The sequence below is a fragment of the Hypanus sabinus genome, chromosome 16 (genome assembly GCF_030144855.1).
Source record: "Hypanus sabinus isolate sHypSab1 chromosome 16, sHypSab1.hap1, whole genome shotgun sequence".
NCBI classification, from domain to species: domain Eukaryota; kingdom Metazoa; phylum Chordata; class Chondrichthyes; order Myliobatiformes; family Dasyatidae; genus Hypanus; species Hypanus sabinus.
The window spans coordinates 44,036,077-44,108,165 of NC_082721.1; the positions used below are offsets into that span (position 1 = coordinate 44,036,077).

General features: G+C 40.7%; 1 pseudogene; it reads right to left on the minus strand.

Annotated features, from left to right (window-relative positions):
* Window positions 1-12,321: 12,321 nt before the first annotated feature.
* Window positions 12,322-60,144, minus strand: LOC132405898 (uncharacterized; annotated as a pseudogene).
* Between the last annotated feature and the right edge of the window lie 11,945 nt (window positions 60,145-72,089).

The following is a 72,089-nucleotide window of genomic DNA, read 5'->3' on the forward strand; positions in this document are numbered from 1 at the left end:
AAGTTGAATAAAACTCGGGAGACCACCTTCTTATAATTACAACAGTTTACTGTGCACCCTCCTGCAGGAGTTTGAGACCCAGTAGTCAAAGGGAAGGCAAATAAGTACTGCCACCATCCGACAGAGTGGACCCACCCTCTCCAGTTACAGCTGTATATTTACACATAGTAAGCCCCATACGTTACTGTTGCAATGAGTCTTTTGATCTGGTATGTCCACCAAGTCTGTTGGTGCGAAACTTAGTTACGGATAAGAGAATCTGCTAGATTAAGGCTTAATTACATATGGATGTGCTGTCCAGTCCTTACGAGTTATTCCCTTTGCTAGGCCCTGACATAATTCCAGATGGAAGTTCATTCCTGTCCTTATTGGTGAGTCCTCTCTCCCTACGCAAATGAGGGTGCAATGTGCAATGTTATCAAACTCTCAATGTCTCTCTGCAAACCAAGGGAGAACCAGTATAAGCCAGTTTTAGCTAACTGCTGAAGACAGAGTTTACTTCAGTTCCAATTCAGGCCCAATTATTCTTTTAGCTAGAGGTTACATAGGTTCAAAATGATTTTTTTTAGATCCCCAATTCCTCACTGGCACTTATAATGGTAAGCAGTAACCGAGCTGCCCTGTTTGCAATCTCATTAGAGGTTTCTTAGTCCGGTATGGCAGTACGCAGTGGGACCGTGTTTATTCAGTTCACTCCATTCTCAGCTGTTCACTCAAGATCGGGGAGAACTGTTGATAGTTGGTGAGTATTGTATTGCACGGAGGGAAGGACAGTAGGCCAATGAGCAGTGTGAAGTGCGTAGTCCAAGAATTCAATTGACTTGCCAATTTTTATAGTTTATTAACCGATCTGACTTACAGACATTTCTGACAGGCCAATGTGGCAATTTTTTAATTACAATCTTCTGAGTAATTTAATTGGAGTCATGCAACAACCAACACAAAAAAGTTCATGTTTGCAATAAAGCTCCTTATTAATGGGTTTTACATGGCCTGGTGAGCCAGGCTGTCGTATTCCATTGTGCCTCATCTATGGCCAACAATTTATAAATTCAGAAGTGGCTGCAGCAAAATTGAAAAGACACTTAACCACAAATCACAGCCATATGACATGTAAAAGTGTTGGTTATTGGAATCTCAAAACAAAAACAGTTAAACTTTTGCTAATAAATTCACAATCTTTAAAAGGGCTCAGGAAGCAAGTTATTTATTTGCAGAATTTATTATCTAGAAAAGGAAAAGCCACACAGTTGCTGAGAAGCTAATAATGCCAGCATATAAAATTATCGTAAGTGTAATGCTGTAGCAGTTGCAGTATGAGAAATTGAAAAGGTTTCACACTCGATGATGTTGGCTATTTCTACGATGATTGGGAGGGAAGAAGAGTCCTCAGAAGCGAAGGCACGCTCGTTGTTGACTGTAGAATTGTGGATCTGCAGACTGGAGCAGTCGGGACACGATAGCAGCTGGGATGCGGATGCTTGGGTAGTCGGATAATTCCTGCATCTCCTCTTAACTTTAACAGCCACACTTCTGGAATCCGCAATATTGTTGTCTGCCCCGTGGACTAGCACTCTCCAGCAGACTCTGTCACAAGACAGCTGCTGTCTCTCTTTGACCTCGATATTTGCCGGAAGGAGCTGCTGCTCTAGTTGTTCTTTGTACCTCTTGCATGGGACACTATGATCTCTCTAGCCCTGAGAGTGTTCTCCACAGAGTACTGGTTTAGATAACCTGGAGTTGTCCATGTGAGACACGTAGTCTGGCCACCAGAGCTGCCTGAGCAACAAATTGAGCCTTCTCCAGGACCTCGTTGTTGGAGACAGGATCTTGCCAGCAGATACTTATCATGGAGTGCAGGCAGCCCTGATGGAAGCACTCGATCAACCAGATTTGCTCGCGATACAAGACCCAGGGTTGTGAACCGTATAGCAGTGTTGTGATGACTGCAGCACTGTACATATGAATTTTTGTGGACAGCCATAGCTGGTGGTTATTCCATGCACTTTCCTGGAGGCAGCCGAAGGCACTGGTAGCTGTGCCAATTTTACTGTTTTTGTCCCTTCCTGCCGTAGCATCCGTGGAAATGTCACTACCCAGGTAGCTGAACTGCTCAACTGTGGAGAGAGGGTGTTCGTCAGTGTTGATCCCAGATGTACTGTAAACGCCATGAGGGGGCTTCTGATGGAAGATCATTGATTTCTTCAGACTGACTGTTCACCTGAAAGCCCTTGTAGCCTTAGCGAACTGAGTGACTGCAGCCTGTAGTGCAGTGTTCACCAACCTATCAATTGCTATCAACTGGTCAAACTTTGAGACTTTCCCAGTAGATCCCGAAAATAAATGAAAAATAAATACACAAATACTGTTGAGAGATTGTTTCAGGGTTGTGGGGTTTTAGTTCCTTTCTTCCTGCCGAGTGTGCGTGCATGTAGCTCCCCCGCACTACACAGTGCATTTCAGGGGTCCCCAACCACCGGGCCAGGAGGAAACTATATAAGACAGCTGCCCTTTCCTCATTCCCTGTCACGCCCACTGTTGAACTTGAATACACGTGAGGTCATCAGTCGCTTAAACGCTACCGCACTGCGATCTACTGAAACAAATTATTGTCGGTCGATACATCCTACACGGGGGGGGGGGGGCGGGCATGTGTCCTGTCGCACTCCTCGCTTGTTTGGTCGGTCACTCTCTCCAGACAGTGACTGCTGCGGCCCCGGTACGGGGACCTCCGGCCCTTAACTTCTGCTCTCACCCCACCCACGACCAGCCACACCTGGCCAACACCAGGTCTGGTGGCAGGCGGGCAGGAAGCTGGAGCTCGGCCCGGAGACTGTCTAATGAGGCAATGAAACCCTCAAAACTGCATTGGCACATTGAGTCCAAGCACCCTGCACTTAAAGACAAACCCGTTGGGCATTTTTCCAGTGGAAAAAAAAACGTGAGCAAGCGGGACAGCAGCTAAATGCTGAAAGCCACAAAAACTAAATTGTGGAATAGACTGGACATAAGGAACCGCCTTCCAGTATTGCTGTATTCCTGTCATGTTTAACACCACCCTGCCCCCTGTCCGTCGGTCCACAAGAATATTGTCAATATTAAACCGGTCCGCGGTGCGAAAAAGGGAGGGCATCCCTGGTGGTTATACATTATTTCTACTTCCGGGTCGTGGTGTTTTACTTCCGGACTTTTCTGCCGCAGTGTGCATGCGTGTAGCTAATTGATCCTGGATAGATCTTGCCTTTTACTAGGCCGAGGTAGGGGATCTTGGGCTTAAACATGTTGGTGACCACTATGTACTGTGTCCTTTGTGTGCATGAGTATAGCACTTTCATCTGCATACAGTGACATGGAAAAGTTTGGGCATCCCTGGTCAACATTTCTGTTACTGTGATTAGCTAAGCAAGTAAAAGATGAACTGATATCCAAAAGTCATAAAGTTAAAGATGATACATTTCTTTAATATTTTAGGCAAGCAAGCTTATTTTATTTCCATCTTTTACAGTTGCAAAGTAACAAAAGAGGAAAAGGGCCCGAAGTAAAAGTTTGAGCACCCTGCATGGCTGTACTTATTAACGCCCCGTTTGGCAAGTACCACAGCTTGGAAACGCTTTTTCTAGCCAGATCAGCATTCTGTAATTCTTGTTTGGGGGACTTTAGCTCCTTCTTCCTTGCAAAAGGCTTCTTGTTCTGAGACTCTTGGGCTGTCTTGCATGCATTGCTCTTTTGAGTTCTCTCCACAGATTCTCAATGATGTTAAGGTCAGGGGATTGTGAGGGCCATGGTAAAACCTTCAACTTGCGCCTCTTGAGTTAGTTCTTTGTCGATTGTGAGATGTGTTTAGGATCAATATCCTGTTGTAGAAACCATCCTCTTTTCATCTTCAGCTTAAACCTTCAACTTGCGCCTCTTGAGGTAGTCCATTGTGGATTGTGAGATGTGTTTAGGATCATTATCTTGTTGTAAAAACCATCCTCTTTTCATCTTCAGCTTTTTTACACGCGGTGTGATGTTTGCTTCCAGAATTTGCTGGTATTTAATTGAATTCATTCTTCCCTCTACCAGTGAATGTTCCCCATGCCACTGGCTGCAACACAAGCCCCAAAGCATGATCTATCCACACCCATGCTTAATGGTTGGAGAGGGTTCTTTCAATGTAAAACTGCAGACTATTTTCTCCAAACATACCTTTGCTTATTGTGGCCAAAAAGTTCGATTTTAACTTCATCAATCCACAGGATTTGTTTCCAAAATGCATCAGGTTTGTTTACATGTTCCTTTGAACCTTTTGAAAAGAACATTTTACCGTTTGGAAATCAGTTTATCTTTTACTTGCTTTGCTATTCACAGTAACAGAAATTTGACACGGTGTGTCCAAATTTTGCATGCCACTATATAGTAGCTTGAAAATGGGTTCCTGCTTTTTCTTTGGGTGAGAATGCAGCCACTCTCAAGCAGCACAATAGTTCATCGTATTGATTGCATGTCACATGTTCCTGAAGAGGATTTGTGTAATAAACTGAAAAACAACAGCTTCTCTATCCAGGTCAATGAGCCAACAGATTTCACCAATATATATAATGTAATAACATTTGTAAGCTTTGCAAATAATGGGGAAATTCAAGAAAATAATTCCTGTTGCAAAGCGCTGCCCGGAGCAAGCAAAAGACAAGATATGTTTAAAGTTTTGTCTTTATATTTCAAAACAAATGTCCTGTCTTGGAAGAACTGTGTGTTGCCAGTACTGATGGTGTCCCATCAATGGCTCCCACCTTGAGAGGTTTGTTTCTCTTGTCCATGAACAAAAAAAAAATGCACTGATTTTGTCACAAAGACGTACTGATGTCAAAAAGTTTTGAAGATGAAATGAAATTCTGGATGATGTTCCAAAAGTTGTTAACTTTATTAAGGAAAAATTGTTAGCTTTATTAAATGAAGACCAGTTCACTCGATAATGTTATAATAATTTTATAATAATAACATACTGTGTGAAAACTGGGACAAAGAGCAGACCAATCTCCTGTATCATATAGAAATCTGGTGGCTTAGAGTTATCAACAGGATGTTTCATCCAAACGATGAATTGCAGCTCTATTTTCAAGAAAATAGTCTGCCAGATTTTGGTGAGTGCTTTAAAGAATTAGAATGGCCACAGAAACTAGCCTGGCGGAGTTTCAAGATGGTGACATAGACATCTGCCTTTTAGGCGCTGTTCATTTTTTAAACTATAATCACCCTTTAATCAAAACTTTTTGTACTTAATTACATGGGTTGATATTTACGATTTACTTCTTTTCTAAAATAATACTTGATTTAATCTTTTCAAACTTAAAATGTCTGTATCTAAGAAATCGTCTAAAGACCCTCTATCTCTTGATGCAATCTTTAGTCTTCTGGACACTAAACTTGCAAGTCTGGAAAATAAACTTACTGCGAAAATGTCTGAGCTTGAAGAAGTCGTTAGATCGTTTGATACCAAGCTTCAATCGCAGGCAGCAGATATTGAATGGCATGAAGAAAAGTTTGCGACTCTTGACAAGTTAATTTGTGAAAAAATACGTACAATTTAAACATTGGAGCAGAAGGTACGGTCGACTGCTAAAATAGTGGAGCAGAATATGTTTAAAATCACCGATCTTGAAAACTGATCTCGCAGACAGAACTTGCGTATTATCGGATTTCCCGAAAATGTTGAGTCTGGTGACTTAACTGAATATTTCTCTAACTTATTGTGGGAAATTTTTGGCGAGGACGCTTTGCGGGCTAAACCTACTATTGATCGTGCCCACAGAGTTTCGAGATTTTCGATCTCGAGAGACAAGCCACGAGCTGTGATTGTCCGTCTCCATTATCCTCGGGAGAAAGAGCTTTTAATTTGATTAGCTCGTCAGAAAGGTATGATTTCTCACAGAAGCAACAAGTTTCGTATTGTTGAAGATTATTCATTCGAGGTGATGAGGGCTAGAATCGCTTTTAAACCAGTGATGGCAGAGATTCATTCGATTGGACTTAAACAAGCTTTAAGATACCCAGCGAATCTCAGAATTACGTTGAGTGACGACAGTCAGCGATTCTTTAATACTCCGGAGGAAGCGAAAAAATTCATTGAAGAATGTCGGTCTTCTAGTACAAGTTGAACTATGTGTTATGTTGAAGAATTTTTGGAGAGAAGATGCCATTTCGTTTTAGGCTTTAACTTATGAAGCTGCGTTATAGCTTTTTACTTTGGTCTGTAGACCTGTTTTTTTTTTATTATCATGATTTACAGATGCTCTTTTAATTTTACTATAATGTCTTTTTTCTTAATTTTTATTCCCTCTGGATTGGATATACACGTTAAGACTTTGTAATAATGATTTATTTTTTATGATGTCATTTCTTCTTCCCATAAGACTTTGCTTTCCGTAAGCGTTTATTTGCTTGTATTTGAGAATGGGACGAATGTTATGAATTTTTGGACCTTTTTTTTTATATATTGTAGTGGTTATTGAATCCTTTTTTAAACTTATATTGATGACCTTTTTTAAAATTTTTTTTTAACAGATTGGTGAATTTACATTTATATTCTGTAATATGGTCTTTTCAAAATGTCGTTTCTTCTTCCCATAAGTCTGTTTTTGAAACGTCATTTTCTTATATTTGAATATGGAATCTTTTTTTAAAGGCATAGTACACTATTTTAAACTTCAATGTTTATCTTTTTTTATTAATGATCTTTTGCTTTTTTATATTATTTTTTCATTTTGATTGATATATATTCTTTCTTTTTACAACCCTGTATTTATATCTGGGTGTTATATAGTCTCTTTTTTTTCTTTTCATGGAGTTGCCATCTTGAAAATGGGGGTAATATTAGTATTAGTTTGTGCGCCTGCCGCTTGACTTTTTTTCGTGGGGTTGGGGGAGGGGGTAGGGATCTTTTTTCACGCTTTTGCTTTTTATTTTTTTGCTTTTAGTTTATGGGCCGACTTTAAATTATTAATATTGTTGAGGTGTCATGTTCTCCGGTTGCTCCTGAATCATTTTTCCTTCTTCCTGAATTATGGGTTATGTGTCTTTTTAACCTTTTATGATATATACAATTAATATTGGCATGATGGATAAGTCTATTAACTTTATCTCTTGGAATACTAATGGTTTAAATCATCCGATTAAATGTAAAAAAATATTTAAAGTATTCCATAGACTAAATGCTAATATTATCTTTGCACAGGAGACCCATATTAGGAGGGAGGATAATCAACGCTTTTTTAGGTTCTGGAAGGATCAACAATTTCGCTCGAATTGTACCGCCAAAATTAGGGGTGTGTCTAATTTTTATAGACCCCTCAATCTTGTTTACACATCATGAAATTATTTCTGATCTACAGTTGTTGATAACTGGTTCACTTTTTAATCGAAAAGTGGTGCTAGTTAATATTTATGCTCCAAACTTTGACTGCCCTGAATATTTTAAACGTTTATTTACTTCCCTTCCTAATCTAAATGAATATATGTTGATAATGGGTGGAGATTTCAATTGTTGTCTGAATCCTTTGATGGATAGATCTAAACCTATTTGAATTCATCCGAATAGATCAGCCTTACTTATAAATTCCTTTATGGTTGATTCGGGAATTACTAAAATATGGCGGTTTTTGAACCTTAAAGATAAAGAATTTTCATTTTTCTCACATGTATATCACAGTTATTCTAGAATTGATTATTTCCTTATTGATCATCGTTTATTAACAGATGTTACTGATTGTAAATATGATTCTATTGCCATTTCGGATCATGCACCTTTGAAGTTATCTATCAAGATTTCGGACTCTTCCAATAATACTAGATCTTGGAGACTTAACGCTACTTTGCTTCAAGATCCAGAATTTATCACCTTCATAAAACAGCAAATTGACTTGTTTTTCTCAACAAACTATACTGAAGAGATTGACAGAGGAATACTTTGGGACTCTTTTAAGGCTTTTATCCGTGTACAAATGATCTCATATTCCGTTGGTAAAAGAAAACAAAGATATTTAGATATTGCTTTATTAGTGGATAAAATTAAAGAAATTGATAAGATTTATTCCGTGACTCCTACCATAGAACTTTATAAGAAGAGAGTTGAGCTTCAAATGGAACATAGCTTATTATTATCTTCTTCAATTGAGAATCAATTAATTAGGACCAGGGCTCAATTTTATATTCATAGTGATCAAACTGGTAAGTTGTTAGCTAACCAATTAAAAGCTATTTCGACTAAGCAACAAATTATTAAAATTTGTAAACAAGACGGTAATCGGACTACTGATCATAAAGAAATCAATAACACTTTCCAAGATTTTTATAAATCTTTATATTAATCAGAATTTGATGGCGATCTGTCCATGATGGATAATTTTTTTAACAATTTGAACATTCCCAAACTGACAGATGAAGATCGTAGCTTGTTCGATGCTCCTATCTCTATGGCCGAAATAGGAGAGGCTACCTCATCAATGAATTCAGGGAAAGCTCCTGGTCCTGATGGTTATATTATAGAATTTTTAAAAACTTTTTCTTCTTTGCTTTCCCTTGGTTATGTGAAATCTTTAATGATGCATTTGCTAAGAAGAGATTACCCCAGTCTTTTTATGAAGCTACTATCTCTCTAATTCTTAAAAAAAGATAAGGATCCTACTTTATGTGCATCTTATCACCCTATATCGCTATTAAATGTAGACTCTAAGATTCTTACAAAAATTTTAGCTATTAGGTTAGAAAAGTTACTATCACGGATTATTTCAGAAAATCAAACTGGTTTTATTAAGAATCGGTATTCCTTTTTTAATGTTAGAAAATTGATTAATATATTTTATACTTTATCACCCACAACCCCAGAATGTGTTATTTCATTAGATGCTGAAAAAGCTTTTGATAGAGTTGAATGGGCATACTTATTTAATGCTTTGAGAAATTTTAATTTTAGTCCTAATTATATATCATGGATTAAATTAGTATATTATAAACCTGTTGCTTCTGTTCTTACAAATAATTACAGATCCTCTTTTTTTCAATTATCTCATGGTACGAGACAAGGTTGTCCCTTAAGTCCTTTATTATTTAATAACGCATTAGAACCTTTATCCATTGCTATTCGTGAATCTCCTAATATTTTTGGTATTACCCGTAATGAGAAGTTATACAAGTTATCACTTTATGCTGATGACTTGTTGTTATATATTTCTGATCCTGACAGGTCTATTCCCGCTATTTTATCCTTGTTGGCTCAATTTGGTAGTTTTTCTGGTTATAAACTAAACTTGGATAAGAGTGAATTATTCCCTTTAAACGCGCAAACTTTATTGAATGACAGGATACCATTTAAAGTTGTTACTGATAACTTTATCTATTTAGGTATAAAAATTACCAAGAAATATAAAGATTTATTCAGACTGAATTTTTTACCTATGCTTCATCAAATTCAACAACTTACTACAAGATGGTCTCCCTTATCCTTATCATTAGTTGGTCAGATTAATACTATTAAAATGTTGATTTTACCGACATTTTTATATTTATTTCAAGCCTTACCAATTTTTATTCCTAAATCTTTTTTGGTAACATTGATTCAAAAATTTCCTCATTTGTGTGGCAAAATAAAAATCCCAGGTTAAGTAAAAGGCAATTACAAAAATCTAAAAAAGATGGTGGTTTAGCTTTACCTAACTTTAGATTTTACTATTGGGCGAATAATATTCGAAACTTAATATATTGGAAATTAGATTTGGATTCACCATTGTGCCCACAGTGGGTAAATTTAGAATGCAATGATGCACAGGGATATTCTCTATTCTCCGTTCTTGCTTCTTCTCTTCCTGCTGATTTAGTTAAATTCAATAAACAGATATCCAACCCTATTGTGAAACACACGTTATGAATTTGGTTTCAATTTCGTAAGTTTTTTACTCTGAAAAACTTTGTTCTTGATAGCCCTATCTTACTTAACTTCTTTTTTAAACCTTCTTTGACAGATCAATCTTTTAGCATATGGAAAAGGAAAGGTATAAAATGTTTTCGTGATCTTCTTTTTGAAGGTAGTTTGATGTCTTTCGACCAACTTTCCAACAAATTTAAGTTACCTAAATTTAATTTTTTTAGATATCTACAAATCAGAAATTTTTTACATAAAGTTCTACCATCCTTTCCCAATTCAACTTTGATAGATTTTTCAGGTTTGACTTTTACCTTAAATCCTTGTCAGAAGGGATTAGTGACTATTATTTATAATATGATTATGAAGATACAACCAGAAATATCAGGTAGAATTAAACAAGAATGGGAAAAAGAACTTCAATATAATATATCAACAGAAAAATGGGAAAAAATTTTACAAATGGTTAGTTCTTCATCTATATGTGCTAAACATGCTTTAAAACAATTTAAAGTTGTACATAGAGCTCATATGTCTAAAGATAAGCTTGCTCGATTCTATTCTCATATTAACCCTCAATGTGACAGATGTCATTCAGATGTGGCTTCATTGACCCACATGTTTTGGTCATGTCCCACCTTATATAACTATTTGAAGGACATATATGCTACCATTTCCTCAATTTGGAATATTGATTTACAACCTCATTTTATTACTGCAATTTTTGATATACCAAATGAGGATGGTAATCGGTTTTCCCCTTCAATTAGACGAATGATCGCCTTTGTAACATTAATGGCCAGAAGGTCTATATTACAAAATTGGAAAGAAGTAAATCCTCCTACCATGTTTCAGTGGTTCTCTCAAACTATTTCTTATCTGAGCTTAGAAAAAATTAGAAGCACTATTTTTGACTCATCAATTAAATTTGAAGAAACTTGGGGACCATTCATTCGACACTTTCATATGAATTAATTTGGCCTCTTCCAGACCTTCTCTCTGTTTATTCTTGTTCTGGTATGGAGTTCCAGAGTTTTTGACACTATCATATACATATAAACTGTTATTATTGCCCATGTTAGTTTAGTTTAGTTTTTATTTTTTTTTCAATATATATTTTTTTCTTGCATTTTTAATTTCTTTTTCTTTTGATGATCATTCTTACTCTTTTTCATGTATAATTATTTTTAGTTTGATTGATTAATGTACTATTTTTTGTTGATATTTTAATAGGATATTGTTATCTTATTAATAATTCAACTTCAAGTCTAGTGCACTTATAACCTATTCATTATTATGTTATTTTTTTATATATGAAATTCAATAAAAAGATTGAAAAAGAAACTAGCCTAATTAACAGACGTTTTTTGTCATATAAACCAGCTGAACAAGTCTCTGCACTACTCTGTTTAAAACATTTGACATCAAGTGACAAGTTTCTTGGATTTCAAAGGGAAGTGAATCTTTGAAAGATCATGTTGAAAAATCATGAAACGTTTCCACTGCTACTTGGGCTTGAGCGTGAGGAAGGATCAGAAAGCCTTGTCTTATTGAAAACCACCTGGAAGAACTGCTGAGCAAAACTGAACATTATTTTCCCTCTCTTTCAACACTAGTGTGTGAGTGGGTGAGGGACCCTTCCTCTAAATCATCTGCTCAGCTTTGAACTTGACGTTGAGAGAAGAGGAACTTTGTGAGATGCAGTCTGTTTGAGCAGTCAAGGTAACCTGACACTGAAGAAGTTCTGGATTTCAGTGAAAGAACTGTATCCCGCAGACACCGGGAAACAATGGACATTTTGCTGCAGTTTTCAACTACTTATATGTATGAGCAAGCTTTTTCTTATTTATCAAGCATCAAGGACAAGGACTGAGATAATTTCATTCCTATTCAAGGTGAAATCCATGTGTGCTTATCTCAATTTCAACACAGAATTCTGTATTTGTGTGCAAAAATATAAGGACAGGTTTCACATGCTAAGCCTATATTTCAGACTGAGCATGTCTTTTATGAGAAAATGTTTCTTTCAATAACTTGAATAAAACTGTCTTATGCTATATTTTCATTCATATTGTTTTGGCTTATGGTTTTTAGTAATTTTAATATTTAACATGATTTAAGCAGCATTTATTAAAATCAATTTTAAACCTTTTAATTTCAGAACCTTTCAATTAATTAAGGAATTTACAAAATTAAAGCAGTTACAGAAAAGAGACCACCTGGCCTACCTGAAATTCAGTCTATTGTCATCTTGAATTTGTCAGTTTTTTTGGTCTATTAGTACGATAAGTGTTCTTGGCCCATTCACACCAGTGTCACCATTTCTCCAGTACCAACTTGACCGCAAGCAGCTCTCTATTTCTAATGTTGTTGTTCCCCTTTGCAGGGATAGTCAGCTGGAAAAGAACACACATGGGTGCAGTTTATTACTCGAAGGTGTCCTTGAGACAACATGCACCCACTCCAAGTTCAGAGATGGGGTCAATGTACACAGTCCTCATGGCATCTATAAATTCCTCCAAATCAGAGCAAATCTCCGACCTTGGCTCCCACTGCGCGGTGGCCCATGTCAGGGCTCTCCTGGTCAGGTGAGAGAGATAATGAAGGCCACGTTTCCACGCTCCGCATGGAACCAGGCCTAGTGGAATTCGAGCACCAACAAATATGGTGTAAGGAGCCGTGGCAAATTCCCGAGTTACAGCGCAATATTCTCTGTGGTCAGAAGATGAGCTGGCTCCACAGAGCAACCAACATCCCCACCCGAGCAACTCCGGCTTCCTCCCTGCTATAGTTGGCACACGGTGACCTGGAGGTCGTCTATCCCCAGGTGCGATCTTGAAATTTTCTTGCTGTTGCTGGCCACAGCTGATGAATGACTCTGATACCCCACTGGGTCCATGTTGCCTCAATCGCACTCTGATGAGAGACCTTGAAGAGAACGTAGGATCATCCGTGACTCTGATCAAGACATGATATTAAACTGAACCTAGAACTAAGAACAAAACAAGGCACTTTCGGATAATCCACGTTAGCCTACATTTAAGCACTGGACCCCAGTTCACGTGCTCTTTAAATGTTAATTCCTGGTGCCAAAAGATGTCCGGTAATTTGTGGGGTGACCTGAATCTTCAATAGTGCTGCACCTGCTATCCATATTCCAGAGAGTTAGAGCACCTAAACTGAAGATATTGGGATGATATTGTTGTGTCATAACACATATAACAGGTTGACCAGCGAGGTTCGAAAGTCTTTGGTTCAAGAGTGCAGTCATGTCGGTTGGGGAGACTCCTCTTGATAAGCCTACAAGAGGAGAGACTGTACTTGATTTGGTATTGGAAAATGAATGTGGTCAGGTGTCAGATCTCTCAGTGGGAGAGCATTTTGGAGATAGTGATCATAATTCTACATCCTTTACAATAGCATTGGAGAGAGATAGGAACAGACATGTTAGAAAAGCATTTAATTGGAGTAAGTGGAATTATGAGGCTATCAGACAAGAAATTGGAAGCTGAAATTGGGAACAGATGTTCTCAGGAGAAAGCACGGAAGAAATGTGGCAAATGTCAAAGGGATATTTGTGTGCAGTTCTGCAGAGGTACATTCTAATGAGACAGGGATGTTATGGTAGGGTACAGGAGCCGTGGCGTACAAAGGCTGTAATAAATCTAGTCAAGAAGAAAAGAAAAGCTTACAAAAGGTTCGGACAGCTAGGTAATGTTAGAGATCTACAAGATTATAAGGCTAACAGGAAGGAGCTTAAAAAGGAAATTAAGAGAGCCAGAAGGTGCCATGTAAAGGCCTTGGCAGACAGGATTAAGAAAAACCCCGAGGCATTCTACAAGTATGTAAAGATCAAGAGGATAAGATTTAAATGAATAGGACCTATCAAGTGTGACAGTGGGAAAGTGTGTCTGGAAACTGAGGTACCTAATGAATACTTTACTTTAGTATTCACTATTGAAAATGATCTTGGTGATTGTAGTGCTGACTTGCAGCAGACTGAAAAGTTTGAGCAGGTAGATATTAAGAAAGAGGATGTGCTGGAGCTTTTGAAAAGCATCAAGTTGGATAAGGGGGGAAGACGAATGAGATGTACCACAGACCGCTCTGGGAGTCAAGGGAGGAGATTTCTGAGCACTTGGCGATTATCTTTGATTCATAAATCGGGACGGGAGAGGTTCTGGAGGATTGGAGGGTTTTGAATGTTGTTCCTTTATGCAAGAAAGGGAAATCATAGACCTGTGAGTCTTACTTCAGTGGTTGATAAATTGATGGAGAAGATCCTGAGAGGCAGGATTTATGAGCATTTGGAGAGGCATAATATGATTAAGAATAGTAAGCATGGTGTTGTCAAGGGCTGCTCATGCCTAATGATCGTGATTGAATTTTTTGAGGATGGGACTAAACACATTGATGAAGGAAGACCAGTAGTTGTGGTGTATATGGTTTTCAGCAAGGCTTTTGATAAGATACCCTAGGCAAGGCTTATTGAGAAAGTAAGGAGGCATGGGATCCAATAGAACATTGCATTGTGGTCCAGAACTGGCTTGTCCACAGAAGGCAAAGTCTGTTGTATCCCAGTCATATTCTGCATAGAGATCAGAGACAAGTGGTGAGACATGGGGATCTGTTCTAGGATCCTTACTCTTTGTGATTTTTATAAATGACCTGGATGAAGAAGTGGAGGGATGGGTTAGTAAGTTTACTGATGACACAATGGTTGGAGGTGTTGTGGATAGTGTGGAGGGCTATCAGATGTTATAGTGGGACATTGATAGGATGCAAAACTGGACTGAGAAGTAGCAAATGGAGTTCAACCAAAATAAATGTGTATTGGTTCATTTTGGTAGTTCAAATATGATGGCAGCATATAGTATTAATTGTAAGACCCTTGGCAGTGTGGAAGATCAGAGAGATCTTGGGGTCTGAGTCAATAGGATGCTCAAACTAACTGTGCAGGTTGATTCTGTAGTTAAGAAGGCATGCGGTGTATTGACTTTCATTAATCATGGAATTGAAATTAGGAGCCGAGAGGTAATGTTGCTGCTGTAAAGGATCCTGGTCAGACTCAATTCGGAGTACTGTATCCAGTTCTGATCGCCTCACTATGGGAAGGATGTAGATACCATAGGAAGAATGTGGAGGAAATTTACAAGGTTGTTGCCTGGATTGCAGAACATGCCTTATGAAAACATTTTGAGTGCATTTGGCCTTTCCTCCTTAGAGTGACATAGGATGCGAGGTGAACTAATAGAGGTGTATAAGATGATGAGAGACATTGATTGTGTGGATAGTCAGAGACTTTTTCCCAGGGCTGAAATGGTTGCCACAAGAGGAAACAGTTTTAAGATGCTAGGGAGTAGGTACAGAGGGGATGTCATGGGTAGGTTTTCTTTACTCAGAGAATGGTGAGTGCAGGAATGTGCTGCTGGCAATGGTGGTGGAGACAGATATGATAGGGTCTTTAAAGAGACTTTTGGATAGGTACATGGAGCTTGGGAAAATAGAGAGCTATAGGTAAGCCTAGTAATTCCTAAGGTAGGGAAAGGATTGGCACAAATCTGTGGGCTGAAGGGCCTGTATTGTGCTGCAGGTTTTCTATGTTTCTTCCTATTTGTTCTGTGTATCATCTCCACTCCCTCACGAAGGTCATAGGGAGTGAGATGCAACAGAAAAACAAGACAGATTGAGAAAAGTGAGATTGTAACTTGGATGAGCTCAAGATGATTTTTCTGTCAAATGTTTCTGGAGCAAATGTGATATGGAGATTAATTTAATTGCAAACCAAATTTGCGGAGATAGTTATATAGACTCTTTTGTGGATGAACTCAAAGGGATTTCTGTACAATGAAGATCATATACCCTGTGTCTCTGAATGAATGAAGAAATTTCACACTGAATTGGGGAGCATTTGGGGCCACTGTTAGAGGTGGCTGATAAGGACCATGCGTTAACTATCCTGAGGTAGAGAGCTTGGAGACCCCTCTCTAATTAGAGGTTCAAACTTGTTTTTGTGATAATTTGTGTACATGAACAGATTAATGAAAATATTGGAGATCTCTTGGGGCACTAGATGGAATAGGTCGTATTGTGGCTTTGCTCCATTCATTTTTCAATTTTTTTTACCACCCTTTCCCTATTTATAATAAAGTGTTTATAACACTTATAGGTGCCTGAACTTCGAATTTTAAACACTGAAACTGAATACCAGAGGGCAAAAGGCATCAGTAATGGAAGTGGAAGGAACGAAAGAGATCCTAAACTACTTGAAGAATCTCCACTCTCTTTGGAAGCTATGTCGAAACTTCTGGATGATAAATTCAATAAAAAAATTGTCTAATTTGGTAGTACTTTTAAGGGACATTGAAAGCAAACTGGGAGCTCTTATGCAGGACAGTGTAAAACAACAACGGCAAATAGCTGAACTCAATGAAACTGGAATTCAGAGAGATCACAGAGGGATGCATTGGAAAATAAATTAAATTTGACTGCTCAGACACTGGAACAGTATAAACTCAAGATTACTGACCTGGAAAGTCACAGTTGTAGACAGAACCTGTGCATAAAAAGACTCCGTGAATATGTTGAGAGTGGTGAGCTTACTAAATTTTTCTCTCAATTCTTAATGGACATGTTTGGCTCTGAAGGTGTCTCTACTATTCCTATATTGGATTGCGCGCATCATGCTCTGTAATCTAAATCCCCTAAAGAGGGGGAACCCGATTCTACTATGTGCAAACCAAGGAGCATTTAAATCAAATTGTCCCTTGGAAAAGGGTCATGGTACACGGGGAACTCAAGTTTCTACTGGTTGGTCTATAGTCCCAAGGTGATGCGAGAAAGATTACTTTTTAAACCAGTGATATCTGTGCTTTATCAAAGAATATTTCAACCAACTCTGTTATTTCCAACCTGTTTAAGGGTTATTCTGCCTGACAAATCATGTAAATGGTTTAAATCCATGGAAGAAGCTGAACAATTCCTTGACGACCGACGTTCGATCCCAGCTGTCTAATAAACTGAATGCTCCTCGTTTCTGTACTCATTTGCTTTATAAGTTGATGATTAGTTCACAGATTTAGTCTTTTGAAATGTGCAGATTGTTGCCATTGGTTTGATAACGCTCGTATTGTCTTTTGGAGTATGGATGTTTATTATGCTTTTATGCTTCAGTTCCTTTTTTTTCTTTTGTTACTTTAATATTTTCAATTGTTCATCTTTTGAAAATAATTAAATTGATTTGATGAATGACTGTTTTTTTCTCTGAAATATTAATAAGATTGTATTCTGGAATTGTTTATAGCATTCCCTTCTCAATGTTTTGACTAAGGTGGAAGTCCACATTTTTCCCCAATTTTTTTTGTGTCTGTATTCATTTGCTTATACACTAATATCCAATTTATAGATCTGACTGTTAGAGTTTGAAGCTTTTTTTCTGATCTGGTGACTGGATATTTCGCTTTTTTAAGATTTTGCTTCTCAAAATGTTTTGCAAATATGGCATTCCTTTTTCAATGTTTTGACTGGGTGGTATCTTACATCATTTTTCTTTCAATTTTGGAGACTTGCCATCAAGAGATTGGGGGTAGGGGAGGTACTAGTTAGCTTTCTGGCAGTCTATTGGCCAGTTTTCAGATTTTGTGCGTAAGGGTGGGGCTATCTTTAGTTTAGATTTTTTTACATCTGGGCTGAACTAAAACCACAAATTTGGCTGAATGTTTGGAACTTCCGATTCCCTGTTATATCTTTTTCACTCTTCCTGATTCATAAGTTTCCTATGCAGGAAGGTTTACCCTTTACATACCATATAATTTATTCAAATAAAACAGATAATATTGCTAACTTTGTCTCATGGAATATGATTGGTTTGAATCAACCAATTAAATGGAAGAAGATTTTTAAAGTTTTTAATTGATTGAATGCTTGGATTATCTTTGCCCAGGAAACTCACGTGAGGAAGAAGGATAATCAGCATTTCTTTAGGTTTTGGAAGTGATAGCGATTTCATTCTAATTCACAGGCTAAAGTGCAAGGTCTATCTATTTTTGTAGACACCTCGATTTCATTTTTTCACTATGAAACAATCTCAGACCGGAATTGTAGATCAATATTAATTACCAGATTACTTTATAACCAAAAAGTTGTTATGGTTAATGCCTATGCACCAAATGTAGACTATCCTGAATTCTTTAAACATTTATTTGCATTTCTTCCTAACTTAAATGAATATATGTTGATAATGGACTGAGATTTTAACTGTTGTCTGAATCCTTCAATGGACAGATCTACGGACGGCCAGGTACCTCCAAACAAATATGCTATTCTTATTGAATTATTTTTAGTTGACTCCAGAATTTTAGATATTTGGAGGTTTTTACACCCTAATGATAAAAAAGTTCTCCTTCTTTTCTCAAGTATATCATAAATATTCTAGAATTGACTAGTTTATTATTGACTCTCTGTTAGTTCCATCTGTTACTGCCTGTGAGTATAATGCTATCGCTGTTTCGGATCTTATGGTCGTGAAACTCTGAATCAAAGTAACTGATGTAACTTCTAGTACTAGGCAATGGCGGTTCAATTCTACTCTACATCAGGATTTAAACTTTGTTAACTTTATTAAAGAGCAGCTTCCTTTTTCTTTTCAACTAATTTTACGGAAGAAATTTCCAGTGGGATATTATGAGATACTTTTAAAGCCTACATTCTTGGTCACATTATATTATATTCTGCTGGATTGAAAAAATGAATTAATAATGAAATACGTACTTTGGTTGATAAGATTAAAGAAATTGATAAAAAAAATTCTGTTGCTCCTAATCTGGAGCTCTATAAAAAGTGAGTTGAACTTCAAATGCAACATAGTTTGTTATTAAACATCCCCAATTGAAAATCAATGACTTTATAAGTAATACGAGTCATTTTTAAATAAATAGTGATAAATCGGGTAAATTATTGGCCAATCAATTGAAAATTGCTTCGGCTAAATGTCAGATTACTAAAGTTGGTAAACGGGATTGTAGTTTGATGGTTGACCATGACGAAATTAATAAATCTTTTCAAGAATTCTAAACCACTTTATATGAATCAGAATTTCCTGATGATTCTATCATAATGCATGAATATTTAAGTAAATTGAATATTCCAAAATTAGCACTTAATGAACATTTATTATTATATGCACCCATCGTGGAAGAATAAATGAAGAAAGCTATTTCTTTGATGAATTCTGGTAATGCATCTGGTTCGGATGGGTGTACACTAGAATTTTTCAAATCTTTTTCAAATCCACTTTCTCCTTGGTTATGTAGAATGCTTAAGGATGTTTTATCTGCATGTAAATTACCAGAATCCTTTTATAAAGTATCTATTTCTTCAATTCCTAAAAAATATAAAGACCTCACTGAAAGCGCATCATATAGACCTTTATCCTTGTTGAATGTGGACTCCAAAATCTTTTCCAAAATATTGGCAATTAGATTGGAAACTATATTGCCACAAATTGTCTCTGATGACCAGACAGGAGTTATTAAAAATCGTTATTGCTATTTTAACGTTAGGAGGTTAATGAATATTGTTTATACTCCTTCATCTGAAACTCTAGAATGTGTTATTTTGCATGACGCTGAGAAGGCGTTTGATAGAGTTGAATGGGATAATTTATTTAATATGCTTAAGAAATTTAATTTTAGCCCAAAGTTTATGTTTTGGAATAAATTGATATATTATATAGTATTGGCTTCTGTACTTAGAGATTTCCCTTTTATGGGCATTTTCGAGGTACCAGACAGGGCTGTCCTTTAAGTCCCTTACTATATGATATTGCCTTGGAGTCCTTGGCAATCGCTCTTCATGATTTACCCAATATATTTGGCATTATTCGTGGGAATGAGATACATAAGGTATCCCTATATGCAGATGACCTGTTATTATATATCTCAAACATAGAGAAATCCATCCCTGCTATAATATTACTCCTTGCTCAGTTTAGTACTTTTTCTGATTATAAATTGAATCAATGAGTGAACTTTTCTCATCAAATATGCAAGCTCCAGTCTATAGATAATCACCATTCAGACTGGTTACTGATTACTTTACTGATTCATTAAAATTATTATGAAGCATAAAGATCTATTTAAAGTTAACTTTTTACCCTTAATTGATCATGTTAAACAACTGCTTACTATATGGTCCCCATTGTCCTTATCGTTGATTGGTAGAATTAATACTATTAAGATGATTATTTTACCAAAATTTTTGTATCTATTTCAGGCAGTAACAATTTTAATTTCTAAATCCTTTATTGATATTATTGACTCTAAAATTTCTTCACATATATGGCAGAATAAAAATCCTAGATTAAGTAAGAAATATTTACAAAAATCAAAAAAGGAGGGCAGTTAGAGAATACTGAATTTTAGGTTCTATTATTAGGCAATTAATATTCAATATTAATGTCTTGGACACAAGATCTGGATGAAATTCATTGCCCATGATGGGTGAACCACGAGCGCAAGTCTGCACAGAGGTTTTTATTGGCTTCAATCTTAGGGGCCTTGCTTCCCTTTGCACTTAGTAAACTGAATAAACAAATGACTAATCCAATAACTAAACATACAAGATGAATATGTTTTTTTTAGTTTTGTAATTATTTTGGATTGAATAAATTTATCCTATCAAGTCCTATTATATCTAATTTTTTTCTTCCAACCTTCCAGAATTGGTCATGCTTTTTTTTTTATGGAGAACAAAGGGAATAACATGTTCTTGTGAATTACTCATGGATAACTCACTCATATCTTTTGAACAGCTGCTGAATACATATAATTTGCCTAAATCACATTTTATCAGATACTTACAGATAAGAAACTTTTTGAATATTATGTTACTTACTTTTTGGTATCACATCAAAGTGAAATTACAGGAAAAGATGTAGGTTTAAATCCCTATCAGGAGAGTTTAATAGCAATTATTTATGATCTGATTACAAAAATACATTTAGGTATATCTGATAAAATTAAGAATGAATGAGAAAGAGAACTTCAAGTACCTTTACTTATCGAGAAATGGGAGAAAATTCTCCAACTAGTTAACACTATTTCAATGTGTGCTAGCCATGCCTTGATATAATTTAAGGTGGTTCATAGGGCCCATATGTCCAAGGTCAAGTTAGCTCATGTTTATTGCCATACAAATGCTGTCTGTGACAGGTGTAAGTCTGAGATAGCTTCTTTGAACCAAATATTCTGGTCTTGTCCTCTTTAGAAAAAAAATATTGGAAAGATATTTTTGATACTATTTCAATAGTTTTGCATCTTGATTTACAACCTCATCGTATTACCGCAATTTTTGGATTACCAATGATGGACCCTAATCAATTATCCCCTTCAGCTTGCCATTTGATTGCATTTGCTACATTAATAGCCAGAAGATCCATTTTATTTAAATGGAAAGATTCAATGTTTTTCCCAAACTATAAAATGATTAAACTTGGAAAAAATTAAGAGTGGCACTATCGACCCTTCAGTTAAATTTGAAGAAAATTGGAGACCATTTATTGAACATTTTCATGTGATATAAGCTGATCTTTCCCAAATCCTTCTCAATAACTTTTTGTTTGTGTACGGAGAAGTGGATTTAATGACAAATAACAATTATAGCTGATGAAACTAGGCAGCCCAGCTTTTGTTTTGTTTTGTTTATTTTATTTTTTTTGTTATTTTAAGGTTTTTTTGTAAGAATATTTTTTCCTTAAAACATTTTCATGTTTAGTTAATAAGAGATTGGAAGGCTCATATTACATATGTTACTCAGAGTCTATTTATGTATACATTAACCATTATTAAAGTAATCCTGATCTCTTTGTATCACTATCATTGTTATTTATATTGATTTGAAACTTAATAAAAAAGATCGGTAAATATTAATGAAAATATAGTACTGCTGCTGAGGATGTTCTTGGACAATGCAGGACTGAATGTTCTTGGATATATTAAGAATTCCAAGGGGATCTAGAGCATCAAGTAAATAGGCACAAAACTGGCAAATGGCATTCTGGCTAGGTAAGTGCAATGGGTTGAAGTTTGGGAAGGCAAAACAGTGTAATACGATCATAGTAAATGTTAAGACCCTGGGGAGTTTTGTAAAACAAAGGGATGTAGGAGTGCTAGTACATTGTTCCTTGAATGTATTGTCACAGAAGGACAGTATGCTATGCTGACAAAAACTATTTGGCATATCAACCTTTATCAGTCAGCATATGATTATAGTGCAGTTGTATGACATAATAGTGCGGCAACACCTGCGGCATTTGTATAGTTTCCATCCTTCTGTTGGAGCAAAGTCATTAAGCTGGAAAGGGAGCATACAGAGTGATTTTTCAGAATATTGCTATGACTGAGAGCCTGACTTACAGGAGATGTTGGACATGCAATGACATTTTCCATGAATACAAAGAGACTGGAACAAAATGTAGAGGGGCAAAGACTGGATGAATGCACACAGTTCTTTTCCAAGTGAAAGTGAATTAAAAACTATAGGGTGTAGGTTTAAGGTGACAGAAAGAAACAGAGGAACCTCTGTCAGGTTATCTGGCAACTACAAGAATCCCAGAAAGTTCAGCAGTTTAAGTAAGACCAAAAATAATACAGGAATTAAGCGGGAAGAACTCAAACAAACTACACAGGAACTTGAAGATCTGAATCACGCATGATATTGAGAATAGTTGATGGAGGTATATAAAATTAAGAGGGGTGTGGATAAGACAACAACTACAATGCAAAAAAATTAAAAATGCAATGGTTATCGAATCAGTGCAAATTGAACAAAAGTGATAAATACACAGAGTGCTTCACAATCCCCATGATGGATACCAACAGGGACATATGCATCACAAAGCAAAAACCGAGAGCTACTCCAAAAACAAACAAAGTAGAAATGTAAGGTAAACAATCCAAGGATCTTTGCATGCTCATGAGCTTACATTGTGAAAATACAACCCACATCCTATGTGAAAAAAGTATATATATTTCGAATGGCTCCTGGTGTGACAGAACACCCCTTCCTAATCCGTCTCCTGGCAGTTTGGGGTGATTTGGGTAAAGCCAATGAAAATCAGTAATGAGATCAGGATGTAAAATGCCCCAGACTGGAACCCAACTCTCCTCTTCCAGGTCACAACTCTCCCAATCAACTAAACACTGGAAGGGCCCATTAACTTGAAAGGAGTCAAGCAATCTCTGGACAGTGTAAACAGGTGCTCCATCTATGATTGTGGGAGGAGGGAGAGGTTTAGGTATAGGGGCCAAAGGATGACAGATTCAGCATTTGAGTTCAGAAATGTGAAAAGCTGGATGGATTTGGTGATACCTGGGAAGCTGCAATCTATATATTACAGGATTGATTCTCCTAACAACCTTCTTAACAGAGCCCAATGAAGCCAAAAGCTTGCTTTTAGGACTCTAGTTTAAGGAGAACAGCTTGGGTAGACCAACAGAAAAGAAGTATCAGGTCATTTCCTCTTGTTTCCATGGAATTGCTGCCTTATTGAAGTGAGCCAAAGTCCTCTTGGCTTTAAGCCATCACTGTTTACAGCACTCGACAAACAGTTTCACAAATGAAACACTATATTGGTTTCCTACTCAAGAAAGAGAGGATGCTTAAACCCAAATTGACTTTTGAACAGACACATGTTAGATGAAGAATGATGAGGTGCTGAAAGACCTATCTCTTCCCAAGTTTAATGTTCACTTCCAGAGGATTGGTCTTCAGAAAGAAAGAAAAAATGATGAATTCCAAGTTTTGGTGGTCCTCTCAGTCTGACCATTCGTCTATGGGTGAAAACTGTAAGAAAGGCTAGAAGTAGCTTGAATAGGGTTACAAAATACTTCTAAAACTTGAACACTTATTTGACCCTTATCAGGGAGAGAGCACCGGTGGTATGTCAAATTACTGGGTGAAGCAGTAGACTTTGTGGTACTGACGGTCTGTGTTTTTCATCTTTCTTGCTGCCTGCTTGAGTGCTCAGTGGAGGGTGCAGATGAATTTTTGCTGGTAGGGTAGTGTGGGGGGGGGGCGTTGCCTTACTGCTGCTTGTGCTGGGGGTTTCTGGCATTACTGTCATTCCATCTTTAGGGCGCTTCTCTATTTTCCTGGTTGTTTGCAAAGAGAAAGAATTTCAGGATGTATATTGTGTACATTTCTCTGACATTAAATGTAGCCATTGAAACTATTGAAGTAAATTGTGAACTCCCATGAGACACAATATCAGAAGAAAATCCATGTAGCCTGAATAGGCCCTGCAATAAAAGTCTGCAATTTCACGGGCTCTGGGCAATGCAATGAGGGGAAAAACTACAGACTTTGAAAAGTCGATCAACAACAACTAAAATTACAGAACATGAGAATGAAGTGGGAAAACCTGAGATATAATGCAGAAAGAAATGAGACCGTGGATAAAAGGGATGGTGTTGAAAAGAAGAAGACCCTGGGAGAGGAGAATTGGAATTTTTGGAATGGGTACAAATGGCAAAGTGTTGGACAAATGACCTGACATCCTGATTAACACCAGACCATTAATATTGTCTTTTTAATGAATTCCAGGGTAGTTGAAGTTCCAGAGTGGGCTATTATCCTGGGCACATTTGAACACATCTGCTTGAAGTTCGGGTGGAACAAAAAGGTTACCAAGGGGAACATTGCTGGAAACTAGATTACTGCTCTCGAGTGCATTTCTACTTTGGAAAAATATTCAAAAAGACAAGGGACAAACGTTTATTTTCTGGAAGTATCAACTCCAGCCTATCTGCTGAATCGGGCTTGGGAGGTTGCGTGGATCAAATTGCCTAGATAAAGTGTCAGGCTTTAGGTTTTGGAACCCAGACAATAAGTAATGACACTATTAAAATGGCTAAAAGCAATGCATTCTGGTCATAAGCTCAAGTCTTCTGAGCCGTACATACAACAAACAATGTTCAGCGACTTCAAACCAGTGCTGCCACTCTTCCAATGTTATTTTCACAGTCAAAATCTCATGGCTAGCTATATCATAATTGAATTGGGCAGGTGATACACATTATGGAAAGTAAGAACAGGGATATAACTTCTTATTATTGGTGGAAAGTTCGAGAAGGTGGAAGCCTAGTGATATCTGTCTTCATGGATACAGTAACAAAATGAAGAGAGAGTAACTTGATATGTTACTGATTAGACTGGATGGAAGTGTAAGTGAATACCCAGGTGTCAGCATGATATCATTCCTTCATCCATATTAATAACTTGCATTTGGGTTCAGAGGCACACCTTTCAGATTTACGGCCGGCACAATAAATTTCGAGGCTGATGATAATAGACTTTAACACCCAGGCAGACTTGGAGTCCCATCACTACAAGTTGTCTATCTACTGAATGACAAATCTGCCACACTGAATCTATAGCAGATAGATTGTGAACGTACATGTGAGATGTTTACCTCCAACTGAGAGGGGTAACAAATTAAATCAATGATCCATATCATTGCTTCCTTTTTACATAAACAAAATAATCAGTACACTCCTTTATCAAAAGAAATCTTATTGAAATAAATACTCAGTTCATGTCTTTGTGAACTGGACATGCAAACAAACAAAAAAGTCTCTATATCCTAAGGCAGAATGTATACAGGGAAATAAACAGTCAACGTTACAGGCTGCGAGCCTTCAGCAGAAGCTGCCAGAATTAAAAAGAAAAATTGGGTGGGAGTGATTACCGGGAGTACAAGCTGGCAGCTGATAAGTGACACAGATGAGGTAGTAGGTTGGGTGAGGGGTGGTTGATAGGTGGATTGGGCAAAGGGTTAATGAGGTAGGAAACTTATAGAAGGTGACAGTGGATGAAAGATCAAAAGGCATGGGGTCATAAAGGCAGATAATATTCATGAGAGCAGAGGCGGTGTAGAGAAAGGGTGAAAGGGTAACCTGAAAGGGAAAAGTAAAAAGAGAAGGAGAGAAGAATCTCCTATTCTATACAAAGGGTTAGAAGATAATGCAAGTTAGAGCAACATTTGTTCATGTCTTGAGGTTCGAGGCTAACCAACTGGAATATGATGTGCTGCACCTTAAATATGAGTTTGGCCTCATCATGGCTGCAGAGCAGTTGAATTGAAATTGTTGCTATAGAGAGATCCTGGCTTTCTCGGAGAGCAGGGAGAAGATCCTTGATGAAGCGGTCTCACCACTACAGAGAAGTTGGCACCGAGATCATTAGATGACCCGGACAGATTTGTAGTTGAAGCATTTCCTCACCTTGAAGGACTGTTTGAGGACCTGAGTGGCACAAGTAACACTTGAGACAGTGGCAGAGATAAGTGCCAGGAGGAGGACTAGTGGTGAAGGATGGGTGGACAAGAGAGAAATGTAGGAGCAATCTCTAGGAAAGTACTGAGATGTGTCTGGTGATGGGCTATCGAACGAGATGTCTGATTTGCACAGAATTAATATGCTGGATGCAGAGTCCAGATAGAAAGAATGACCTATCCCTGTTACAATGGGGATAAAATTTGCCATGAGCAGATGTGTGTAAAATGTGTGTGAGAGCAGCATCAATGATAAAGGAAAGCACCCTTTTTATAAATAAATGAAGATGTCTCACATCTCCCATGTTCTAGAATGGAAAGTTTGGGAACTGATGCAGCATGAATGTAAGAATTGAGAAAAAGTACTTTTATATGTATAAGAATTGAAAATGGAGCTATGTTGTTCTGGCCATCACAGAGACTTAGATGTTGCAGGGGCAGGAATGGCTACTTCAATTGTCAAGTTTTAGATCTTTCAGAAACACTAGGGAGGGAGGGAAAAGAGGTGGAGGCAGGGCACTGTTGATCAGAGATAACGTCACAGCTGCAGAAAAGATGGAGGTTATGTTGGGATTCCCTACGGAGTTTCTGTGGGTGGAAGTTAGGAATAGGAAGGCGTCAATAACTCTACTAGGTGTTTTTATCCACCACCTAACAGTAACAGTGATATTGATGAGTAGATAGAGAGATAGAATCTGAAAAGGTGTAATAATTTCAGGGTTGCTGTGGTGGTAGATTTCAATTTCCCAAATATTGATTGGCATCTCCCTGAACTGAGGTGTTTTGATGGGGAGGAGTTTGTTAGGTTTGTTAAGGAAGGTTCCTTGACACAATATGTAGATAGGCCTAAAAAAGGAGAGGCTGTACTTGATCCGGTATTGGGAAATGAAGCTGGTCAGGTGTCAGGTTTCTCAGTGGGAGAAAATATTGGAGATAGTGATCACAATTCTATCTCCATTACCATAGCATTGTAGAGGGATAGGAACAGACACGTTGGGGATACTTTCAATTGTAGTAAGGGGAAATATGAGGCTATCAGGCAGGAACTTGGAAACATAAATTGGAAACAGATGTTCTCAGGGAAACGTACGGAGGAAATGTGGCAAATGCTCAGGGGATATTTGCGTGGGGTTCTGCATATGTACATTCCAATGAAACAGAGAAAGGAAGGTAAAGGTACAGGAACAGTGGTGTATTAAGACTGTTGTAAAACGAGTCAAGAAGAAAATAAGAGCTTACAAAAGCTTCACAAAAATAGGTAATTATAGAGATCTAGTAGACCTAGCAGGAAGAAGCTGAAGAATGAAAATTAGGGAGCCAGAAGAGGCCACAAGAAGGCCTTGATGGGCAGAATCAAAGAAAACCCCAAGGTATTCTGCAAGTATGTGAACAGCAAGAGGATGAGACATGAGAGAATAGGACCAATCATGTGACCAATCAAACTATCAAGACTTGATAGAGGTATTTAAAATTATGAGGAGCATAAACAGAGTTGATGTTCATAGGCTTTTTCCATTGAGAGTATGGGAGATTCAAACAAGAGGACATGAGTTGAGAGTAGGGGTCAAAAGTTTAGGGCTAACATGAGGGGGAATTTCTTTACTCTGAGAGTGGTAGCTGTGTGGAATGAGCTTCCAGTAGAAGTGGTAGAGGCAGGTTCGATATCGTCATTTAAAGTAAAATTGGACAGGTATATGGACAGGAAAGGAATGGAGGGTAATGGGCTGAGTGCAGGTCGGTGGGACGAGGTGAGAGTAAGCATTCGGCATGGACTAGAAGGGATGAGATGGCCTGTTTCCATGCCGTAATTGTTATATGATTATATGGATATAAGTGTGACAGTGGAAAAATGTGCCTGGAACCGTAGGAAATAACAGGGTACTTAATGAATACTTCTCTTTGGTATTCACAATGGAAAAGGATCTGGGCAATAGTAGGGATGACTTACAGTGCAATGAAATGCTTGAGCATGTAGATGTTAAGGAAGATGATGTGCTGGAGCTTTTGGAAAGCATCAAGTTGGATAAGTCACTGGGACTGGAAGGGATGCACCCAAGACTACTGTGGGAAGCGAGGAAGGAGATTGCTGAGCCTCTGGCAATGATCCTTGCATCATCAGTGGGGAAGGGAGAATTTCCAGAGGATTGGAGGGTTGCGTATGTTGTTCCCTTATTCAAGAAAGGGAGTAAAGATAGCACTGGAAATTATAGACAAATGAGTCTTACTTCAGTGGTTGGTAAGCTGATGGAGGAGATGCTAAGAGGCAGGCTTTACAAACATTTGGAGAGGCATGATAAGATTAGGAATAGGCAGCATGGCTTTGTGAAAGGCAGGTTGTGCCTTACAGGACTGATTATGTTTTTTGAGCATGTGACAGAACACATAATGGTAGAGTCATAGATGTAGTGTATATGGATTTCAGCAAGGCATTTGATAAGGTTCCCTGTGCAAGGATTATTGAGAAAGTAATGAGGCATAGGATCCAAGGGGACATTGCTTTGTGGATATAGAACTGGCTTGCCCACAGAAGGCAAAGTCTCATTGTAGATGGATCATATTCTGCATGGAGTTCGGTGAACAGTGGTGTGCCTCAGGGATATGTTCTGGAAAACTGCTGATGACACAAAGGTTGTGGGTGTTATGGATAGTGTGGAGGGCTTTAATTGCAAGACTCTTGGCAGCGTAGAGGATCAGAGAGATCTTGGGGTCCAAGACCATAAGACACTCAAAGCTGCTACGCAAGTTGACTCTGTGGTTAAAAAGGAATACAGTGCTTTGGCCTTCATCAATCTTGGGATTGGGTTTAAGAGCCGAGAGATAATATTACACCTTTATAGGACCCTTGTCAGGCCATGCTTGTTGTGCTCAATTCTGGTCATCTCATTACAGGAAGGATGAGCAAACCATAAAAGGGGTACAGAGGAGATTTACAAAGATGTTGCTTGGATTGGGGAGCATGCCTTATCAGAGCAGGTTGAGTGAACTCAGCCTTTTCTCCTTGGAGCGACGGAGGACAAGATAAAGGTGTAAAAGATAATGAGAGGCATTGATCGTGTGGATAGTCAGAAGCTTCTTGTCAAGTCTGAAACAGCTCGGACAAGGGGGCAATGTTTTAACCCTTACATACTGTTCATAATCAATACCTCCACAGTATGGTCCGTGTCAATTTTGACCCGACCCTTGAGTTTCCTCCTAAATACCAGATTTTGAACCACAGATATACTTAGAATGTATAAATGGCCTATCTGACATTAATGAATGGGTGATTAATCTTAATTAATGTTTCAGAGATCTAAAATCCATTTCAATAGATACGGGTCACATTTGACCCACATCAGCCGCAATGAACAAAAATTTGTAGCACCTGTACAAAAGTATAAAATGTTTAAATATTTTTCATTTTTGCACATTTTGGATCACTTTAGGAAAAATCATCAAATTTCGGATAAAAAAGGCATTTAGGGTGCTTTTACTCCTGTCAAATGTCAAAACGGGTCACATTTGACCCCAAAAGTATGTGTGGGTTTAGGTGCTTGGAAGTAGGTACAGAGGAGATATCAGGGGTGAGATTTTTATGCAGAGACTGGTGAGTGCGTGGAATAGGCTGCCAGTGGTGATGGTGGAGCCGGAAACGATAGGTCATTTAAGAGACACTTGGATGGATACATGGAGCTTAGAAAAATAGAAGGCTGTCGGTAAGCCGAGGTAGTTCTAAAGTAAGGACATATTCGGCACAGCTTTGTGGGCCGAAGGGCCTGTATTGTGCTGTAGATTTTCTATCTTTCTATGGTACTAACATGGGACACACTTGCCCTTCCACTCCCTCTTCACCAAGTTTCTTTCTTTCTGAATCTTTTTATTATTATTAGTAATATGGACAGAATACAAATGATATATTGATAAAGAAATTACAAACATACAAATTCCATTACATATGAAATAAAACATACATAATAGTTACAATATAAATGAGTTTATCAAGACATAAACCATACAATATATGTATGAACATGGTAAGTCTAAATATTTCATAATATATGATATAAAAATACAGAAAAAAGAAAGAAAAAAAATATATAATGCAAAACTAGCTAATCTACTAACTTAATAACTAATATAGAAGAAAAAAGAAGCAAAAAAAAGGAGAGAGAAAAAAAAGGGGGCTGTTTATAATATCTCACAAGAATAAATATTCATCAATGCCGTCACTTCCGGTCCTCTCAACATACATAGGCTAAAAGCCGGGAAATCAAATGAACTTGGAACAGGGTCATATTTCATTATATGAAAATGTTGAATAAATGGTCTCCATAACTTCTCAAATTTAATAGAAGTCTCAAAAACACCACTTCTAATTTTTTCTAAATTTAAACATAACATAGTTTGAGAGAACCAATTAAATACAGTGGGAGGATTAATTTCCTTCCAATTCAACTATATAGATCTTCTAGCCATCAGAGTTAGAAATGCAATCATTCGACGGGCAGAAGAAGATAAATGCAGTGAGTCTAACATTGGTAAACTTAAAATTGCGGTAATAGGATGAGATTGTAAATCAATATTCAAAACCGCAGAAGTAATATCAAAAATATCTTTCCAATATTTCTCCAAAAATGAACAAGACCAAAACATATGAGTTAAAGACGCAATTTCAGATTGACATCTATCACAAATAGGACTAATATGAGAGTAAAAATGAGCTAATTTATCATTGGACATATGGGCCCTATGTACGACCTTAAATTGTATTAATGAATGTTTGGCACATAACGATGATGTATTAACTAATTGAAGAATTCTATCCCAATTCTCACTATAAATAATAAGGCTAAGCTCTCTTTCCCAATCCTTTTTGGTCTTATAAAGAGGCTCTCACCAAATTTATTCTGGAGTGTTCTCTATTCCATTCCCATCCTGATGAAGGGTGTCGCCCCGAAACATCGACTGTTTATTCATTTTCATCTTCACGCTGTCTGGCCTGCTGGAGTTGCTCTAGCGTTTGCGTGTTTGTGCTAAATAAACATATTCCTGTGTTAGCTGTTGCCTTATTGAACATATTGAGTTTAGAGGATATAGAAGTTGTTAACAGAGGGAAGCGAGGTCATTATGAAACCCTACCTGCTCAACATGACGTGGATGCTCATGGAGGTCTCCACTAACAAAACAGCAACTGTCAGTTGTAAAGCGGAAGTGATACATTGCAGAACCAACAAGTGAGGACTCGCAGGGTGTCAGCATGTTGCATGCCTGTGGATGGGTGCACAGAGACCATCAAACCTCCAATCTGGGTGTCACCCTCCTTCATCCCCAACATCCCACTGGTATCACTGATTACATGGGCATAGCCAGATTAAGGAAAAAAACACACCTGGTTTATGGAACTTTCCATCCCTTTACGCCCTGGGAAAGCCGACGTACAGGGTTGGAAACTTAGTTATGCTTTCTTGAGGAGAAGGCTACTGACAAAGTCCTTTATTCTGAGCCAGTATTTCAAGTAGTAGTCCATCTTGGAAGATCTTTCCTCTCCCCGGGGATAGGGTCTTTGGAGCTTCTGTGGTCGTTTCTACTGCTCTGTTTGACTTCCAGAATGTGGTTGCTAACACTATGTCCAATCCTTCTTCTTTCCCAGCCCTGTTCAGGACCCTCCAGGCAGTGTTATTGGAGTACATTAAAACAAAATAGGAGAAGGAAGGAGGGATAATTATATCTGAGGAAGAATGGACAACAATGTGGAGATATCAATGGAAGTGCACCAGTTCACAGAAATGGAGGGAGCTTGGATGAAAAAACTTGATAAGATATTTTATTACACCCTCTCAGAAATCCCATTATGTTAGTAACTTCCCTGTTTGCTGGAGAAATTGTGGAAATCAAAATGCAAATCATTATCAAATTTTATTTACCACTTCCCAGTTATCGAAGAACTAATGGAGGGCGATACACAATGCCCTGTAAGACGTCTTTAAATGTGAAATACCCTTACAGAGTAAGACCATATATTTTCGATATATACCTCAAGAATGTTTGAAAAGAGATAAATATTTTATGAATATACTGTTGGTGGCTGGTAAAAAAGACTCTTACTAGGAAGCGGTTATCACAGGAGAGATCAACTTTAAATACATGGATGGAAATTAAAATGGACATTTACAAAATGAAGAAGATAACAGCATCTATTAATGATAAGCTGTAACAATTTGATTCATACTGGGAAAAATGGTTTAACTACATAATGCCTCATAGGCCTGATTTTATTCTCACAGATCAATGAATATGTTGTAAAAAAAAAGATCACTCCCTACTTGTACATAGTTCTTCCCTTTTGCTTGTTTTTTTCTTTCCACTCTGTTCTATAAGTGTATACCTCAGATAAATACTTTGTGGAGATTTGTGATATATATGATTATATGATGTATATGCACAATGTCTGAAATACATCTTATGGAAATGTTTGTTTGATGATGAACTTCCATAAAAAAATAAATTACAAAAAATAAAACAAAACAGAATGGCCTGTCCATGTATGGCAAATTGATTCCATCAGAATCACTCCACGGAAACAAAGGTGAGGCTTTTACTGAGGACAGAGCACTCTTCCTCAAAGAGTTGAAGGTCGGAGGGAATGATAAAGAACCGGAACAGATGAGAGATGGGATTAGAGGGGGGAGGGTGGCTGGTGGTATTGGTGGAGCGGCGAGGGTGGGGATGAGAGGAAGATAGAGCTTCTGAGGATCCAGGACTTGACGGTGAGAGATGAGGGAGAGGGGATGGCAGAGTAGTGGTGGGGGATAGGGAAATGGGAGTCCCAGTCGCAGCATGTGAAGACCCAGCCAGGTGTTCAAGGCTGGAGTCGCAGTTCTCCCTCCTCCCCTTCTTACCCCATCCCTGATATATTTAACTTTTTTTCCCCTCCCCCTTTTTTCACTCTTCCTGCCCATCACTCTGCCTGTTCTTTATCTCCCCTGATGCTCCCCTCCCGCTTTCTTTCTCCCTTGGCCTCCCGTCCCATGATCTATTCCCTTATCCAGCTGTGTATCCCTTTTGCCAATCATCTTTCCAGTTCTTAACATCACCCCACGTCCTCCGGCCGTCTCCTATCATTTTGCATTTCCCCCTCCCCCTCCTACTTTCAAATCTTTACGAATACTCCTGATGAAGGGTCTCTGTCTGAAACGTGACAGTGCTTCTTCCTATAGATGCTGCCTGGCCTGCTGCTTTCCACCAGCATTTTTTGTGTGTTGCTTGAATTTCCAACATCTGCAGCTTTCCTTGTGTTTGCATATTATAGTTACGACCTGTATTTAGTCTGTACTTCGCTCTTGAATAATCTACCAAAGAGGAATCAACGGCTGGAGTGTAAGGAAAAATTTAAAGTTGATTCCTTATTAGAAAATGTTAAATGTGCAACACACAATGGGGAGTTTGTAAGATATTGGTCTGAAATGTGGGAATTATTTGAGAAAGGAGAGAGAGACCTGTCCACAACAATATTTGGAGAAATGAGTGTGAATACAATTCTACATCCCCTAGAGGAGAAATGGTGGAAAAGCCCTTTGTTTGTGAAAATAAAATGATTCAGCAGCCTGGCACTGTCCCACGGGAAATGATTCAGGCAAGGGGACTTGAAGGATATTAACAAGACAATGTTTTGTACGTTGCAATCTTTTCTAATGCCGGGTCACGACAAGTGCTGGAGTTGGAAATAGGTACAAGGACACGGAGAGAGAGCCATCCCTCCCCACTCCGACTTCCTTCTCTGTTCGCTTAGAAATCTCTTTTTCTCACCTCAACAATTCCGTCTACCCCCAGGGCAGTCTGTTTTTCTATCGGTGTTTCACACTCTCTTCCTTTCTCCCCCGACCCCTCCTTCCCTCCCTCGACACCCCCTTCTCTTCCTCGCTCCCTCTTTCCCTCCCTCGCCCCCTCCTTCCCTTCTCCACCAACTGCAAGACTGTAGGATTTCAGATTGCCGGACTTCCTTTGTAGGAGCCGTTCAGCCCGCGCGAGTCTCCTCCCTCCTCCCACCCAAATGAGAATGTTAAGCGCATACAAGTGTAAAAGACTCAGACACGGAAATCATTCCTCCACTGAACATCTTTATTAGCAATTTATGGCCGTTGCCATCTGTCAGTCTGATACTGCTGAGAAATCATTAACAGATTCATGAATAACTTCAATCAGATCCATCCCTGGTAACAGAGAAAACAATTCACTAGCTGATGTTTCTAATGATGACAAGTAGCAGGCCAGTTTTACCCCCACGTAGCTTCTCCGAGAATGAAAAGGAGCAAAATCAGTCTCGGGTGGAAATATTATAACAACACAATGGAAACCACAGAACTCTGGTCAGAGTTCGGAGTACAGTGAAGAGAGTGGTAGAGGGAGGTGAAAGATGCAAAAAAAAAAATCTGTTCGAAGCAAACAAGTACGAGGCTGCGTTCATTTTTAACAGTTGGACTGTGTGACTTGCGGATGTTGTCGAAGCCGCTCCGAGATTAACCACGCAGGAGTATACCTTGCCACTACTCCAGTCTGTGCCGGGCACCGTCAGGTAGCTGCTGAGACTGAAAGTTCTGTCCGTGTTCCGCCTCACTGCGCTGGTTTTCACCTCACGGCTGGTTGGACTCCCGTCCACTGTCCAGCTGACGACAGGGAAGCCCACCGTCAGCTTACTGACCAGGCAAACTGAGGTGCCGGTTCCTTTAGCGGAGATCTCCTCGTCTGACGGCCCCAGCAGTTTCACTGAAGGGTCGGGGAGCTGCTGATCTGGATCGGGAACAAGAGGAGATATTTTTCATGTCAATGAATATCTCACGATATTTCGTAGTTGGATGGAAGCGCGAGTGAAAAGTTCCAGCTTCAAAGAATGGGGCTCAGTGTTTTGCTAGGGTGCAATTCAGTACCAATGGACGTCTTTGCACTTTAGTCAACACTGAAGGACAGGACGTTTGTGGCCAAATCCTGCAGAGTCGCTGGATTACAGCATCACCAGCTCGCTGACATCATTTCCAGCTCTTGGGATCTTCCTCGGCCTGTGCCAACAGTGACACGTTCCTTCCCTTTGCTCCATCCACTCATCACCAATGTGCCCCCTCCCACCTGTGTCACCCACAGCTGTAATGTGAGTAAACCTATTTCTGCGCTTACCCAGAATGCAGGGCAACATGTGCGTATTCCTGACTTTCATAGAGCTGGTGTAGGGAAGTCACAGTGTGACCATATAAATATAACAATCACAGCACGGAAACAGGCTACCTCGGCTCTTCTAATTCTTGCCGAACACTTACTCTCACATCGTCCCACCGAACTGCACTCAGCCCGTAACCCTCCATTCCTTTCCTGTCCATATACCTATCCAATTTTACTTTAAATGACAATATCGAACCTATCTCTACCATTTCTACTGGAAGCTCGTTCCACACAGCTACCACTCGTGTAACCCCTAAACCTTTGCCCCCTAACTCTCAACTCATGTCCTGTTGTTTGAATCTCCCCTACTCTCAATGGAAAAGGCCTATCCACGTCAACTATATCTATCCTCCTCATAATTTTAAATATCTCTATCAAGTCCCCCCTCAACCTTCTACACTCCAAAGAATAAAGCCCTAACTTGTTCAACCTTTCTTTGTATCTTATGTGCTGAAAACCAGGTAACATTATAGTAAATCTTCTCTGTACTTTCTCTCTATTTTCTTGGCATCTTTCCTATAATTCTGTGACCAGAACTGATCACAATACTCCAAATTCAGCCTCACCAATGCCTTGTACAATTTTAACATTGCATCCCAACTCCTATGCTCAATGTTCTGATTTATAAAGGCCAACATACCGAAAGCTTTCTTCACCACTCTATCCACATGAGATTCCACCTTCAGGGAACTATGCACCATTACTCCTAGGTCACTCTGTTCTACTGCATTCTTCAATGCCCTACTATTTACCATGCATGTCCTATTTTGATTATTCCTACCAAAATGTAGCACCTCACACTTATCACTATTAAATTCCCTCTACCATCTTTCAGCACAGTCTTCGAACTGGCCTAAATCTCTCTGCAAGCTTTGAAAACCTACTTTATTATCCACAACGCCACCTATCTTAATATCATCTGCATACTTACTAATTCAATTTATCAGCCCATCATCCAGATCATCCATCATCATGATGATACGGAAGCAATTTCTGTGGATGTAGAGAGGTGGGACCTGGGGCCGCATTCTGAGAAGCTGGAACTCCTCATGCTGGCTTCCAACAAACCCAAGGAAAAGCGGCCAAACTGATGGGATTGAAACCGCGCAAACGTAGAGTTGGTCGATCAATTTCAGAAACGAAATATTAAAGTGCCAGGGATACAATATATGACACCAGAGAGAAAACACAACTGGAAAAAAAGAGCTTGTTTAAAGGCGATAACAATTCACACACAATTCAATATTCACTGAACACAACTTCATCGACCCACGACTACGTGGCATGACTGGATCGTAAGATTTCGTTTTCATTATCAAATTCGAGAAGAAATATTAATGTATAAACTATTAAATACTAGGTGACCATATTCACGCAGCTAGTAATTGCAGGCGAGATTTCCCTGTCACTTACCTGTAACAAAGAGCTTGGTCCCTGGGCCCAACAAGTTATAATTGCCCGATGAAACCCACTTTGCGCAGTAATAGACGACAGCGTCATTCAGCTCCACATTTTTTATGTTTAACTGGTAAACGGTGCCGGTGCTGTTGGCTGTCGACGTGAAACGGTCGCTGCTAAAGCCAGGCCTATAGATCGCGGCGCTGTGCGAGTGATGCTAGTACAGCATCCATTGTGGAACCGTTCCCGGTGTCTGCTTGTTCCAATGTATAGCATACTTATGTACCAATATACATAATGGCCATCCTTTGTTCCGATGTAACATTCCAGCGCGGCCATGGCTCCTGGACTCACCGACACGGTCGGAGGCTAATTGAGGCTAATTTTGACGTGAACAGGCTGTTTCCATTGAGAGTAGGGGAGATTCAAACTAGAGGACATGATTTGAGAGTTAGGGGGCAGAAGTTTAAGGGAAACACGAGGGGGTATTTCTTTAATCAAAGAGTGATAGCTGTGTGGAATGAGCTTCCTGTAGAAGTAGTAGAGGCCAGTTCAGTTGTGTCATTTAAGGTAAAATTGGATAGGTATATGGACAGGAAAGGAGTGGAGGGTTATGGGCTGAGTGCGGGTAGGTGGGACTAGGTGAGATTAAGGGTTCGGCACGGACTAGGAGGGCCAAGATGGCCTGTTTCCGTGCTGTGATTGTTATATGGTTATTTGTTATATATGGAGAGTCTGGGATTCTCCAGCTGTAAAAAAAAACAGGAATTCAGCTTTAACCATTGACGCTTTAATGTGACCCCTAAAGCCCACGTCAACAAACACTGGCAGTGCAGTCAAGCCGCCGGTACTTACAGCTCAGCAACATTGCCAGAGACCAGAAAAAGCACAACGTCCGTATCTTTGCTGTCCGTCAGCTTCCTACGTCCCTTCAGCCGATGGATCTGTGACAGACTGTGGCCGCCGTCGCCAACCGTTGGGCTCCGAGGGGTGTAAATGCCATCGTGGATAGGGATGGCAACATTCTGGTGTAATGTCTATTGTCTATTTGTAGTGCAGTAATTTTGCATATATTGTATAGCACCGATATTTGTAATAAAAGATTTTGTAATAATAATTAAAAAAAACAAAAAAAATGGTACATATTTATAGAGCCGTCCATACCAGGGAGGAAACCAATGCAAATCAGCGTGACTCACACTGACCAACCAGAGCAACACACACAAAATTCCCGAGGAACTCAGCAAGCCAGGCAGGATCTAGGAGAAGAATACCATCGCCGTTTCGGGCCGAAACCCTTTGGTAATATTTGTCCGCTTCTCTATCCTACGCCGGATTCACGGTTTCAATCTCTATTCACTCTTTCCTGTCTTTCCTGCCGAGTTCCTCCGGGACTTTGTGTGTGCTGCTCGGATTTCCAGCATCTGCTGATTTTCTCTTCTTTCTGATCAACTAGAACAAAGGATTTGAAACCTTCCTATTCACCGTCTCACACCATCAGCATGAGGCGGTGTCACTGGCGGCAAAGAGCAGATCAGTTGATAAAACAAAAATGTATGAACAGACTGTTCTGGGTCTGATGTCTCCCAAATTTGCACAGGAGGCAGATACAAAGCTCCGTGTCCTCTTTTGTGCCCAGCAAATCTGCAACAGACAACCCTCAGATCTACAGGTTGCGGACCCACACGAAGTGCTGCTGGAAGCTCAGTGGGAGACTGATGAACGCTGCCGACTGCGCAGTCCAGCAGTACGTGCATTGTAGTCGGTGCAGCCAAAGTTAAAACTGCACAGGCTGGAAAGTCTCTTGATCAATTAAAGGGGAATCTCCAGAGGGAGCCACTTGACTGGCTATCGTGCCATATTTGTGTGTACTTTTTAAAGTTTATGTCACTGTTTCTTCCCTGGATTTGAAATAAATATATTTCCATGATTCAGTTGTTGCCACTTTCCATTCCTCACACATCCAGGGAAAATGGAGCAGACAGTACAGACTTACTGTTTCCACACAAATCATTCAGATGTTGAGTTCAATTCCACCCTGACTGCTCGAGGAATTGAAGTCTGTCTGAATATGGGGATAGAATCTGTTCTGAGTAGCAGTAAGATGCAGAAAGCTATTGTGTACGTTGGTACGAGCAGACAGCGGAAACAATTCTACGATGGGTTCTCCCGTATTACTATACACACACAGTGACCCGATACACAGGCAGAGTTATTAACCCTTTGGGAGAGGGAGCCTCTCATCTTAGGCACTATGGTAGCGTAGTGGTTAGCACGACGTAATTACAGCTTGGGTCGATCTTGTGTAAAACGTTTAATTTTGGCACTGGCTGTAAGGAATTTCTACTTTCTCTTAGTGAGTGCGTACGTTTCCTTCGGGTGCTTCGGTTTCCTCCCACATTCAAAGTACGCACAGGTTAGTAGGTTAACTGGTCATCGTAAATGTTCCATTATTAGACTAGTGTTAAATAGGTTGTTCAGGCCGGAAGGGCCTGTTCCTTTGTCTCTCCAAATAATTAAACAAATAAATCATTACCCGTCCATGTCAGTCTCCAATCGCACATCATACACTCGGCGGACAGGTCCCATTGAGTTTCCATACGCACGTGTGATCAACAAATATCCAAAGGAATCAACAACATTTTTGTGTGGGTGGAGTTCGGGAGGGGGAATTCAGGCAACAGGTCATTGCATAGTAATTTTGTTTTGAGTGTCGTCTTCACCTGTTCCTTGAGATAGTCTGATAAAAGGGACAGGTGTTGTTGTCAGCTGCAGGAGCTGGGTCTCTGGTGTTTATTGTTCGAGCAACCATAGTCCTTGCCCAAGGCTGAATGCTTTGTGTGCAGCAGGTTGCTGGAGGTGCTCATCCTGTGGTTAAAGTTAATGAAGATAGTGGGAGACTGGGTGATCACCATATAGCCAGACGAGCAGACAGATTGGCCACAGGAGTCCCCTGAGGACACACTGCTCCATGACTGAATGATATTCAGAGTACTGTTTGTGTGTCTTCTCCTGGGCCAGAGGATGAACATATGGTTCATTGTGTCCGTCTTGCAAGTGGGTCCATTGTGCTGGAAGAGAGTAGAATGATCTGCAGAGGAACAAGAGAGAAGATTCTCAACATTAGCAGTCACCTGAGTTTCCTGTGGCACAGAGATGATTCAGGGCAGGTACGTTGTGTAACCCCCTGTGTCGCCTCAGGCTCGCTCAGCTCGTTCTCGTCTAGGGGGAGCAGTCTTCGGCCCCGCCAAACTGGGTAATCAGCTGGTGTGGATGCTGTGTGATGTCCCCGCCTCGCCCAAAAACAGACAGTACACCATATGCGATTAAATGAATACAATTTATAAAGGTTACTATAACTAAGTGATTAATAACGATACAGTATATATGAAGAGAAAATTAAAGAAAAGGCGCCAAACTTATCAAAGTCCAAACCACTTCGTGCACAACCGTTGGAGCTCAATTACTGAAGTCTTCTGGCCACCATTCGATCCCCTCCGAACTCCTCGACTCGCAGCTCAGGACCCTCCGAACTCCTCGACTCTCCAAACAGCTCAGGACCCTCCGAGTGGTCAACCAAGCACATCTAGCTTCATCCCACCCCTCCTCGGAGAATCTCCCGGCCTCGGACCCCCCTTTGGGGTCCGATCCTCGCCCAGCTTAGAGCATTGCGTCCTCTCTCTCGACCCCCTCGCGCCGATCTGCCCAAAAGCCCGTCAACAAACGCTTACAGACTCAGAAGAAAGAACATTAATCCCCATTTGGTTTACAAAGGAATACCATTCTCGTTATCAGTAAATTAGCATTACTGCTAGTTAACAAAAGGAAACCCTTTCCCAACAGTAACAAAGAAAAAAAAAGAAACCCCCTTTACACACTTCCTCCACCAAATAAAAGTCATGTCCTCATGACTACTAAATAACTCGCCACCTTTCCTGCCAACACCCAAGCACAAACAGTGACATCTCCTCCCCACACAGTAACCCTCACGCCCTGTTCCTCAGGCGCTACTTAGGCCAACTATCTGGGAGTTCCCTAACCCTTCTGAGGCCTCCGTACCCCCTCACCTAAACCCTTCAGGCTCGGACACAACTGGGGATACCCTGGGCCCACTACCAACTCCTCTCTCAACCTCTCACTCATGCCCCACACTGCACACAGCTAGCCCTCCCCGCTACACCTGACTCAATGGGAGAAGGGCCAAAGGTCTCTTCCTCAATCGAGGGAAAGTCAGCAAAAGGCAGCATGTACCACACATCCAGCACATCATCCATCGAATCTGTATTCTTCCTCATTCCTGTGATCGGTAGCTGCTGTTTGATCTTCTCCAAACGGAAACACGTGGCCTGCACTGCTCCCGCAGTCTCTTCAGCCTCCTGTTCAGTATTCACTGCACTTCTCTCCAGCTTTTTCTTCCTCATGATTTCTTCCAGATCAACTTTCAGGTTTTGCACTTCATTTGAACTGTCGATGGTCATCTTCAAGTTCCCTTCAAGCTTCCGCTTCTCTCTTCTGAGATTCGTCTGTAATTTCTTCACCTCTGCAAACTCCCCTCTCCGGGTTCTCAGTTTGCTATTACCCTCAGTCAGACAACTTTCTTCATTCTCTCCAACTTGTAAGTCTTCTGAATGGTTCCAGATCACTTTCTCCAGTCTCTCCGTCTTCATTTCAAACTTGGTTCCGTAGAGACAGTCACTCACGAGCTGCGACCTTCGCCAGCCCTGGCACGTGTCCCGAAAACACTTTAACTCGGTAGTTCTCAGCTGCTCCTGCAACGACCTCACTTCATATTCTCCTGAGGCAAATCCAAATACCAAGAGATCATCCACATACACCAAAACTCCAAACGCCTCCACATCCCCTATGGTCTTCCACCTGCCCCGCAGGAAGGTTGCAAGGGCTCCAGATATGCCCTGTGGCATCTTTTCGGACCCGAAGACTCCTAGGGAATTTATAACGGCCGTCTTCTCCTTGTTGGCCCCACTCATCAGGATCTGGCAACATCCACTCCTCAGATCCAGCACCTTAAACCACTTCACACCACTCAGACAGGCCATCGCCTCTCTGGCCCTCAGGGCCATATTCTGGTCACTGACAGTGCGCCTCTTCAACGCAATATAATCCATACACACGCTGCCTACAATTTCCACGGCTGTAGGGGCCAGTCGCCGCAACCTCTCTCTCTCCGAGGTGTCTTCAGCAGTCAACTCCCCTCCCTTGTGGTATTTCGCAGCGTCCACGAAGAGGGTCTCACCCTCAGATACTTCCCCCAGGCCGTACCACCACTGGCTCTTGTTTGAATTCGGTATCAGCCCAATGCTGCTACACACGTCCGCACAAGCAGCTCGAAACCCTGGGTGCATCGACAATTTCTCCAAACAGCGCTCACCCGCCTCCTCCGGGCAGGCCCCCAAGCGCACCAGCAGGATTTTGGTTCTCTCTAGAACAGAAACGCTGCCCGTCTCAACAGGGTCCGGACACATCAGCATTAACAATTCATGAACCTCAGTCTCCTCCACATTTGCCTCTAAGAACTCCATTTTCACTGACCAACAACCGTTGTCTGGATAATCACCGGCACTGGTACCCCGAATCTCCAGTGTCCTCAATGTTGTCAAGTGTAAATGCTTCCAATAACGGTTATGAAACAAACTGTACAGCAACTTCACCGGCGCCCCGGTGCCGAGGATGGCTTTAACTTGACTTCCATCCATCCGTAACAACACCTGTGCGCATGGCCCCTCTAAGCCTTCAGGAATAGGGTCTGTTCCTTTCGGGAGTTCCTTGGTACATTGCTGGGAACGTGCTCCCCCAGAGACCCCAAGCCGTTCCCCCACTGGGCCTCCTCTAAGTTTCCCGACACCTCTCGAATCAACGGAACAACTGATCCCCTTGACAGATCCCCTTGGCACCACAAGCAATTTATCTGCCCCCCTAGGCAAAAAGGGATACCCTAAAAACTTCCCACCAATCTCCTGCCCCAGATATAATAAGCCCCCCAGCTGCGGCATTTGACTTCCAGTCGAACCACACGCATTTTCCCACACTTTCCCAGAACTGGCAGCGGTCACTTCGAGGTAATTGCGCCTGACAGTTCTAACAAAGTCACCAGCCCGCCTACTCAAACTTTCAACCCGTCCCTGTCGCTTTTCCTCAGCCAAGCACTGCCACTCATCCAACAACTGAGAGGTCCGCTCCGCCCACGCCTCCGCCCCTTTAGGGCTGGACATTATTCCAATAACCGGGCGGAACTCACCACTGCTGAAACATCACAACCTGTCACTCCTCACTCTCCAAACAGTACGGACAACCCATGGTCCCACCACCATTTCGTCAGCCAACAGCAACCACCCCACCCAACACACACGCAGCGATAACCAGCAATCGCACACCCACAAAGGCACACCAGCTCTTCGCCGCAGACACAATTTAAAGAGGGTGATCACACAGCTTCCACAGAAATCAATCCCGGACGAGCACCCACAATGTAACCCCCTGTGTCGCCTCAGGCTCGCTCAGCTCGTTCTCGTCTAGGGGGAGCAGCCTTCGGCCCCGCCAAACTGGGTAATCAGCTGGTGTGGATGCTGTGTGATGTCCCCGCCTCGCCCAAAACCAGACAGTACACCATATGCGATTGAATGAATACAATTTATAAAGGTTACTATAACTAAATGATTAATAACGATACAGTATATATGAAGAGAAAATTAAAGAAAAGGCGCCAAACTTATCAAAGTCCAAACCACTTCGTGCACAACCGTTGGAGCTCGATTACTGAAGTCTTCTGGCCACCATTCGATCCCCTCCGAACTCCTCGACTCGCAGCTCAGGACCCTCCGAACTCCTCGACTCTCCAAACAGCTCAGGACCCTCCGAGTGGTCAACCAAGCACATCTAGCTTCATCCCCCCCCCCCTCCTCGGAGAATCTCCCGGCCTCGGACCCCCCTTTGGGGTCCGATCCTCGCCCAGCTTAGAGCATTGCGTCCTCTCTCTCGACCCCCTCGCGCCGATCTGCCCAAAAGCCAACAAACGCTTACAGACTCAGAAGAAAGAACATTAATCCCCATTTGGTTTACAAAGGAATGCCATTCTCGTTATCAGTAAATTAGCATTCCTGCTAGTTAACAAAAGGAAACCCTTTCCCAACAGTAACAAAGAAAAAAAAAGAAACCCCCTTTACAGTTGTCTCTATGGTGTCCCGGACACTAATCCCTGTTCAGTGATTTCACAGGAAAATCCTGGATGGGGAGAATGAAGGGATGCCAATTTCTTCAAACATTTCCAAGATGTTTGGTCTTGTGGTGTAATGGGCCAATACAAATTGGCCCAGGTTTGCAGATGAGTGTCAGGATTTGAAGGGAATGTGAGAGGAATGGAAAGGGATTGGTACAGGACTAGTGTAAATCAGCGTATGACGGAAAGCACAGAGACAGCATGGTGAAGAACCTGTTTCCATGCATTATGACTGAAAGCAGTCAGAATTAAGTTCAGTCAGAAGCGTACCAGAGTGCCGGACAGCTTGTGGAAAGTGTGTGGAGGCAGATACTGGTGAAACATCAGATAAAGTTCAGAATCAAAATGTCGAGCATGGTGCAATAGTGTCCTGAGCTGCGTATATTTAGATGCTACTGGTTTCATAGGAAAGATGGATAATCGTGCTGGAAATTAGGTAACAGGTTTACAAATAGGATCCATGTGTACTGACGAGAATATGTTGATGGGGCAAAATTTCCATCAAGAGAATGAGTTGCAACAAAAAAGGCAGACAAAATTGAAAAGAGTGAATACAGGACTGAAGATGTTGTATTTGAATGCAGAATAAGGTAGGTGATTTTGCAGCATAGTTACAGATTGGCAGGGATGATGTTGAAGGCATCACTGAATTATGGTTGAAAACAGATCACAGCTGGGAGCTTAATGACCACATTGTATCACATTGTATCAAAAGAAAAGGCTGGAAGGCAAAGGGGGTGGCATTGATCAATTGGTTAAAAAAGTGAAATCAAATCATCAGGAAGAGGTGACATGGGGTCGGAGGGTATTGAATCATTGTGGATAGAGCTAAGGAACTGTAGGAGTTAAAAGACTCAGATGGGAGTTGTACACAGAACCCCAAACAACAGTAACAATGTGGCTTACAAATTATAATGTGAGATATAAAATGCATGCAACAAAGGAAATGTAACAATTGTCATGGGGAATTTTAATATGTAGGTATATTGGGAAAATTATGTTGGTGCTGGATTCTAGGAGGAGGAATTTCTAGAGTGCCTACAAGATGGCTCTTTAGAGCAGCTCATGGTTAAACCCACTGGAGGATCAGTTATTCTACATTGGGTGTTGTGCAGTGAACCAGAATTGATTAGACAGCTTTAAGGTAAAACAACCCTGAAGGGAAAGTGATCATAATTTGATCAAATTCACCCTGAAATTTGAAAAGGAGAAGTTAATGTCAGAGATACCAGTATGACAGTGGAGTAAAATAAATTACAGAGGAATGAGAGAGGAGCAGGCCAGAGTTCATTGAAAAAGAATCCTGGCAGAGATGACGGCAGAGCAGCAATGGCTGTAATTTCTGAAAGCAATTTCAGAGGCATAGGAATGGTGTATCCCAAAGAGGAAAATTTATTTGAAATGAAAGATGAAACAACTGTGGCTAACAAGAGAGGTCACAGCTGATATAAAAGCTAAAGAGTGGGTACAGAATAGAACAAAAGTTAGTGGGATGTTAGAGGATTGGGAAGCTTTTAAAAATCAACAGAAGGCAACCAAAAATGTCCTGAAGATAAAGATAAAATATGAAATTAAGCTAGCCAATTATGTTAAAGAGGATACCAAAAGTTTTCTCTGATACATAAAATGCAAAATAGAGGTAACTGTGAACATAGGACCTCTGAAAGACAGTACTGGAGAGGTGAAAATACATGTTCCACAGGGATCTCTGCTGGGTCCGATTCTTTTTGTGATATATGTCAATGATTTGGATGATGGAATTGATGGTGTTGTTGTAAAGTTTGCATACAGTATGAAGATAGGTGGAGTGGCATGTAGATTTAAGCAAATTAGATTGAAGCTAGAAAATGATTAGACTGATTCAGAGAATGGGTAAAGAAATAGCAGTTGGAATAAAGTGTTAGGAACTGGATGACCCTGCACTTTGGTGGAAGAAATGAAACAGTTGACTATTGCCTAAATGGAGAAAACATACAAAGAAACTGAGGTGCAAAGGGACTTGGGAGACATTGAGTAAGATTCCCTGAAGGTTAATTAGTTGGTTGCATCTTTGGTGAGGAAGGCAAATTAATGTTAGCATTCATTTCAAAAGGATTACAATCTAACAGCAGGGAGATACATTTGATAATTTATAAAGCACTGGTGAGGCCTCATTTAGCATATTGTGCACAGTTTGGTGCCCCTAATCTTAGAAAGGATGTGTTGAAACTGGAGAAAGTTCAAAGCGGGTTCACAAAAAGGATATTGTGTCATATACAGATCATTTGATGACCCTGGGCCTGCATTCACTGGAATTCAGAAGAATGAGGGGTCACCTTATTGAAATCTATTGAATGGCGAAAGGCCTTGATAGTGTATGTGAGAATCAAAGACCAGAGGACACAGCCTCAGAATAGAAGAGTCTCCTTTTGGCCTGAAGATGAGAAGGAATTTCTTTAGCCAGAGGTTTGTGAATCGTTCGGATTCTTTGCCTCAGGTAGCTGTGGAGAAAAAGTTGTTATGTATATTTAAGACATAGGTTGGCTGAATTTTAATTAGTGAGTCATGAAGGATATGGAGAGAAGGCAGGAGATTGATCTGAGAGCAAAATTGGATCAGGCATGATGAAATGGTGGAGTGGATTTAATGGGTCAAATGGCCTAATTTTTCTTCTATATTTTATGTTCTTATGGAATTATGGAAATGAAGTAAAGTGTAGGAAGCATGAAATCAGTGTTGGTGATCCCAGGATTACTTCCTTTGCTTTACTCTATTGGTTTCAAAAATGCAGGATAGAGGAGCTAAATACTTGTCTGAATAAATAGAGCAGGAGGGAGACTGTAGAAACATGGATGATTGAGTGCAGATCACAGAGAGATGCAGTCTGCCCAGGACAGACAGAAGAACCAGAGTTGGGTACAGGGTCCTCATGGGAAGTTTCCAGGGGAAGGAAAGGAAGAAAACACAATGTAAGGAAGTGAAAACAAAACCAGTGTACGAGAGGATAAAAGTTGCACAAAAAATGAATCAGGAGAGCAGAAATGTCATCTTTTCCAAAGGCAGATTTTGAGAAAGTGCAAGAGGCTCCACAATACATGAATAGTGTACCTAAACTTTAGAATCTTATCCAACAGAGTTGTTGAGTTATAAGGGGTTATATAGTTCCAAATATTTCAACTTAACTTTTTAAGGGTCTGAACTGAGAAAAGTTTTACCAAAAGACCAAAACATTGTTTGAGCAAAACATACAAAATGCAGGAGGTACTCAGCAGGTTATAGGGTTTGAAAGCTTGTTTGCTTGAATGACCTGGACATCTGTTGGCTGGAAATAGGACTTTGGGCTTTGGCTCTTGCTGGGGCATCCATCGCAAACAGGTCAAAGAGTAGAGGCTATACTAAAGTAGGCTACCTCTTCTCCAGCATCAGGGGTTCTTCTCAGCACCTAACACCCTGACTATTCAAAAACATTGTTATGGAAAGAACAATAAAGAATTCTTCTTTATGACAGTATTCCTGAGTCACACCCTGTGATTTCCATGTCTGGAAGTACTGAAAACTGGGAGAAACCCACTGGCATGATGAAGGAAACACTGAACACCACAAAGACCACCATTACTTTTTGGAATGTACAAGGCATGTACAATACTGACAAGCTGGAACAAATATCTGCAGAAGTGCATTGTTACAATCTACATATTGTGGGTGTCAGATGGACAGGGTCTGGCAGACTCATGGGCACAACTGGTGAAACTGTTTTATGCTCAGGAAGTGAATACATTCAGCAACATGTTTGTATAGCTGTCATTTTGAAGAAAGGCATTGGGAAGTGCTTGCAGGAGTGAAAACCAATCAATGGTAGGCTGATTAGAGTCAGGCCGAAGGAGAAGCATGTGAATGTAACTGTGATCCAATGCTATGCTCCAACTAACGATAGTGACATTGAATAAAAGGATGTTTTCTACAAACAGCCACAATTAGAGGTAGAGTCATCATCACGGGGAATCTAAAAACAAACGGTAGAAATACACCTCACACTTCATTTGGGCCATGGGCAAGTATGGATATGGAACAATGAATAACAATAGTGAAAGACTGGTGGAACAGTGTACCATAAGGAATCTGGACAAAGGAAAGACCTTCTTTCCACACCATGAAATCCACAAACTAACAAGGTGCTCATCTATTAGACATGACAGGAACCTGATTGACCATTTGATAATCAGTGGTATGTGGAGACAATCCTTGTTGGATCTAAAGGTGAAGAGAGGAGTAGATACAGGAAGTGATTGCCACTTTGTTGTAGCAGTGATGAAAGTCAAACTGAGAAGCATTAGGACAAGAACTCATATATGTTATGGTGATTAATGTGAGATCTGCCTTCACCATTCAGTTTATAAACAAATTCCAGGCCTTACAAGACCTTTCCAAGGATGTGTCAATAGATAACATCGAAACAATATGGAACTGGATTGTCCCAGTCTTTAAGGAGTGCAGCAAGGCTTTTCTAGGGTACAGAGATGGAAAGAAGAACAAAGAATTAATACAATTGTAAACATGGACAGCCTGAGAAGAAAAATGGAAAATAAAGTGAATGTTAGATTTAAAGAAATGCTGATTTAGCTGAAACTTCAACTAGCAGACACAGAATCTAATAAGAAAGCTAAGAGTCTTGTAAGAAAGAATAAGAGATTCCCCCTGAAAGACCCTGCAGAGGAAGCCAAAGCAGCAGCTAATCGATGCGATCAGGGAAATATATACAAGATTTAATCATTGGTAGTTTGCAGGTCAGATCCAGTGGTCCCAGGAGAGAGAAGAACAGTCTGCTTTTCACAACTGAGAAAGAGCAAGAAGCAGAGAATTTCAGAGAATTACTGCATAGATCAGCTCTAAATGAGGAACCTGACACAAAAGAGGCAGCAGTGGACCTCGACATCAACACAGATTCACACAAGAAAGAAGAGATTGTTGCTGGAATTAAATCAATAAAGTAAAGCAAAGCTCCACGACATCACAATTTGAAATCTGAACTGTTTAAACAGAATCAAAAGTTGCATCAGCCATCCTACAACCACTCTTTGCTATAATCTGGACTTGGGGACAAGTACCCAGGAAATGCACAAAAGGAGTAATGTTACAATCTCTGAGAAAGGAGCATTAAATAATTGCAACAAGTGACATGGCACCACACATTTGTTGTTGCCCAGAAAGATGCTCACCAAAATCATTGTCCAATGGATTACACATGCTGTCAATGTGTGTCTGAGGAAGGAGCAAGCTGGCTTCATAAAGAACAGAGGCTGTGTCAACCAGATCTTCACACTACGTATCATCATAGAGTGGTGGCAGAAACAAATAAATGTGAATTTTGTGACTTTGAAAGGCTGTAATAGCATCTGGAGGTAGAGACTCTGGCTAATTTTCAGATCATACAAGATCCCTTCCAAATTTATCCAGTTTACCAGAATTTCTATGCTAATTTCACCAACACATTTTGGGACAGCAATTGAGCTTTTAAGGCAAGACAGGCAAAGCTGTGTGATGTTGGAGTTATTGTTTAACCTGGTGATCGACTGGGTTATGAGGCATACAATGAAAGATAAACAGAGAGGCATCAGGTGGTCCCTGTTCTCTACATTAGAAGACCTTGGTTTTGCAGAAAACCTCACATTATTATCATATACACACCAGAAATTGCAAGAGAAAACTCAGCACCCTGTGTACTTTTGGTGGACAGTTTAGACTTAGAGCAAGCCAGAGAAAGACTGAGACCATGTCCGTCAATGTAGAGTCTCTTCCTCAAATCAAGGCATCTGGTGTCTGCATGATCTTCCATATTTTCTGGCCAAGAAAGATCTCCAACCACACCCTTTCCTTCAGTGTCATCGGGAGGGCATGGCCAGCAACTTCAGGAGGAATTGGACATGTGATGAAATGAGAGGCCAACTCCAACATCAAGACCGAACTTCATTGGATCTCTGAAGGGTGGAGGAATCCAAGAGACTATAGACAACATGATGCTACACCATAGAGGCAGAAATGTGGACCGGAAGCACACCTGGGACGCAATACAGAATATGGTCAAGGATACACAGAGACTGAAGACCTTCTTTGCTGTCCTGAACACCAGCAACATAACAGGCAGTATATAAGGAAGTAAGTTAATGAAATCAGTCTTCATTTGCAAGTAAATGATGTGAATGTCAGCAACGTGAAATCAGTCATCTTCACATTTATCTCCATTAATCTAATTTAAGTGCAACATTGGCCACCATGACATTTTCCAATTTCCAAACCTCTCTGTGTGGAAGAGAAAGAAAGAATGCCAGATTATGAACTTCAAGTATACTGTGCCCACCTGGGTGAGCTGCGTGAAGAAATATCACAGAGATCTCAGTATATTCTCCCCATCCCAAATGAATTTATTGCCCAGTCCTGAACACTAGCAATTAACAGGAAGGAGGAAGAGAGAATTGATCTCACTATAAAATTTTGAGCTCAAGCTGAGGTTCATAACAAGAGTTTTGACTGCAGAACGAAATCACTGAATGTGATCCTGCATTGTCGCAAAAGGTCAAGATGTTCTTTATTACCATTACAACATTATATCAAGTGACGTGCAGTTTCAGTGCAGTCGCCCGATGTCTTTTAAAGCAATGAAATAGACCACAAGTTACTGAACATGGGGTTCTGAGTCAGCTTCTGAGTGACATTGAGCCTGATGTTGAGAAACTGATACTCACTGCTCTGCCCATCCACCCCAATGAAAGGTGAAAAAGCTCTGAAGTACTGAATAGTTGCACTGTTGATGTCTCTCTGAACTTATTAATGAAAATGGCTTTCAATCTAATTACTGAAAATAAAAAAATACAGTGGGTCCCAGTTAATTGGGATGCATCAGGAACAGTACAAAGAGGCCCAATTAAACAGTTACCCCAATTTGTGGATGTTTCATGGAAACAGTTAAAAAGGTTTAAAAATTCAAATATCGTTGATCTGTATAGTAGGTAATGTATTTAAATGAAATGCAGAACAAATCTGAAGACAACCAAACTACTTTAGCTGTATTAAATTTTTTATTAGTTTCTGATAGTTATTGATGGAGGAAATAATCCAGTGTAGGTTGCCATGTTCTTTTGATTGACTATAAATTAAAAAAAATCAGCACAGACACCAATACAGATAGTGGACTGCCTTCATACAATGCTTTAATGATTGCATCCTCCAAATTTTCATTTTCATTGTAACGTTCAAGATATCTTTTGATACCTTCACATTATTTGTAGGCCCTAAGTTGTTGAAGTAGTGACATTGTTTCTTTGTCAGTCCTCGCTGTAGTTGGCACCTCCAAGCCAAGTAAGCAAAGCAGCAATGGATTGCATTCCTGCTTACTACTCACCAGCTATTAGTGACAGAAATCACTATATTTTGAACATAAACACAGGCAAGTGTTAAAAAGTGTTTAAAACTACTTAAAAACTGTTCGCTCTCAGCAGAATTTAGTGCTTAATTCCCACAAGACTGATGCTAGCTAAAACTGGTTCAACACAGTGTCCTGTCCCAATTAACTCTGAAGTGTCCTAACTAAACAAAGGGCATCTGGTCTATTTTTTCATTTGGTTTATGTTCTTTAAAAATAATCCCAAATACGCAGGTGCCCTAATTAACCGATGGGCTATTTAACTGGAATCCACATAGCTTTAAATAGTTTTTTTTAAACCTGTATAAGGGGGACTTCAAGTCTTAACCAATAGAGATGTACATAATTATTAGTGTGATAGATGGAGGAATACCAAGAGTATTTTTCCAACTGCATGAGTGCCTACAATCAGAAGACATTAGAATAAGATAAGAGGTAAGACACTTAGAAAGAATCTGAGCAAGGATTAGATTCACACAGAGAGTGAAATTTCACACAGCAAAATTGCATGGGCTGATAAATGACAAGTAATATTCACATCACGGAACTGTTGGATTCGGATCATGTCCAACAAATGTGTGTCTGACGTCCTACCCTCAGCATTTATTGCCATCAGCATCTCTGAGCCAACTACACCCAATGTCTTGGGGATCACTGTTGATTATCAATTCAAAAGGATCAGCTATATGAATATTGCTGTTATAAGAGCAAATCAAAGACTGATTCACCTGCTTTAACAAAGACTTTTCACCATTTCTGAGGTCTAAGAGAAGAGCAGGATGCAATATTCTCCTCTTGATGATGAGTATAGCTCCAACAACATTCCAAAATCTCAACACTGTACAAGATAAGGGAGACCAATTGATTGGCACTCTACTTGTCACCAGAAACATTTATTCCCTCCTCCACTGGCCTACAATGGATGCACTGTGACCCATTTACAAAAAGTCCTGTTGTTACTTACCCAGATTACTCCAACACAATTTGCCAAATTTGTGAGCTCTACTACCAAGGTAACAAGAGCAGAATGTGTCTGCACATGCAGGTTCACTTCCAAGTTACTTACCATCCTGAGATGAAAATATACTGATGGACCTTCATTGTCACTGGTCTCCCCATCCAACACCACCATGGGAGTACCTTCAGTAGAGGCACAACAGCAGTTCAAGAAGGCAACTTATCACCACTTTCTCAATGACAGTTCAGGCAATGAAGGGCTGATGGAGAAATGAATGTATCACTAAAATGTGTGGAGCTCTGGATGTATGGATGTATAGGCAAGGCTGCTAATATTTAATAGTAGAAATTAAAATAACAGAATTACAAACAGATTAGAAAGGGAGAGGTTGTTTGCATCAGAATAGATTCAAGAACTAGGGATTATGAAATGACGGGGAATGGCAAAAGTGACATGAAGATAATCTTCCTCACACTGTGAGTGATAAGAGAATGCACTGCCAGGGGTGGCAGAAAGGTTCACTTGGAATGCTTAGAGGGGAACAAGATAATTGTCTATATTGGGAGGGTTATGGAATGAGGGCCGAGGGATTGGGTTTGCTGGAGTATTCTTACATCAAGCTGGTCTGAGGTCAACAGTCCAAATGGCTTCATTTCCTCAGGTACTGATTCTGTGACACTGAATTGTTTAGGTACCTCTAATGTCAACATCTGATCCTGAGGATGTACTCAAACCTGGCAACTCCCTTCCAAGTAAAATCCTCCTTGATTTGAAGTAGTTAATAAGGTATATATTTGTCTAATATTTCCCAGAATCTTCATTTGATTTAGTTCTGTAGTCACTGAGATTAAATAGGAGCTCCCAATTTCAGTGAAGCACTCCCTTTGTTACACTACAGTGGGATCAACACCCTTATCCTGTGGCTATGTCATTGTATTGAATTCTTTCAAACCTGAGTAGAACAACACACATGAGAAGTTCCTTTAGTGACACCTTTTCACCAGTGGAACAGCTGAAAAATACCCTTCACATCAGAGTGCTGTATACAAAATATTTAAAACAGAAACATAATGCAAAAATACCAGTGAACGTTTCAACTATAGGTGAGCAAAATTATTGTGTGTTTATTTCCAGTATTTCAGCTGTGAATTAAGCTACTCCCAGTCCTTGGAATGCCATTATCAGTGGTACTGATACATTGATGCTATTGACTATCACATTCAAACTTATCTGTCAACAGTAGAATATTAATATGGTCATATTCTATTCATAGACAAAATTTATCATGAGATTATCGACTACTTCAAATAAAATAAGGACATTGGGGGAGGGGGGGTCAGCTGCACTCATTATAGTACAGAAAAATATTTTTAAGGCATGGCTGCAGAGGGTTGGTCCTGTACCTGTGGTGGTTCAGTCCAAAGACCGTAGTCTGGTCCGCGGACTCTGGACTCTGGGTTTTCCGGCGGTCCCTTGCTGCAGTTGGACTTAACTAGAAGCTCCTGAGGCTCATATTGGAACTGGGAATATCACTGACCCTGGTATTGAATGTGGTTGTGGTTGTGAAGATTTTCATGGCACAGATGACTGGTGAAAGGCTAGAATGGACTCTTGCTATCTTTGGGGCTGTGTTGGAAGAACCCTGGCTAGAATGGACTCTTGCTATCTTTGGGGCTGTGTTGGAAGAACCCTGGCTTCTGATAGCTGGTAGTAGTTGGAGTGGTCATTGCCTTAAGGATTCAGCTGTTTTCTGGGCCAGCTGGGTGGTTGACAGCCATTCTGAGCTAGGTAGGGATCTGGTTGTTTCTGTAGCCAGCCAATGCTGCTGGCTGTAATGGCTACTTGGAGCTACAATGATGCAGATGTGGAACTATCTGTTGTTCCTTGGTGTTTGTCTCTTCCTGTCCTCACCTCTGTGGGGTAAGTCAGGCTGTTCTGCCATTATCCAATGGATGGTCCTGCCCTACCCTAGTGTGGAGTTATAGATAAGTCCTGGCTTGTTTGTGGATAAGTCCTGGCTCTATGTTGATGTACAATTCCTAGTTTTCCCCTAGCTCCAGCCTCAAGCCTCAAGATCCAAACCTGCAGCCTCCAGCCTCAGGACCCAAGCCTGCAGCCTCCAGCCTCAAGGCCCAAACCTCCAGCCTGCAGCATCAAGACCCGACTCAAGACCCAAGCCTGCAGCCTGCAGCCTCAAGACCGAAGCCTGCAGCCTGAAGACCCAAGCCTGCTGCTTACAGCCTCAAGACCCAAGCCTCAAGACCCAAGCCTGCAGCCTGCAGCATCAAGACCCAAGCAGGCTGCTTACAGCCTCAAGACCCAAGCCTGCAGCCTGCAGCCTCAAGACCCAAGCCTGCAGCCTGCAGCATCAAGACCCGACTCTAGACCCAAGCCTGCAGCCTGCAGCTCCAAGCCTGCAGCCTCCAACCTACAGCCTCAAGACCCAAGCCTGCAGCCTGCAGCCTCAAGACCCAAGCCTCCAGCCTGCAGCCTCATGACCCAAGCCTGCAGCCTCAAGACCCAAGCCTCCAGCCTGCAGCCTCAAGACCCAAGCCTGCTGCCTCCAGCCTCCAGCCTCAACACCCAATCCTTCAGCCTGAAGCCTCAAGACCCAAGCCTGCTGCCTGCAGCATCCAGCCACAAGCCTCCAGCCTGCAGCCCCCAGACCCAACCCTCATCCTCGACCCTAGCCTCCAGCCTCAAGACCCAAGCCTCCAGCCTGAAGCCTGAACATCCAAGCCTGCTGCTTGCAGCCTCAAGACCCCAGCCTGCAGCCTCAAGATCCAAGCCTGCAGCCCCAAGCCTGCAGCCCCAAGCCTTCAGCCTGCAGCCTCAAGACCCAAGACTCAAGACCCAAGCCTCGACCCAAGCCTGCAGCCTGCAGCCTCAGGACCCAAGCCTCCAGCCTGCAGCCTCAAGACCCAAGCCTGCTGCCTGCAGCCTCAAGACCCAAGCCTGCAGCCCCAAGCCTGCAGCCTCAAGCCTCCAGCCTCCAGCCTCAAGACCCAAGCCTCCAGCCTCAAGACCTAAGACCCAAGATTCCAGCCTCCAGCCTCCAGCCTCAAGACCCAAGCCTGCAGCCTGCAGCCTCAAGGCACATGTCTCCAGCCTGCAGCCTCCAGCCTCAAGCCTCAAAACCCCCTAGTCCCTTGCCAAGCCTGGTCACGTCCTCGCCTGGGCTTTGGGGTCCGAGCCCGAGGCAAGACCCAGGTTCTGGATCTTTGTCCAGTCTCGGGCTTGGAGTCCACCCCAGGCTCCTTGTTCCCAATCCCTTGTCCTGGTCCTGGTTCCCCTGCCTAGACTGCATCCCATCCCGTCTCTGGTTTCCGTCTCCTCCTGTTTCTGGGACTCCAGTATCTGTGTCCTGCAGTTGGGTCCTGATTCAACCAGCTGACTTATGACAGCACCAATCAATTGACTGCATACAAATCAACTTAATCAATTTGGATTAAATTATGAATGGAGAAGAACAAGACATGAATCCAGTGAGAAAGAACGCTATGTGAAATTGGACATTATTGAGCTGTGTTAAAATAGGATAAGCAAATAATCTAAATTTTCCAATTTTAAAACAAAAATTGAAAAAGGACCTTTTGTCTTGTTCAGGGTGTAAAATTAACAAACATCTGTGGCAACAACAGGAAAACAGATGTTATTTTAATGAGAGGGATGGACCAGAACTGAAACAAGACATTTACACCTGTCTTTCTACTCAAATATCAAAGTTTCTGTTCCAGCCAATGGTAATTTAAGACACTTGGTCTTAAAGGGACAATATCTCCAATGCTGTCCTTCTGTGGCAGTCAGAAGAACAATTGCGTCAGTTCCATGTCAATTGGCTGAATCACTTCACAGATTTATAGACTGAAATCCGGGGGAAGGAAACGTTGATTGAGGCTGATTGTTTCAATGGGTATCAATGAATCCATCCCCATTGCATTGTCTAAGTTTGTTTGCTTTCCATTGACATAAAAGATGATGTGTTGCTTTAAAGTTTTGCAGAAATTTGGGAAAGTTTGAGCTTAATCTGAATGAATCAAACAAATGAAAATTGGGGGAAGGCAGGGAGAGAGAGATAAATAGTGGTGTACAGAAGGAGGGAATAAGAGGTGGATGCTGCCTGGTCTGCTGAGATCATTCAACATTTTGTGTGTGTTGCTTTGATTTCCAGCATTTGCAGATATTCTCTTGTTTGTAACTGGACTTCTAATGGGTCCAAGCTTGGGTGATTGATATGTTCATGGACTAACGTAGAAGGAGATGAGATATACAGCTCTCATTATATGTGCATGTAAGTCAACTCTTTGAGTGATTATACAGAAAGTTTGATGTTAATAACTCATCCACTTCTACCTTACAGCACAAACTTATCAATCACCCCTGATGAGTTATTAACTTCAAACTTACTGCATAATCACACAAAGAGTTGAACTGCATGTGAATGCAATGAGAGCTGTATAATTCGTCTCCTTTTACTTTGGGTCACGAACTTGCCAATCACCCCTGCTGTAGACAATTCCTGGAAGTTCAAGATCCATATGCTACATGATGACTGAACAAAGTGTATAACTGTAGGAGGGGGCTATGTTGCAAACTAAATGTGCTAGGTTTTCTGAAATTTATTCCTTCTACCTTAGGCCCCAAAATTATTAATACACCCTCATATATACATACTTCCATCATAAATATACTGAGAAATTTTTATGTTTTTTTTTAATTGCCTGCTATTCATTTTTTAAAAGCTTCCAAATCTTTTCATTTCCCACTAACATTTGCAATCTTATTTGCCCTCTTTTGCTTTTATGCCTGTACTGTGCTGTAATGTTCTATGTAACAAAAAAAGTACTTTTATGGTATAAACTTAGTAAAGGAATTGAAAGGTGATTCAGTATATGTTCAAAACATATTTAAGTAGGTTTGCTGATTCTTTGAAATTAATTTCTGGGATCTGGGTACAGTATCAATTACTCACCCCCTGAGGGAAGGATGGTGAACTGTGGTCTTGCACTGCTATTGTCCTTCTGGGAAAGGTGCTCCCACAATGTTATCAGGGGGGATTTATCTGAACTTATGTGAAGGATATGAAATAAATTTTCAGCTTGAGGTGGATTGCCAGTTGGAGGGTAGCCTGCAGGAGGTGGTGTTCCTCTATATCGTCTGCACTTGTCCCAACTTTTTCTACAGATAGCATGATACCATGAACCAAGAGGTACATGGCCTCCAGGTACAGAACCCCAACTTTAATGTGTTATGAGTGATGAATAGACTGATGGACAATGGGGTGGGTTAAATAGTCCCAACCCCCCCCCCCCGAGAACCACGAGAATATCAGCGACAGATAAGAGAGAGGGGGAAATTGCTGATTAACTGTACTGTGACTCCTTTTTTTTGAAATTATTTACAGTTTCGCTGCAAGTACAATAGTTTGTTCAATAGCATTCCTCAGTAGACAGCAGGAGTGGCCTAATTTGTTGGACACGGTCATTCAGAATTGATGGATAGCTGAGTCCTCATTGGTAGGGATAAAAGACAGGTCTGGAGAGACCCCTTTCAGACATGCCAGAGGACGCTGATCGAGTGTTGGAACCCACAAGAAAAGAGGGGGCTTCTAAGACCGAACCAGGAGGTCGGTCAGTAAGGCTCTCAGTGAAAAAGCAGGGCCGGTCGGGACTTGTGTGTTTGTCCACTCATGCCAGAGTGATGAGTCCACCACAGAAGAACGGTCTAGCAGAAAGATCGGAGGGGTCATAACTGAATGACCATCACAACAATGGTGCAACGGATAATGAAAGCACAGGAGGTGTTGGCTGCTGTAGCTGTTCGTGCGTTCTCTCTCCCTTTCTCCCTCCCTCCCTCTCTCCCTCCATCCATCCCTCTCTCTCCCTCCCTCTCTCCCACAACCATAACTACATCAGCACTCATGAACTGAACTTTATACTTTTCTATGACAATTCTTTTAACCCTAGACATCGATAGAGCTTGTTCATTATAGATTACTTTTATTCCTACACTTTCAGGTTTATTGCTGCTACCTTGTTTTATATGTATATTTGCATTATTGATATGGTTTTGCTTGTTTTTATTAATAAACACCTTTTAAATGTAGTATCAAGAGACTCCAACGGAAACATCTTACTCCGCTGGTTAGACACCCAGTTATGGGGTAATAAAAATTGGGGGCTCGTCCGGGATTTTAGTATTAAGTTAGGGGGCCAGTGCTGGACATTGTCAAATTTTTAAAAGACCCGACTGTGGGGGCATTAGAGGTTGCCAGGAAAGCTGAATTTGTGATTGTTGCGAAACGATTAGATCCCAGAGGTGAAATCGTCGATGAGAAAGGTGGATATACAGAGAGAAATAGCGATGCACTATCTAACCAAGGATGTGTTCACACCAGATGTATTGGATCTGTTCCCTGAGAGGAAACCAACCGAGGGGGAGGTTCAGTTAGAGATAGAAGAATTAAGGTTGGCTGAGAATGAGAAGAATAGGCAGCATGAACTTTGGATAAGGCAGCTGGAAGCAGAGAGAAGCTGAGAGGCGAAGGGAGGAAGAAAGAAGGGCTGAAAGGGAAGCTGAAAGGAGGAAAGAGGCGGCTGAAAGGGAGATGGAGGAAAGGGAGATAGAGAGGCAGCATGCGCTGGAAATAGAGAAGTTAAAGGTACAGCAGGGAAGAGACCAGCCGGCAGACCCAAATGAGGGGCTCAAGATTGGTCAGGAGATCCTGTTGGTACCACCATTCATGAATGTCGATAAATTCTTCCTCCATTTTGAGAATACGGCTGAATCAGAACTGGCCTGAGAGAAAACGGGCTGTTCTGCTACAGAGAGTACTCGGGGGAAGGCTCAGCAAGCGTATTCGGCATTGTCTATGGATGAGTCTAATGATTATGAGGAAGTAAAAAGGGCTGTACTGAGGAGTTACGAGTTGGTGCCAGAGGCATACTGGCAGAAGTTCCAGAACTTGAGAGTTTGCAAGTGAGATGCAAATGTATTGTCAGCGTTGGTGCACCTCAAAAGGGGTTGATGAAGATTATGATAAAAAGCTAATACTGATGGAGCAATATAAAAGTTGTATTCCCGAGAGTATAAAGACATACTTGGATGAGAAGGAGACAGAGACTCTGTCTGTGACTGCCAAGTTAGCAGACGAGTATGCTTTAACCCATAAGTCAACGTTTTCATCAAATAAAAGTTACCAGTGAGGTAGTAGGGACGGTAGAGAAAGTCCACCGACTAAGGGAGAAAATAAGCCGGGAGCTAGTGGAAAAGGTAACGAGGAGGAAAAGCAGGCTGGCAGGAAGTTTCCTAGCTTTAACTGTTATAATTGTAGAAAAGCTGGTCATACAGCATCTAAGTGCTTTGCTCCGATGAAGCAGTCGGGAAAAGGGAAAACGGCAGTGCCTACAGGTTGCATTAAGTCGGTCAGCAGATCGATGAGGAAGGCAAAGGTAGATAGAGCACAAGAGGGGCGTGAGAAGTTTATCTCAGAAGGGACGGTGTCTGTGAAGGAAGGAGAATCCCCAGTTCCAGTGCGGATCTGGAAAGATACTGGGGCTGGTCAGTCATTGATTCTAAGGAAAGTGTTAGATTTTGGTTCTGAGACCCAGACTGGGGAGGCTGTGTAAAGAGGTATCGGGAAATGGACTGAAGCCGTACCTGTGCACAGGATATTTTTGAAATGTGACCTGGCATCTGGACCAGTCAAAATAGGGGTGCGTTCGAAACTACCAATGGACGGCATGGACGTCCTACTTGGTAATGATCTGGCAGGTGGTGACATGCGTTCAGCAGTGAAATTAACAAGCAAGCCTGTGAGTGCTGAGGACCCGCCCATAGATTCCAAGATTTATCCCGCACAATCACTCACAAAAATGTCTAAAAAGGCGGCTGAGAAGGGAGCCAGTTTAAATGAGTCCAGTGTTAACTTAGTGGAGACATTTTTGCCGACCTGGTATGAAAAGGGGTTACCGGATGACAGGGAAAAGGATAGTCAAAATAAGGAGAGTAAAGGAGAGGAGGTAGATCTATCCTTAGCCAGAATGGAATTTATAAAGGCACAGAGTAAAGAAGAGAAACAGATATGGCAGTTAGAAGGTCCAGAGTTGGACGTGGATGATCTGTCCGGTTTGACAGAGCTGTTTGCAGTTGACGAATTTAAGTCTGGTCCCAATGATTTAAGGATAGTCTGAGATGAACAGAATGCCGCTACCTTGAGGGAGTCTGCTGGGTTAGCAGATGAAGTTGTCTTAACCCGCAAGGTTGAGTTTACTCCGAAGGGGAGTTGCCCACAGAGTAACTGGGAGGATCAGGGGAATTCAGAATTTGAAAGGGGGATTGGTATTGGAAGCCTGGAAGAGGTAGATCTCCCGTTTGCGTGTGTTCAGGATGTGAAGGATGTGGATGCACAGGGTACTGAACCTATTATTGAAACTCAGGAATAGTCTGAGGTATCTGATTTAGTTCAAAAGGAATGCAGTCCTTTTTGGGTCAGATGGACTTGTTTCAGTGAAGAAAGGGTTAACCTTGGTACCACTGGAAAGTGAAAATTCTCAGTTGTTTGTGTTAGAAGGTGTGTTAAAAGTTAATGATGAGATGAAAGCTGGTGATGTGAATATCATTGAAGGAGAAGGTCAGACACGGCTGGTTAGACACCCAGTTATGGGGTACGCAACAAATGGTTGATGTGGTGGTTTGGGAGGGGCAGTCGGAGGGGGTGAGTAAATAACTGAAGTGCATTTGGAAGATATTCCACACTGCAGCTGTAGAAAGGTGGTTGTGGAGGGAATAATTCCAGATGGTGGTAATTAAGAGGTTTGCTGTGTCGTGGATGACATCAAACTCCTTGAGAGTTGTCACAACTGAAGTGGAGAGTGTTCAAGTAAGTAGACAGAATTCTTATATAAGTGTATTTTTACTAATTTGCCAAATTACATTGAACTGAAGTCCCACTCTACATCTCACCTTAATTTTCTGTTCCTTTGATTTCAATGGATAGGAAACCAAGCTTTGGAAAACTGAGTGGCGGGGAGCTGAATTCGCTATCACCCAGTTAAACCATCAGACTTAGTTAACATTTCCTTCTCTCAGTGAATATTGCTTACCAGGTAGTTGTCCTTAAAATTTATCGAAATGAGATTTTGACTTTATCTCACACTGAGCCCTTTGGTGGACATCAAGGGGTAAGGAAAACTGTGGACAGAATTTTAAAATATTTTTACTGGCCTGGTCTAAGAAAAGATGTGGTAATGTTGTGTAAAATGTGCCCTACTTGTCAATGTGTGAGTAAACCAAATCAAGTTACGCCAGTGGCTCCATTACAACCTATTCCAGCATTTGGTGAAACATTTTCTAAATTTATTATAGATTGTGTCGGTCCATTACCAAAAACAAAAACTGGTTATCAGTACTTGTTGACTATCATGTGTACTTTGTCTAGGTTTCCAGAGGCAGTACCACTTAGGAATATAACAGCTACAACTGTGACACCGGCTCTTATAAAATTCTTTACTTATTTTGGATTACCTAAGGAAATACAAACTGACCAAGGAAATAATTTTATGTCTGGATTGTTTCAACAGATAGTTTATAAATTGGGAGCGAAGCAAATCACTTCGTCTGCATACCATCCAGAATCACAAGGTGCCTTGGAGAGTTTTTATTCTTCCCTCAAGAATATGATTAGGACATATTGTGTGAAAAAATGAAAGTGATTGAGATGAGGGTATAAACTTACTTTTATTTGAAGTAAGGGAATTGGTACAAGAGTCTTTAGGTTTCAGTCCATTTGAACTTGTATTTGGGCATAGAGTTAGAGGACCTTTAGCTTTATTAAAAGAAAAGTGGATTAGTAAGGAAGTACACACTAATTTGTTGGACTATGTTTTGAAATTGAAGGACAGGTTACATAAAGCTTGAGGCTTAGCCAAGGAAAATTAAAAATCCGCTTAGGAGAAAATGAAAACATGGTATGATAAAGAAGCTAGGATGAGGATGATTAAGCCTGGAGATAAGATGCTGAGAAACTGAAAACAATGATATGTCAACAACCTGTGCTTAAGGCACCTGACTTTTAAATTATCTATCTTGATGTTGAATGTACAATGTAATTTTTTTATGGAATGGTTTCTTACAATTGTAACACTCCTACTGTACTGCAAATTGTAAAATGTTATATGATGATACTATGTATACTGAGTATGTTATAAAATTTATACATTTGTTTTATTGATTGTAAATAATTGTTAAAATTTTGTTCTTGAGAGACCAATTTTTTTTTTGGAGGGAGGTGTTACGTACCCGTGGGTATCTTGTACTTGTCACGTGACAGTGGTGTTGAAGCTGTACTGAACTTAAGGTAGTGGTCTTATGATAGTGGAGTGATGTCATTTTCCTGCCAGTAGAGGTCATATGACAGGTTTTTTTTGCAGGGTATAAAAGGAGGACCCCTCCCTGTGAGGAGGGACAGTTCGTGGCTGGATTTGCCATTTTGACTCTATGCCACTGCATGGTCCAATATTATGAAGCAGTTCCTTTGAAAGATGGAGTTTTATTTAATGCCTAAAGTTTAAAAGGTCATTACGAGCAGTTTCTTTATAATACTGCCAGTTAAAAATCAGTGGAGAGTGAAGATCGGAGTTTGGGAGCTAAAAGATCGAGGAAAGTCGATATTGACGGTGAAACAGGTTCTACCTTGTTTGATCCTCATTCGGAAGGAATTTGTTGACTGTCCCTCTGTTAATTGCTGCAAAATATTGCAGAAAGGGTTTGGGTACAGTTTTGTCAAGGAAAGGTCAGTGCCTTTAAGCCGTTTCATTTTCATCTCCGTAAATTCTCCAGGGAAAAGTATAGTTCGACTGGGAACCACAACAGCACGACGTGAAAGAGAATTTAAATCATCAAAAAAGTCTCTCCTTTAATGGACTGTAAGCATTTTGTACTTTTGTAGTACTATTGTGAAGAACTGTTTTTTCCAACATCACTTTAAGAACTGTTTTCACTTTTTCCTTTAAGAACTGTTTAAGCTGCCATACAGCAGCTGATTTTCGGTTACGTTAGTGGTTTGTTTACTTTTGGGGGTTTGTTTTTCAGTGTTTAATAAATGTTTTATTTGTTATAAAAAAAACCCTGCCTCACTTATATATTTATTGTTCCTGAATCCGTAACACTCTTTATATCAAACCCGACCACCTCCTTATCTTTGTTGTTTTCACTTCTGAATAAATTTAGTCAGCTATCCGGATACAAACTTAATCTACATAAGTGTGAACTTTTTCCGATAAATAAGGAAGCACAAGAATTAGAATTTCACAATCTCCCTTTTAAAGTAGTAAACAATTGTTTTACTAATCTTGGTATTATCGTAACAAGGAACTATAATTGACTGTTCGATGAGAATTTCAATAATCTTTTAAATTTTACAAAACAAAGATTAGCACAGTGGTCACCTCTGCCCATCTGTTTAATTGGGCGAATTAATGTAATTAAAATGTACATTCTCCCTAATTTTTTATATTTATTTCAATCTTTACCTATATTTATTCCTAAAGATTTTTTTGATTCTTTAGATTATATTATCTTGTCATACCTATGGAAGGGTAAACAGCACAGACTCAATAAAGCTCATCTCTAAAAGCCTAAAAAAGAAGGTGGCTTGGCGTTGCCTAATTTTCGTTCATATTATTGGGCAGCCAATATTCGTAATATCTTTTGATCCTACTTTTATAATCAGTCTGTTTGTCCAACATGGACGGCAATGGAATTAAACGCTTGTAAGAAATTCTATTCCAGCTTTACATGGCTTTGTTCTTCCTTGCCAATTGCCAAAATCTATTATTAATCCTGTAATCAGACATATTCTGAGAATATGGGCTCAATTTAGAAAATACCATGGTCTTTATAGTTTTTCCCTCTCTAGTCCTATTCTATACAATCATTTATTTCAACCGTCTATGCAGAATTCCACATTCCAAGACTGGTGTAGGAGAGGTATCAGGCGTTTTGAAGATCTTTTTATTGAAAATCGGTTTGCATCTTTTGAACAGCTGTCTATAAAGTTTAATTTACCGCATACTCATCTTTTTAGATATCTTCAAATTAGACATTTTATTAGGCCTTTAATACCACATTTTCCTGAACAACCTGATAAAAATGTTGTAGACTCGTGTTACGTAATCAGCAACAATAAATATATAAGCGAGGCAGGGGTTTTAATAACAAATAAAACATTTATTAAACACTGAAAAACAAACCCCTAAAAGTAAACAAACCACGAACATAACCGGAAATCAGCTGCGGTGCGGCAGCTTAAACAGTTCTTAAAGCAATAAAGCTTAAACCATTCTTAAAGCGATGCTGCAAAAACAGTTCTTCAAAGTAGTACTGCAAAAGTTCAAAATGCTTACAGTCCATTAAAGGAGAGACTTTTTAGATGATTTAAATTCTCTTTCACGTCATGTTGTTGCAGTTCCCAGTCGAACTATACTTATCCCCGGAAAATTTATGAAGATGAAAATGAAACAGCTTAAAGGTACTGACCTTTCCTTGACAAAACTGTACCCAAACCCTTTCTGCTATATTTCGCAAGGATTAACATAGGGACAGCCAACGAATTCCTTCCGAATGAGGATCAAACAAGGTCGAACCTGTTTCACCATCGAAATCGACTTTCCTCGATCTTTTAGCTCCCAAATTCTGATCTTCACCCTCCACTGATTTTTAACTGGCTGTATTATAAAGAAACTGCTGGTAATGACCTTTTAAATTTTAGGCATTAAATAAAACTCCATCTTTCAACCAAACTGCGTCATAATATTGGACCACGCAGTGGCATGGAGTCAAAATGGCAAATCCAGCATCGAACTGTCCCTCCTCACAGGGAGGGGTCCTCCTTTTATACCCTGTAAAAAAAACATGACCTCTACTGGTGGGAAAATGACGTCACTCCGCCATCACAAGACAACTACCTTAAGTCCAGTATAGCTTCAACACCACTGTCATGTGTCACAGGTACGTAACACTCATTTCTTCAAATGAACCCATTGGGCAAAGGCATATTTTTTACTATTCGTGTTAAATTTATGACTCTCAGACTATCAGAGGAGCCCCTTATGATAAAATTAAAACTGCTTGGGAGCATGACTTAGGTTTTTCTTTGTCCGACACGGTTTGAGATTCAATTCTTAAATCCGTCAATTCAATCTCCTTATGTGCTCGTCATTGTCTCCTGCAGTTTCAAGTTGTCCACAGGGATCATATGTCCAAAACCAAATTGGCGAAGTTCTAATATTAGTCCCTGGTGTGACAAATGCAAAGGAGGTGAGGCCTCACTTTTCCATTTGTATTGGGCCTGTCCTACTCTGGAAAAATTTTTATTATTACAATTTGTGGTTCTGGAGTAATGAAAGTGTATCTCATATAATGGTTGGCTTGAAGTTGGATAGGTGATGGATTGGGTACTTTTCTTTCTTTTTCTCTTTTTTTCCTTTTTTACTATGGGTGACTTGCTCATTTGTTAAGACATGTATTATTGTTATTTTTGTTTATATGGCAATGATCCTTCTATATATTTTTGATTTTCCTTTCATTGTAGTTTGTAGAAAATTATAAATATTAAAAAAAAAAGAAAGTGACCACTGACATTCTGCTTGGTGTGAGAATCAAATCAAGAGACCAGATGCTTTGACCAGATTTGACCTGAACATCTTTTGAAATTAAATGATCAAAGGTTGGAATATGATACCATTGTGAGTCAAAGAGGATGTGATTTTACATTCTATCTGGTGTTCAACAACATTCTTCTGTGTTATTGAAAACTAGATTCAAATTTCAAGGTGTATTTATTTTCAAAGTAAGTCGACATTAGCACATAAAGTTCAAAGTAAATTTACTTTCAAAGTATATATATACATCATTGCGAGTCACCTCCTTAAGGGCAGCAACAAAACAAAGACTACCTTAAAATTCGTTTTCTTGCTGGTCTTCACAGGAGAGAAACAAATGCTGTAGAAAAATGACATAAAGAAAAACAATCAAAAGCTGTGCAAAAGAAGACAAACAGTGCAAATAAAATAATATTGAAAATATGAGTTGTTACGAGTCCTTGAAAGTGAGTCTATAGGTCATTGAATCAGTTCAGAGTAGTGGTGAATAAAGTTATCTTTGGCAGTTCAGGAAACCGGGCTATAAAGTTATAACTGTATTTGAAACTGGTGGTGTTGGATCTGTACCACCTGCATGATGACAACCATGAAAATAAGGCATGGCCTAGATGGTGCAAGTCTTTGAGGATAAATACCGCTTTCTGTAGTTTTATCGATTCCTGTCCATTGGTGTTTCCATACCAGGCCATGATGCAACCAGTTAGGATGCTCCCTAATATGTGCATATCTAGAAGTTTGTCAGAGATTTTAGTGATGTGCTAATCTAAGCAAACTACTAAGAAAGTAAAAGTCCTATCGTGTCTTATTTATAATAACTCTTATGTTGTGATCCCAGCACAGCTCCTCTGATATATTACCAGCAAGGAATTTAAAGCTACTGACCCACTCTACCTCTGGTTCCCTAATAAGAACTGGCTCAATGACTTCTGATTTCGTCAACGTGAAGCTGATAATCGGCTCTTTGTTTTTTTTTTGATGATGAGGGAGAGTTTGCTGTGGGACCACTCAGGTTTCAATTTCTTTCACATCTCAATTCATCCCAGCTTTTGTTTTGACTCACAATGGTGATGTCATCAACATCTTAAAATTCAGGGGTCAAAACATATGTGCTGATGGTGACTGTGGGTGATGTCAACCTGTACTGAATGGGATCTGCCAATGAGGAAATGGTTAGGCCAGTTAGATAGGGAGGTACCAAAGCCCGGGTCTTAGAGATTAGTGATGCCTCCACCTTCCTCCTACTTCACTGTAAACTTTTTCTCTCCTCAGACATGACCAACCATCTCGCTGCCCCCTCTGATCCCAGCTTTCATCTCTGCAGGGTTTTCACAATTCCCTTCTACCTTCCCTTCTCTGAGGCAGAATGTTCTGTCTTCAGTAAGGGCCTCACCTTTGTACCCCTGCACCTGCACCTTAGTAGGTTTCATGCCCTCCATGATGTTGAGCTCTTCTGTTGCCTCTGTCTCCATGCCTACTACATTGGCAAGGACACTCCAGCCCACAATGAAGACCCCCATCTCCTGTCTTCAACCCTCCTCCTCTCGTGAACACTTCGCTCTGATCTTCTGCTTGCTCTGGATGTTTTAATCATTCATTGCCAATGGTACATCAATCAACTTGACTTAAGCACTCCACTCCCCAATTCTAACCTCACTATCTCTGAACGCACTGCTCTCAACTCTCTCCAAACTAATCCCAAACTCACCATCAAGCCTGCAGATAAGGGACAGGGGTGTGTGCTATAGTTCTCTGGCAGACTGACCTCTATTATTCTGAGGTGAGGTTGCAACTCTCAGACACTTCCTCTTACTTACCCTTTGAACAGCACCCGACTACTGAGCACCAGGCCATTGTGTTCCACACTAACACTGACCTTATTGACTCCAGGGATCTCCCATCCACTGCCACCAACCTCATAGTTACCTTACCCTGCACCTCCCATTTCTTCCTTATACTCGTGATCCATAAATCAGACTGTCAAGGTAAATTCATTGTTTCTGCCTGCCCATGCTTACTAAACTTGTGTCTGCATATCTCAACTCCATTTTATGCCCCCTGTTTCAGTTCCTTGATGCTTAGATTGGTTACACTTCACACATTCTTGCTCTTTGCAATGATTTTAAGTTCCATGGCCCCGATCATCTCATTTTCACTACGGATGTCCAATCCCTATACACCTCCATCCCCCATTGGAAGGGCCTTAGAGCTTCAGCTTCTTTCTAGAAAACAGACCCAACCAGTTCACATCTACTAAAACTCTCCTCCATCTGGCAGAACTGGTCTTCACCCTCAAGAGTTACTCCCTCAACTTCTGCCACATCCTTCAAACCAAAGGTGTAGCCACGGGTACTCACATGAGTTCAAGCTACACCTGCCTTTTGTGGCTACATAGAACACTCCATGTTCCCAGCCTACATCGACATGACTTTCCAACTCTTCCTATGCTACATTAATGACTACATTGGTGCTGCTTTCTGCATCCAAGCTGAGCTCATCAGTTTAAACAAGATTCCGTCCAGCTTTCACCCCGCCCTCAAATTTGCTTGGTCCATTTCCAACAACTCCCTGCCCTTTCTGGACCTGTCTGAGTCTATATCTCGGGCAGACTATCTACTGATACTTTTATAAACCAATGGCCTCTTACACAGTTCTGAACTACTCCTGTTCCCACATTGCCAGCTGTAAAAATGCCATTAAATTCTCTAAGTTCCTCCTCCTCTGTTGCCTCTACTCTCAGGATGAGGCTTTCATTCCAGAAAAACTATGATGTGCTCCTTCTTTAAAGAAAGGGGTTTCTCTTCCTCTACTGTCAACACTGCCCTCATCTCTATCTCTTCCATTTCGCACACATCTGCCCACCGCCATACCAGGTATTGGATTCCTCTTATCCTCACTAGACTCCACGTCCAGCACACAGTTCTCTGTGAATTGCATCATGTCCAATGTGATCCCACCATCAAGCACATCCTTCCCTTCAGCCCCCCCTCCACAACTTTCCAGTTACCACAGGGATTGCTCCCTACATGACTGCCTTGCCTACTCTTACATTCCCACTGTTCTCCCTCCTGAGACTTACCCTTGCAAGTGGAGCATGAGCCACAACTGCCCCTACACATCCTCCTTTACAACTATACAAGGCCCCAAACAATACTTACCAGTGATGTAACACTTTGCCTGCAAATTTGTTGGGATCCTCTACTGTATCCGGAGCTCCTGGTATGGCCTCAAGTATGTCAGTAGACTGGGAGACTGTTTCACCAAGCACCTTCACTGAGTCCGCCACAGAAAGCAGGATCTCCCAATGGTCATCCATTTCAATTCCACTTCCCATTCCCATTCTGACAGGTCAGCCCATACCCTCATCCACTGTCACAAAGAGGCAATACTCACTGTGGAAGAGCAACACCTAATATTCCATCTGGATGGCCTCAATCTGGTAGCGTGAACATCAATTTCTCTAAATTCTGGTAATTGCCCCCCTCTACCTCTTCACTATTCCCCATTCCTTGTTCCTGCTCTCACCTTATTTTCTTACCTAATCATTACCTACCTCTGGTGCTCCTCATACTCCCTTTTCTTACGTGATCATTTGTCCTATCCAATCAGAGTCAACCATTAACTGGTTCCATTTAATATCAGAGAACGTATACAACATAAAATTCTTGCTCTTTGCAGACATCCACAAAACAAAAGAAAATCTGAAAAGAATGACTGACAGCAAAATGTTAGAAACCCAAGATCCCCCCATGCACAAACGATTGCAAAAGCATCAACACTCCTCCCACCACCTTTCCCTACCTATCTCAGCAAAAGCATCGACCCCCTGTCGCCCGCCATGCAAGCCATAGCCCCCAGTGAGACCATGATCTAGAGGGTATCACAAAACCACTGTCTATCCCAACACATTGATATCCACAGGCTTTCTCTCACTGACAATGGTGAGAGAGATTTTCCTCCTACCACGCTGAGAGGGAGATCAATAGCCCATTGTTTCAATGTTACAATTAGTAGCCCACTTCTCCAGCCCTTCATCTCTTTCACCAATCAACTTCTAGCTGTTTACCACAGTCACCCCTCAGCTTCTTCGGGTTTCACCTATCACCTGTCACCTTGCAATTTTTCCCTCCGCTCCCCGGCTTTCTTACACTGACTTCTCCCCTTTTTTCTCAGTCCTGATGAAGGGTCTTCACCCAAAACATTGACTCTTTACTCTTTTCCATTGATGCTGACTGAACTGCTGAGTTCCTCCAGAATTTTGTGTGTATTGCTTTGGATTTTGAGCTTCTGCAGATTTTCTGATGCCCATCAGTAAAGATGTCCATGTATGCACTGACACAAAAATGGGGAGACAACTAACATATTCAATATTGTCCCATCAAGGAGAAACTCATTATCAACACAAACATTGAAGTGGCTATCACTGATGCCCATGAATAATGTACCTGTGTGCATAATGTGTACAAATGTAGTCATGAGAAATTTGGTCAAAATTTGGACAAATTGCTGAATTCCGGAGGTGAAACGAGAATGAGTCTTTGACTGGAATACTACACAGATGCAGTGGAGGCAATCCCGCACAAGTCTGGTTAAGATCTTTAAAAACCCAGTCTCCATAAAAGAGGGCTACCTGCTAATGGTGTGGTTCGAGTCAGAGTGGTTGGGCTTTGGCTGAAGAGGGCTTACGCGACAACAGGCAAGGCAAGTTAGTAGGTATGTTCATTCCTTATTTCCTACCTAACACTTGAGAGAATGGGGTATGTCCACAGGGCCACTGTTCTGTTTTGGGTGTCAGATGTGGGATTTCGAGGAGATTATCAGTTTCCCTGATGGTCACATCTGCACAAGGTGCACCCAGATGCAGTTTCTTAGAGACTGCTAAGGAACTGGAGATGCAGCTCGATGACCTTCAGCTTGATTGCGAAGGTGAAGAAGTGATAGACAGGAGCGACAGGGAGGTACTCATCCCAAGGCTACAGGAGACAGATAAATGAGTGACTGTCAGGAGGGTAAAAGAAGAACGTCAGATAGTGGAGACCAACTCTGTGGCCATTCTTCTGAACAATCATTACTCCATTTTGAGTAATGGTGGGGGTTACAACCTAGCAGGGAAAAGCAACATCAACTGTGTCTCTGGCACAGTGTCTATGGCTTAGAAGGGTAGGGAACTGAAGAAAATGGCAGCAGTATTAGATGACTATAATTATGGGAGCAGTTAGATGATTCAGTCGATGTAAAAAACAAACACAGATTTAATTTGCTTCTCAGGTACCAGGTTCCACGATGTTTTGAATGCACCCACTATATTCTGTAAAGGAAAGGTAAGCAGCCAGAAGCTGTGGTGCATACCTGTACCACCAACATAGATAGGAAAGGGAAGGAGTTCCTGAAAACAGAATACAGGGAGTTGGGAAGAAAGCTGAGAAGCTGGACCTCAAAGGTAGTAATCCCAAGATTGTTGCCTACGTCCGGCGACATTAAGGACATGAACAGAATGAGGTGACAGATAAATGCGTGGCTCATGAATTAGAGCAGGGCGCAGGGATTGAGATTTCTAGATAATTGAGATCTCTTCTGGGGCAGTTGTGACCTGTACAAATGGGATGTGTTGCACTTGAATCTGAGCGGGACCAATAATTTTGTGGGCAGGTTTGCTAGAACTGTTGGAAGTGGTTTAAACTAATATGGCAGAGGGATGGGAATCAGTATGACAGAGCTGAGGATGAGCCAGCAGGTTTACAAACAGATGATGGATGCAACATGAATGTAAGGAAAAACAAGCCAGACACTGGGTACAAGTGCAGGCAGACCTATGAGTTAAATTGTACCACAGAGGAAACATTCAAAAGGGCAAAGAATGCAGGACTTAACATGCTGTACTTTCATGTGCATAGCATTTGGAATAAAGTGGATGAACTTCTGGCTCAATTACAGATTGGTTGGTATGTATTGTGGGCATCACTGTGGGTGAAAGAAGGCCATAGTTGGGAGTTTAAAATCAAAGGAAATACTTTGTATTGAAAGGACAGGC